This window comes from Scardinius erythrophthalmus, assembly GCF_964197995.2.
Source record: "Scardinius erythrophthalmus genome assembly, chromosome: 1".
NCBI lineage: Eukaryota > Metazoa > Chordata > Actinopteri > Cypriniformes > Leuciscidae > Scardinius > Scardinius erythrophthalmus.
This window is the reverse complement of record NC_138221.1, coordinates 33,494,585-33,566,673: the sequence shown is the minus strand read 5'-3', so window position 1 is coordinate 33,566,673 and position 72,089 is coordinate 33,494,585. Positions and strand designations below refer to the sequence as shown.

The 72,089-nt window shown below is 36.4% G+C and overlaps 4 protein-coding genes across 9 annotated transcripts in view; 3 read left to right on the top strand and 1 right to left on the bottom strand.

The window, feature by feature from the left end:
• Positions 1-8,106, top strand: part of LOC308691709 (Fc receptor-like protein 5) — an 8,387-nt gene extending 281 nt beyond the window's left edge. The window contains exons 2-7 of one of the 3 annotated variants that reach the window (XM_081367218.1): positions 2,749-3,021; positions 3,094-3,222; positions 3,575-3,715; positions 3,799-4,062; positions 4,640-4,879; positions 7,686-8,106. In XM_081367218.1, the coding sequence (XP_081223344.1) occupies positions 2,749-3,021; positions 3,094-3,222; positions 3,575-3,715; positions 3,799-4,062; positions 4,640-4,879; positions 7,686-7,861 (1,223 nt within the window). In that variant the 3' untranslated portion in view covers positions 7,862-8,106. Of the gene's footprint in view, positions 1-2,748; positions 3,022-3,093; positions 3,223-3,544; positions 3,716-3,798; positions 4,063-4,639; positions 4,880-4,973; positions 5,584-7,685 lie in introns of those variants that run through there. The other 2 variants (XM_081367217.1, XM_081367219.1) reach the window with 2 other exon arrangements.
• A 13,519-nt stretch (positions 8,107-21,625) lies between these two features.
• Positions 21,626-43,266, top strand: LOC308700246 (uncharacterized protein). Its single transcript, XM_081381776.1, has 6 exons — positions 21,626-21,654; positions 22,816-22,851; positions 27,949-28,138; positions 33,804-33,974; positions 34,052-34,333; positions 42,872-43,266. The coding sequence occupies exons 3-6, from the start codon at positions 28,030-28,032 to the stop codon at positions 43,009-43,011; spliced, it is 702 nt and encodes a 233-aa protein (XP_081237902.1). The 5' UTR covers positions 21,626-21,654; positions 22,816-22,851; positions 27,949-28,029; the 3' UTR covers positions 43,012-43,266.
• A 2,630-nt stretch (positions 43,267-45,896) lies between these two features.
• Positions 45,897-53,982, top strand: LOC308700222 (uncharacterized protein). 4 transcript variants are annotated; one of them, XM_081381722.1, is made up of 21 exons: positions 45,897-45,992; positions 46,138-46,276; positions 46,799-46,894; positions 46,984-47,373; positions 47,500-47,601; positions 47,676-47,908; positions 48,002-48,180; positions 48,335-48,425; positions 48,956-49,303; positions 49,405-49,522; positions 49,787-49,878; positions 49,974-50,091; positions 50,335-50,439; positions 50,722-50,897; positions 51,202-51,378; positions 51,584-52,640; positions 52,792-52,859; positions 53,141-53,198; positions 53,422-53,483; positions 53,615-53,767; positions 53,907-53,982. In XM_081381722.1, the coding sequence occupies exons 1-15, from the start codon at positions 45,918-45,920 to the stop codon at positions 51,283-51,285; spliced, it is 2,346 nt and encodes a 781-aa protein (XP_081237848.1). In that variant the 5' UTR covers positions 45,897-45,917; the 3' UTR covers positions 51,286-51,378; positions 51,584-52,640; positions 52,792-52,859; positions 53,141-53,198; positions 53,422-53,483; positions 53,615-53,767; positions 53,907-53,982. The 4 variants fall into 4 exon arrangements, with proteins under 4 accessions (XP_081237848.1, XP_081237847.1, XP_081237845.1 ...); XM_081381721.1 differs by having other exon boundaries at positions 52,792-53,198; XM_081381719.1 differs by having other exon boundaries at positions 51,584-53,198.
• Positions 53,983-64,127: 10,145 nt separating this feature from the next.
• Positions 64,128-70,692, bottom strand: LOC308700236 (uncharacterized protein; the record flags this gene model as incomplete). Its single annotated transcript, XM_081381762.1, has 8 exons — positions 70,651-70,692; positions 69,734-69,750; positions 69,400-69,617; positions 69,114-69,282; positions 68,263-68,565; positions 65,137-65,196; positions 64,592-64,651; positions 64,128-64,189 (listed from the first exon to the last, which is right to left on the bottom strand). The coding sequence occupies exons 1-8, from the start codon at positions 70,668-70,670 to the stop codon at positions 64,128-64,130; spliced, it is 909 nt and encodes a 302-aa protein (XP_081237888.1). The 5' UTR covers positions 70,671-70,692.
• Positions 70,693-72,089: the final 1,397 nt, after the last annotated feature.

Genomic DNA, 72,089 nt, shown 5'->3' with positions numbered 1-72,089 from the left:
TGTTTTAAAACATTTATTGTTTTCTTTTTATATATTTTATACATTAGTTTGAAAACGATCACTTCTGGAATGTCTATACATGTAGTGAGAAATCACTGTTTTTGCTATTAGAATTGTTCAAAATAAAGGGAATTTTGTTCAACTGTTCAAATGTTGTGCTGAAATCGTTTTTTTTCTTGTGTGGTTTGAAGGGCAGAACAGTTCTGAATTGATATACATGTATGTAGTAGGCCTATGTAGTAGGGCTGTAGTCAAGACCACCTTTGTCGAGTCCAAGACAAGTCCAAGACCAGGACTAGTCGAGTCCAAGTCAAGACCGAGTCCAAAGAGGTTCGAGTCCGAGTCAAGACCGAGTCCAGGACAGGAAAAAAAAAGTCTGCTAAAAAATATAGGCTAGCCTTTAGAAATTAAATCATTATGTAATAATGAAATAATGAATAATTTTAATTTTATTTAAAATAATTGACTAATTCAAAGAACAACAAAAAAATAATAATTATATAGCCTAGGCCTAACACATTCGTTTCGACTGTCTGATCAGCCTTACATTCTGTTCCTGTCAATCATACACGCGATGTCAACCAATTAAACTGCATGAGGGAAGACCGAGACAACTCACAGACACACACACACAAGAGATGCGGATAAACCGCGGAACGGGCAGATGACGTGACGAAAAATAATATTTTAATTAATTTCGGGCGGGTGGCGGCTGAAGCAATCAAATGAAAAAAGTTTGCCACTAAGCAAACCTGCAAGTTATGAGCTGGGTTATTTTGTTTCGATATTAGCCATATTTTAAAACAGCCAATCATTGCGCCTACCACTCATGGAATAGGCAAAGAAAGAAAGGTAAGAAAAAAAGTCGGAAAACTTTGCCCATTAATTAGATGTGCAAGGCAAGCAGGCTAGTTTTCGGGGTGTTATGGACAATTAAAAATGTGAATATTCACGTTGCACTAGCGGTGGACTTTCAGCGAGTTTATTTAAACATTTATTTTTTAAAGAGCCGTTTGTGAGTCAAAAGAGCCGGCTCTTTCAGTGAGCTGAGTGAAACGAGCCGGCTCACGAAAAAGAGCCGAAATACTTATTAGGTGGCCAGTGTTTCACTTTCCCTCCAATAATATATTGTTTTAATATCGCGGCGACGTATGTGTGATTACTGGGAACATAATAAAGAAACCTGGACTCGGTCGAGACCAAAAGCCATATTTGGCAAGACCAGTGGCCGAGACCGAGACAAGTCCGAGTCCGAATACCAGCGAGTCCGAGACAAGTCCGAGACCATAGAAAAGCGGTCTCGAGTCCAAGACCGGACTCGAGTACTACAGCCCTACTATGTAGTGTTTACTCCTTATGTCAAGGTGTTGGGTGCCAGGTGTCCATTTGGAGTCTCCAAATTGCATTTTGGAAAGGACGCCTATACTTTTCTTGAATAAAAGCTTATAGAAACTACATTTTTGGGAGTATCAACCTCAAATTTGAATCTAAACATGGTCAGACATTCAGTTTTATCTTTATGGTGTTTTCAGGCCCTTAACATAAAAGTCTGATAATTTTTTCCCTAAGTGAAGTTAATTCAAAGAAATCGTGAGTCACTTTCATGTAAATTTGACCTTGTTTTATTCTGTTCCTATGCTACTTTGAGTTATAATGACTCTTGTGTAACTAAGTTTCAAGTGTCTAGTTTAAAAAAAGATCAGAGTTATGAATGTGGACCATAGGGTTTAAGAGCTACAGACATTTGTATTTGGGTATGTCATTTTCTGAAAATTCTCAAAAATAGGGGCGCTTCTTAAGAGGTTAAAACCTGTTTATATTTGATAACCTCGTCTTCAGTCCGTCTTCCCTCATCTTCATCTTGTGACACCAGCAATGAAATGAGTGTCATGATTACAGCTTTTTAAACAAGTTATATAAATGATTCATGTGTTGTAACACCAAACAGACGGTTCTGAGGTGTGACAAAAACACCAAAAAAATATTCACTTATATGAAAACGTTTTTATGCAGAATTTAGAAATATAAAATATCTTTTGACATTTGTCTACAGATTTAATAAAAATGATTAGAGTTGCTGGACCTGCAACAACAAAGTCATTTGAACAACAGTGACAATTTGTAACCCTTTAGTAACTGATGTGTGTGTCTCTGGCTGCTGGTGTGGATGTAGGAGGTGTGAAACCCTGCGTTGAGCTCAGCGCTACTAACCTAAAGGATGTGGGTTTGAACTCCACATAAGGGGGTCTTTACACCTCTGTTGTCCTTTGTTTGTATGGACTGCTTGCCTGTGTATGAACCTTGCCTGGATTTGGATCAAGTCTTTGGATTCTCTGTTTCATAAACTGGATTTGGATCCTTTACCTTCGTGTCTCAGAGCAGCTTGTGACAGTAGTCATGATGTGTTTCATCTCTGCAACTCTTTTTCATGTAAACTGCTGCAGTTCATGACATTGTTGAATGTTGTGTCTCTTTGACTGCGGCTGCAGATGTTGCTGTTGTGAGACAGTGGATTGAACTATAAGAGGACGAGATCTTCTGTTGAGAAACTTTCACTACTCAAGCTTTTTGCCAGTTTTATACTGACAGATGTTGACAGATGACACCGAATAAGTGACTATAACAGCTAGAGAACAACACTTCAATCTAACCTGATTATGTGTTTTACAATACAAATGTTCAAACACAATTTATTGTTTTTATATATATTATTTTATCACATTATTGTTTATTTTTGTTGTTCTACAGAAAGACCAAAACCCAAAGTGACCATTAAACCTGATCATCCTGTATTCAGAGGAGAGACAGTCACTCTCAGATGTGACATATATGATGGAGGAGTCACAAGCTGGCAGTACAACTGGTATAAAGACGGTTCAACCAGTTTTTTCAGTGAACGACAGGAACACACACTGAGTTCTGTTACTGAGTCTGACTCAGGTAAATACTTCTGTAATGGGACAGAGACTGAAGGATCACGCTGGTCACAACGCAGTGATGAAGTTACACTGTCAGTATCAGGTGAGTTTGATCATCTCTTCATAAACACACACAAGTTTAACATGTTATTAATGAGTGATGTCTCTATTTCAGTTCCCAGAGCAGTTTTAAGTGTTTCTCCTCAGAAGTGGTTGACTGAAGGAGATCCAGTGACTCTGATCTGTGAGGTTAACGGCTCCTCTACAGGCTGGACATTCAGCTGGTTCACTGAAACTGTCTCAGGTCAGTTATAATGTGCTTCATCTGAATTAAAAGGGTTTATTGAAGTGAAATATATAATTTAATATGTCTGAAACCAGACACAGACTGGTTTTAAGGGCAACACTTCCATGGACACCAAGCAGTGAAACCTACTTTGAGATCCCAATCCCTCATTACCAGTCACTCCTCGGTAACAACATAAGAGCCATTGAGCAAACCCTGAATAAAATAGCCTAAACACAATGAGTAATTTGAGTTACACCAATGTAAACCAGTGTATTCAGGTTCAAGTTTAGTTAAAAATGTAATTTATATTAAATCTACACATTCTGACTTTATACAGAGAGCAGGAATCATTATGCCCTCCTCTCAGACAGCAGCAGAGGAGCTGGAGGAAAATACACTGTCAGTTCTGCTCATCTAAATCACACAGGAGTTTATGTGTGCAGAGCAGAGAGAGATAAAACAGCCGTTTACTCAACATACAGCAACACACAACCACTGTGGGTCTCTGGTGAGTTCACATATATAGTTTAAATGATTGGTTCATCTTTAATAAAGACCATTTCCAAATTATAGCTGTAAGTGTCTTGTCAGGCGTTTCTCCTCCAGTGTCTCTGATCATCAGTCCCAGCAGAACTCAACACTTCACATCTGTCTCTCTCTCTCTGAGCTGTGAGGACCAGAGTAACTCTGATGGATGGACAGTGAGAAGATACACAGACAGCGGGCGGCTGAAAGATTGTTCATCAACAGGATCTACATGTACAATCAGATCCACTGTCCTATCAGACACTGGAGTTTACTGGTGTCAGTCTGAATCTGGAGAGAACTATCATCCTGTTAATATCACTGTACACTGTGAGTCTGTGTTTCTGTTTTTATTCATTTCACTGACAGTTTACAATCAATATTCAGGTTTATTAAAGGTGCTCTAAGTGATGTTGGGTGACGTCACTTCTTGTTGACATTCGAAGTATTGTCAAACAAAATGGAGGCTAGCTAGACCCTCCCTCCTCCTCATCCGCGCACTAACCCCCCAAACCCCACCCCCAAATCCTTCTTGTCGGTTATTGGCTGGAACAGTTTGTTATGTTTGGTGGTGCGGGTAAGCCCAGTTTGTTTTTCTTGCCATTTGTGGAGCCTGGGACCGCATTTTTTTTTACAGTGTGTTCAGAGGAAAAAGATGTTTGCTGTATGTGACAAAAAATGTTTTGGCCTTAAAAATGCATGACATCGCTTAGAGCACCTTTAAACAAGAGCAGGATATACTGTAGTGTGACGCTGACCAGTGAACAACCAGCCAGACCATCATAGCAATACACTAAAAACAGAAACCACGTGGGCAGTGGAAAATATAAAGTTCTTTTTTATTTTGTCTTGTTTTTATTATGTTACGATTTTATTAAAATATTGCATGTCTCCTGTGTTTCTATAGCTGTAGTGATTCTGGAGAGTCCTGTTCATCCTGTGACTGAAGGAGATAATCTGACTCTACACTGTTTATATCAATATACAACCCTATCAAACCTCAGTGACTTCTATAAAGATGGATCACTCATCCAGAATCAAACTACAGAGATGATCATCCCGACTGTCTCAAAGTCACATGAGGGTTTCTACTACTGCAAACACCCAGAGAGAGGAGAGTCTCCCAAGAGCTGGATCTCAGTCAGAGGTGAGAGTCCATGAAACTGTGAGCTGATTTATTTCTTCATATGCCCTCGTTCAGATATAGTGCATGATAAAGTGTTTGTGTGTCTCTTTTTCAGGCTCTCATTCAGACTCTCAGATCTCTGTCCTCCACATACTCAGTTCTGCACTGGCAGCTTGTCCATATCTGATAGTGACAGTCGTGCTGATTTACAAATGCTGCAGAATGAGAAGCAAAACACCTGGGTGATTTATTAGAAGTCATTATTATCATTATTTTTAACTGACCAACAAATCAGTCAAAATAATTATTAATATGATGTGATGTCACATTTGGCTTTGCTCAATGAGGATTTGATCTTTGTAAAGTTGCTTTAAAAACACTGTTGTGAAATCTGCTTTACAAATACTGAACTGTCAAATTTGGTTAAATTAAATGCAGGAATCCCCTTTAGTGTGTGTGTGTGTGTGTGTGTGTGTGTGTGTGTGTGTGTGTGTGTCAGTCACTTCTGATTCACAATGTCTAACGTTTGTCATGTTACAGTTTTTAAAGTCATGTTACATGTTAAAGTCAACATGTTTTTAACATGCATAATTTATCCACCAGGAATTGATGTTAAAAGCAGTTTAAACTGTGGAATAGCCAAGAAAGGGTAAATTGTGGTTTCATATTGACTTTAACAAGGTATATCGATGTTATCCTGTAAACACGTTTGTTTTTTGGCAAACACGGCAACTTATTTTCCTCTTTTACTATATATATATATATATATATATATATATATATATATATATATATATATATATATATTGCTTTATTTAAAATAAAGCCTGACAAGACAGGAACTCTCTGTTTATAAAGTTTTGAATATATTAGCTTACATTTCAGTAGCTTTTCAATTTTTATTTATAAGTGAAAGTTTAATATTTTTTATTTTGTCCTGCTTTAATACATTACAATTCTTTAAAATGTAAAGCTTGTGTGATATTTGCATGTTTCACATTATAACCACATGAACACACTGTCATTTGTAAGCTATTCCTTATTTTAGTGTAAGTCTCCTGATTTGTATTGCTGCAATATTTCATATTTTATGTTTGTTTGCTTTTTTTAATAAAGAAACACAGCTTTATATTCTGGGTCTTATGCTTTGTCTTGCAGTGTCACAATAAAAGCAGAAGAAGCGTGACCGACTATAATGAATCATGTTTTAATCTCTCAATTGTTTGGACTTTTCAGACTAAATCTGTAATCTACAGAAATTATTACATTTATATGGAGAGAAAAGAACTAGTTTTAAACAATACTTGAACATGCTTTTTTTTTGAACAGCCAATGATTTCACACATGATTATTTTAGCTCATCCTGTGGTTATTGTGACTGTTGTGTAAAACTGTTGCATACTAATGTTCACATGAGAACTGCTGGTCATGTGACATTGATGGTTTTTAAAACTACTGAACATGATCACAGGGTGTGAAGTGCTGATTATGTGTTTAAAGTTGAGAAACACAAGAATAGTGTTAATAGTTCTGACGAATCTTTTAGAAAATGGTGTTACGTTGATGAAATGTGGCTAATATATTTGATTTTAGTGTCTAAGTAATTGAAAAAACCTGTAATAATGTTAGATATCTATGAAAAACCTTTGACCCAGAGTATGAGCAATGATCGACACTTAGCAAACACCACTAATTCAGATTCGTATGTGTTGAGTGTCATTCTGCATGAAGCACGAATAAAACAAGATCTGAAAACTACTGATATATACTTCTCTTCACACCAGTTTATCTTTCTAGCACTTCCTCTTTCACTCTCAGTCTCTCTGTTAAATGGGTCATTCTACAATTTAGATGATTCTATATTCTACAATTATCGATGATAATTGTCTTTTCTTATAATTTTATTCAGATTATATTTTATTCATTAAGGGAAAGTAGATTATAATCTAACACAAATGTTTTGTGCATCACAACTGTACGGCAGCTTTAAAAGAAAATAGTGCCATTGTTCAGCTGAAGTTCCCTTTAAAAAGTGTTTCAACAATCCCCTTACATGTTTCTGTTAAATAATTGTACAGAATGATCAGTGGAAAAGAAAGACAGATCGAGCTGTGCCGGAGAGTGTTTTAAAAAAGAACTGATGAAGTTTCAAAGAAGGGCCGGTCAGTCAGATCAGTTGCAAAGGAAATGTTGAAAGCAGTGGTGAAGTTTCTGACGCCTCAGTCAGTGAAAACTTTTGTGTTGTGTCTGTATGAAGCCATTTGGCAACTCAAGGCCAAAGAAAGTTAATGTGAAATGTGTCTTGTGCAGTTTCTGTCTGAACTCCAGGGTTAAAACATTCATCTGTGTGTCTATGTGTGAATATTCTCAATGGAGTCACAATGGAGACAAACTCACACACACAATGACTGTTTTTTGTTAGACCTACATGTTCTTTACACACGTACACTGGAGTTGAGTTTATATTAAGCATGATTACCATTAAGGACGTTTTTGTCTAATATAATAATTTACACACATGCACACACTCCTGAGTCAAACAGAAAGTGGATTTGAGTTATGGTCAGTCACAGAGAGAGAGATTTTTAGGGATTTTTCTTTTGGATTGTTTTAATAAACTTATTTTTGAATCACCTTACATGCTGTTTTTGCTTCTTTTGTTTAATTGTTACATCTTATATTTGTCAGGACAGGAGAATGCAAACAAGTAAAGTTTGTAAACTGGATTTGTTGGACAAAAGATATTATTCAGCAGTGAATGGCTGAAGACTAAAGTAGAGCTCTGTTGGCTGGGTCGATTGAGTCTCTTATCTGGTTTTGGTTGTAGATGATGAAGATCAGGACAGAAGACAGACGAAGGCGGACTGGATCAGAGCTTCGGTAGAAGAACGGCATCATAGAGGTAAGTATTGTCGAGGGAAGAGTCAGGTAAGTCTTTCGGTGAGGAATGACGAGACCAGACAATGTAGTGCTGTGGGTGTGGTGACTATATGGTGCTGTTGATGTTGACTCCGTGACAATATTGTATTATATTTATATTGACTTATATTTATATTCAATGTGAAAAATTAGAATTATTATGAATTCTATTTATTGCATAAATATGAATTAGTACCATGAAATTCTCTCAAAATACAAAATATTATTCAACAAAAATATATTTCATTTATTTACTAAAAATAAAAAATAAATGCATTTCAGGTGTTTGGACGCTTCTGACCGTGAACAACAGAAGTGTGACCCCCAAATGATCAATAGCAGAGTATTAAGTAAATCACGCAGTGTGATTAATGCAGACTGATTCCCAAATGAATGACTCTTATGATCCGATTCTTTTTACTGAATCAAAATCATTGAGCGCAACCATTAAATACGATTCCCAATCAGGTACTGAACCAAGAAAGACACTATGATCAGGGCCGGATCTAGACATTTGGAGGCCCTAGGCAAAATTCATGTTGGAGGCCCCCCACCCCCAATAAAACACACTTGAAACAAATATGATTCCTAACCTTTTTATTTATACAACATTTAATTTTAAATTTAGTATATTTTTACTTACACAGTACATAAGTTTGGACAAATTACTATTTGTAATGTTTTTGAAAGAAGTCTCTTATGCTCATCAAGCCTGGATTTATTTGATCAAAAATACAGAAAAATAATATAGTGAAATATTATTACAATTTAAAATAATGGTTTTCTATTTTACTAGGCTATACTTTAAAATATATTTCTGTGATGCAAAGCTGAATTTAGTGTCACGTGATCCTTCAGAAAACTTTATAATATTCTGATTTATTATCAAATGTTAGAAATGGTGCTTAATATTTATTTTATAACATGTGATACTTTTTTTCATGATTCTTTGATTATTAAAAAGTTGTTTTAAAAAAGTCTTCAATATCACTTTTATAAATTTAACACATCCTTGCTGAATATTCCTGTTTTTTTTCTGTATTTTTGATCAAATAAATGCAGGCTTGTAGCATAATAATAAACTTCTTTCAAAAACATTAAAAATAGTAATGGGTCCAGACTTTTTACTGGTAGCCTATCAAACTTTATCTAAGCTAATCTCTTTTTTTGTTTAATGAAGATGTTATTGTTATTGTTGTTATTTTGCTGTTTTATTCAGTTTATTCACAGTTCCAGAATACCTCTTCAGTAGATGAACATCATGAACGTGCTTTTATCATTTTTCTGCGTTATGGGCAGGATTTTTCCCTCCCATTTAATCAATATTGACTGCAGATATTGTCATATTATTAATATCAGTAATATGTTATTATGTATTGCATTGCTACCTTAAATATGCTATACACAAATCAAGTGGAAGAGAAAGACACGATCGCTACTGAGCAGGAAAAAAAATCTAAACTAATATTCCTATAGGCTATGATGTCAGGGTATTATCTAATCATCAGCATCAGAATATAGAAGATAGACCCATAGATATGAGATCCTTTATTTGAAACATTTAAAAATGTTGCAGTGTGTTGGTTTTTTAACTTTGAATACAAACGTCTTGTCTTTTACTTTTGTAGCTTTTTTACTAGTCAGCTCTGGACGCGATGTTATTCATTGATTGTACGCGCAAATTCAAAGCGTCGCGTCTGGGCACGTTAATGACGCTCGCGCGCTCTTTTAAACTCATAAAGCGGTGAATGGTTTTTCCAGAAATGACGCTGATCTACAGTAGCCCACAAGTTTATATTTAAAATACATTGCAATCACACCAAAATCGATGACCTGCATTACGAGCTGTGCTTCTTTGCGTGCCTATTTCTGCTTTTGCTTCGCACTCAGCACCTGATGGATGCGTTCGTTGACCGCCTCTGATCGCCTCTGACGTCCCCTCGGACTAAACTGGCTGGCGCCCAGAGCCGGTTCTAGACATTAGGAGGCCCTAGGCAAAATTCATGTTGGAGGCCCCCCACCCCCAATAAAAAAAACACTTGAAACAAATATGATTCCTAACCTTTTTATTTATACAACATTTAATTTTAAAAGCAGTATATTTTTACTTACACAGTACATAAGTTTGGACACATTACTATTTTTAATGTTTTTGAAAGAAGTCTCTTATGCTCATCAAGCCTGGATTTATTTGATAAAAAAAAAACAGAAAAATAATAAAGTGAAATATTATTAAAATTTAAAATAATGGTTTTCTATTTTACTATACTTTATATTTCTGTGATGCAAAGCTGAATTTAGTGCCACGTGATCATTCTGATTTATTATCAAATGTTAGAAATGGTGCTTAATATTTATTTTATAACCTGTGATACTTTTTTTCAGGATTTTTGATTATTAAAGAGTTGTTTTAAAAAAGTCTTCACTATCACTTTTTATATATTTAACACATATATATTTTTTTCTGTATTTTTGATCAAATAAATGCAGGCTTGTAGAGCATAATAATAAACTTCTTTCAAAAACATTAAAAATAGTAATGGGTCCAGACTTTTACCGGTACTGTACATATTAATCAAACTTTATCTACGGTAATCTCTTTTTTGTTTAATGAAGATGTTATTGTTGTTGTTGTTATTTTGCTGTTTTATTCAATTTATTCACAGTTCCAGAATCCCACTTCAGTAGATGAGCATAAGTGCTTTTATATTGCATTGCTACCTTAAATATGCTATACACAAATCAAGTGGAAGAGAAAGACACGATCGCTATACTGAGCAGAAAAAAATATATAAAGTGAAATTATTGGCGTAATGTCAGGAATCTAATCATCAGCAGAATTTAGAAGATAGACCCATAGATATGAGATCCTTTAGACTATTTGAAACATTTAAAAATGTTGTAGTGTGTTGGCTTTTTAACTTAGAATACAGACGTCTTGTCTTTTAATTTTGTAGCTTTTTTACTAGTCAGCTCCCGACGCGATGTTATTCATTGTACGCGCAAATTCAAAGCGTCGCGTCTGGGCACGTTAATGACGCTCGCGCTCTTTTAAACTCGTAATAAAGCGGTGAATGATTTTTCCAGAAATGACGCTGATCTACAGTACAAGTTTATATTTAGAATACATTGCAATCACTCCAAAATAGATGACGACAACTCTCACACCTGCATTATGAGCTGTGCTTCTTTGTGTGCTTATTAGGCTTTAGCCTCGCAGCATCTGATGGATGCGTTCGTTACACATACTTTCAGAAGCCGGCACACATTAATTGGTTTAACTGCAGTAATGTAACAGTCTATGGTTAAGATAAACATCGTCACTATTTATAGTGAATTAATAAATATTGAAATAAATTGTAGATAGGACATTTGTACTTTTTTTTTTTTTTTTTTTGTCCCTCTGTCTGGGCCCCATCCCGCCAATCGGGCCCTAGGCACGTGCCTAGTTTGCCTTTGCGTTAATCCGGCTCTGCTGGCGCCTCTACAGTCATGGGCTGGCGTTAATGTGACGTAATGTAACAGTCTATGGTTAAGATAAACATCGTCACTATTTTTAGTTGATTAATAGGCTACATTTTGAAATAAATTGTAGATAGGACATTTAATTTTTTTTTTTTTTTTTTTTTTTTTGTCCCTCTGTCTGGGCCCCATCCCGCCAATCGGGCCCTAGGCACGTGCCTAGTTTGCCTTTGCGTTAATCCGGCTCTGACTATGATGCACATGTATTATTGTAATCTTGTATTGCACTTTTGTTTTTGTCATTGATGTGCTTATTGTTGTTGTTGTTGTTTGCGTTCATAGCCTGTCTTACACATTTCAGTTCAGTTTCCACCACGTGAAAATGTGCAAATGACAATAAGACTTATGACCTTTGGCACGAGTTGAAATGACTGCTGAGGACAGTAAGACAAGAATTATATATCTTTTCTTTTTGTCAAAAGTTACTTTCTCAAAAGTATTAACAAAATTGTTATTTGAATCGTACAGAAGCTGAATTCACTAAATTAAGAGGAACAAACATTAAAGTTGTTACATCCGCTGTCTTGGTGTATGAATATTAAACTTGTCACAGGTACAAATATATCAGTGCCAAAGTTGACGCCTTTATTGTGGTTTGGTTTCTTCTCTTTCAGATCAGTGGCATTAACCAGGAACAGCAGCTGTAAACTTATAAAGTTATGAATACATCTAATAACATTATTTCAATAAAGAATATGATTCTGTTTCCATAAACACATAAGAATATACTTCTCATAATGGCAAATTTATGCTGTTCACAACATTTCAGTAGGAAACTTGCGTGACATTTTTAAAAATGTGTTACAAGATTATCAACTTCTTAAAAAGGTTTTCTGTAACACATGAGGTACATTTGTATGTCTTCTTTAATCTGTCATCATGTATCAAAAGATCCGACAGGAAGTCTTGAGGCTTTAACTCAGTCTGTCTTGAACCGTCAGTCATTATTCAGTCAGTATGGAGCTCAGTCAACTCCCTCTTCTGCTCTGTGAGTATTATTTCCTCTGAAAATAATTGTGCTTATATTTGTCACGTGAATTACAGAAAACAAAGGGAGGACTCAAATGCAAAGGGAAAATAATTTATTTACAAAAGAAACACTAAACACAAAACAAAACCCACGAGGGGGAAAACATAACTAAATACAAAACAACTTCAAAAACGAACATACCAAAAGGGGTCACGGGAGAACAGGAGACGAGTACAAGACAGGACAGGCATGTGACAATATTATGAATAGGATTGTGTTCCTGGTGTTTTTCTTTCTTTTTTTTTACATGTTCTCAGCTTCAAATCCAGCTCTAGCTCATGATATATGCGTGAAAGACGAGTTTGAGAGAAGTGTGCAGTTAGTGGTGTTTGTGAAAGAGAAATGCACTCTGTTGTGTTTGGGTCAGTCTGTTTCTTCACTCACTCGGTTTAATGCTTTGTAATGGTGTTTGCTCAATCATTTCTGTTGGTTAGTTTTGTACAGTTTGCTGTCGAGATGCATTAGGTAGATATTCACAAGTTAGTCTTTAGATGTTCACTAGTATGCAGTTAGTTTATTGTATGCAGTTTATATGAGTTAATTGTTATTATTGTCACTGTTTTCAGACTCTAGAAAGGTTTTTACAGAAACACTCATCCAGGAGCCACTAGATCTACAAATTAGAAGAAAGACTTAAAGAGAAATTAAACATTTCTGTGTTGTGAAGCTGAGAAACATGCAAGAGTGACATTTTTTATGTGTAAAGTATAATAGAAAGTCAATCAGCTCCATGTTCACAGTGTAATAATTGTCAGATTTTCCTGTATTTGGCTGAACTGTCACTTTGGTGGCTTGCCAGTGTAGTCGATTCTCTTATACATAAAACTACATTTCTTGTGGAGAGAAGAATTTACTGGAGGATTCAGAGCAGCACATTCTTCAGCAATGATGTAAGTCTGTCTTCAGAGAGTCTGAACCCAAATATCTGTCTATGGGACAGACCTTTATACCTAAAGCTAATTTACAAACAAAAGACATCCAGAGACCCCTAGAAACACAGCCAGAAGAACTTTGCAAATACCCCCCCCCCCCCCCAAAAAAAAAAAAAAAAAATCAGGATAATCAACGGATGAGTTTGATGATCTTTAGGAACATTTTTTTTTACTTTTGTGTTTTTAGTGCTGATTTCAAACTTCCAGTCTGGACACACTCAGGGTGAGTGAATTTGATTAATAAATTTCATCACAAATGTGTGATTCTGTTATAAACCAGGGGCCGGATTCATGAAACAATCTTAACAATTAAATTCTTCTTTACTGCTATTTTCTTCCTATTTTCTAATTTAAGAAAAAAAAAAAGATAAGAATATTTTGTATTCCTTAAAGCTCCTCTGAGGTTGTTCTCAAAACAAAATTTGGTTACACTTTATTTTAAGGTGACATAGTTACATTGTACATCCTCAAATAAGTGCTGAGTAATATTAATTAACTACATGTACTTACTATAGAGTTACAGTTAGGCAGTGTTGGGGAAGTTACTTTTAAAAAGTAGTGTTTGCTCGTTACTCGTTACTTTTTAAAAAAAAGTAATCCGTTACTTTACTTAGTTACCCCATTTGGAAAGTAACTTTTTACGTTACTCGTTGCTATTACGTTACTTTTATGTTGCTTGACTTTGGGCAGAACCCAATATCTGTTCCTAAATATGTAGACATAAAGTTATACAATGGAGGACATAACAGGTAATTATTTTTTGCTCTTTATTATAAAAAATAGTATCAATTTCGAAAGAAAAAAAGTCCTTCTCATTGGCGCTGCTGTGTGCGGCAACTTTTATTCTCAGCCGGCTCTGCATCATGGGGTAGAGTGCGACACTCCGCGAATGAGCAGCGCGCCCGCGCCACTTCTCTCCGCTCCGCTCCCCCTATCCACCGAACTTTAAATTTCGGCAACAGCCAATAAAGCGCTCCTGCTCTCTAACACCGGTGCGAATCGCGTCTTGATAGCATAGGACAAAATGATATAGAAGACATAAGCTTAGTTTTCAGACATACGACTCACTCTAAGGGAGTAGGAGAAAAAAAAGAGATTTTGAGAGAAAAAATATATATTTTGTTTAAAAGTACACATATTCAAGCTTTCTATATATTTCTCAGGTCTTTGAGACAAGTATAGCTTATCTGAGTTTCGGTTCATTTACAGTATGGAGACGAGCTCCAGTTCACGCGCTGGTGCCGTCATGATTATTTTGCATGCCATATTTACTTATTAATTAAATTCAGGCAATTAATTGGTTGGTAAAACATTGATTAAAATTAAGATACAATTAATACACAACGAAATTCGTTTTAAAGAAAGTCTTTCTACAAAAACAAACTTAATAAAGTGGTCTAAATCATGTCTGCCCACTCCATTTGTCTCCCGATATATTGCACAAAATTATGATCTTACTCATGCTTTTCACTTTTCATATAATCAACATAGATTAAATTATTTATTTATTTATTTTATTTAAACATAAATATGAAACTAAATATTTTTCTTTAATTTACTTCTTATTAAATTCAGGCAATTGATTGATAAAACATTGATTAAAAATAAGATACAATTAATACAAAACGAAATTCACTTTAAATACAGGTTTTCTACAAAAACAAACTTAATAAAGTGGTCAAAATCATGTCTCCACACAAAATTGTTATTTAATTTAATTTAAACATAAATATGAAACTAAATCGTTCTCTTCAGATCTCAACCGTTCTCTTCTCTCAAGCGCGCAGCTGAGGCAGTGTCGCTGTCAAATATATCCATGGGAAAAGTAACGTTGCGCCGAATTGAAAAAGGAACTACGTTTCGTTACCAAATTTTTAGTAGTAACGCGTTACACTACTTTTTACCCGAAAAAGTAGTTACGTTACTGTAACGCGTTACTTTGTAACGCGTTACACACACAACACTGCAGTTAGGTTGGTTTAGGGTTAGTTACTTGTAATTGTACATAATTTACTGTTATTATATAGTAAGCACATGCAGTCACATGTAACTACGTCACCTTAAAATAAGGAGAACTCCGGTCAATTTTAACATTGAGCTCATTTTTTTGTACATTTGGAGTGCTGTCAATACAGAGAACAACGACAAAAATCAGTGTTGCCTACACAGAGTTATTCTATTTTTAAAATTTGCACCCTGTTGACTTCGATGGGGCAAGTACTAAATTAAACTTTTAAAAATAGAATAACTCGGTGTAGGCAACACCGATTTTTGTCGTTGTTCTCTGTATTGACAGCACTCCAAATGTACAAAAAAATGAGCTCAATGTTAAAATTGACCGGAGTTCTCCTTTAAAATAAAGTGTTTAATAATTTAATAATTATCCTATTCATATTCCTGAAAACAGGGGCGTAGCACCAAATTTTGGGCCCTGGGTACAAACCATCTTGCTGGGCCCCCGTACCAAATACCATAGTGATACCAATGGGTGGGGTATTGCATTTTTAATCATAAAAACACTTAAAATGTAAACAAAATAAGCCACACTCTGATTAATATATTTTTGTTTTATTGTCAAAAGTATAAGTTAATTGATGATTATTTGTCTGTTTAAAATAAATGCAGACTATAGAATCACAGGGTACACTAACCGCCAAACTAGACATTCAGTCTTTGAATTACGTTTTTAAAATTAGTAATTTTCAATCATTAAGATGTGCATTAAACTGAGAACAATTCTGTACTTAATGTAAGAGCGTGCGCGAGCTAATTTGCAAAGCAATGCGGTAAAATAGGCGCTAATGATCTGTGTTTTTGCGGTGTTAGATTTTGACAATGGAGGGAAATATACAGTGTTTTCATGTAAACATCTGATTTCTGCAGAGTAAGATTACGGTTAACACCTTTAAATATTACATAAATGTATTATTTTGTATTTTTATTAAACTTATTGAGTGTAGGCCTATAAATCAGCAGCAAAAAGTAATTCTTGAAAAAATCTGCACAGTAATTTTATCAAATCTACACGTTAATAAAAACAAATTGCTATTAGTACTCTTATAAAATTCAATTAGGCAATCATACATTTCCCAATTTTATATTTATATATTAATGTCAAGAATTTAGAAGTGTATTTATATAGCCTACGCTACACTACACAGAAATAATACACAATTAAATTATGCTTATTTGAAATGCATTGAGCAGGCTAGGTATGAAACGCTTCAAAACAGAGCGCACAAAGCGCGTATGCGCATCGCAGGTGCAGAATGATGTGCTCAAAGCGACATGGAGTCACAGCAAGTGTGCATTTAAAAGTTCACGGCACAAAGCGAAGACATGTCGAGCGCACACATTCTAGTGTTTATCTGTCCAACAGTTTATTGATCATTTGTTTCTTCAGTTTTAAATTCCAGTTATTGTGCGTCTGATGCCGATTCATAGTCCTTGTGATCTAACAGGCACACGGTAGCGAGTCGTTTAAAAACAGCAACAAACTCCAACAAAATAAAGTCATTTTATGTAAATCCACAGCCTTTTCTCTACAGATCAAGCATTATAATGTTAATATATCATATTGGAGAGAGTTTTACCGTGCATCCTGCTGTAACCGGCAGAGGCGCGCGCGCTGTTTGAATAACGTTAGTTAAGTTAGCTGTTACTGAATGGAGATTGACAGCCGCAGAGGAGCGAAAACGAGTTTCCGTAAACTTTAATGATGTAATACGACATCTGTCCCTCACATTAAGCTATGGAATGGCCTCAGATGACTTTGTCACCCAAACTGACGTGAAAAAAGCGCGAGGCGCCGAAAAGCGCGCTGTTTGCATCCCTGTATGTATGGTGTGATACTATAAAGTATTGGTATATTATTCAAACAGAGTACGAACATAAATGTATGCTATTCTACCTGGAGTAGATATTTATGTTAAAACAATGTCAATGCTCGATGATGCATTTGGAGCTCACCTTTCTTTTCAAAAAACTGAGTGAGCAACTGCTTGCCCTCATTTGCCTTTCTCTCTTTAATCTTCTTTTCTTTTCGTTTTTTAGCCCCTTATTTTCCTTTCTTAAGGAAAGATATGACTCTTCCCCTGTCTTCCTAATTCCTATCACAGCTCACTCCAGCTCCTCCTGTCTCTCATCAACTGATTCACCGCGGGTCCGTAGCAGAAGCACCTGACCTGCGGGTCGTACCATTTACATTGATTCGAGAGGGGTGGTGGGGCCCTGCACAGCATGAAAATCACTTTTTTATACCAAACCAGTGCCTAACTACAAGTTTAGTTTTGCACAGGAACTTTTTTATTTGTACATAAATGTTATAAAAATGTTAGTGCATGTATATGTATGTATAGAAAACTGACTTCTAAGGGCCCCCCCCCCTGCCTCGGGCCCTGGGAACTCGGTACCCTTTATCCCCCCAGTCCGACGCCCCTGCCTGAAAATATATATATTTTTAAAATCATCTTAAATAACTTCTTAAAGTCAGGATAACCTCCAACCTGTCTTAAATCCCCAAAGGAAGATTACGAACTTCTTGGAATTTTTCTTAAGAACTTTCTTAACTTCTTTTTTAAGAAGATTTTTGTGGATCCGGCCCCATGATGTTGGTGTATGGTAGTGTTTGTCACGTTTATCCTCTGCACACTGTTACTCCTGCTTGCCTCCTTGTAATTAAAAACCTGTTTATATTTGATAACCTCGTCTTCAGTCCGTCTTCCCTCTTCTTCATCTTGTGACACCAGCAATGAAATGAGTGTCATAATTATATACAGCTTTTTAAACAAGTTATATAAATGATTAATGTGTTGTAACACCAAACAGACGGTTCTGAGGTGTGACAAAAACACCAAAAATCATTCACTCATATGAAGATGTTTTTATGCAGAATTTAGAAATATAAAATATCTTTTGACATTTGTCTACAGATTTAATAAAAATGATTAGAGTTGCTGGACCTGCAACAACAAAGTCATTCGAACAACAATGACAATTTGTAACCCTTTAGTAACTGATGTGTGTGTCTCTGGCTGCTGGTGTGGATGTAGGAGGCGTGAAACCCTGCGTTGAGCTCAGCGCTACTAACCTAAAGGATGTGGGTTTGAACTCCACATAGGGGGGTCTTTACACCTCTGTTGTCCTTTAACTCTTTGCATTGCGCTGAGTGAATGTTCACCTTGTTTGTTCCAGTAATTGCTGCCAGTGGCTTTATTACATTGTTTGTGAAATAAACATGCACTAATGATTTACCAGTGATAGAATGAGATCTGCTGAAAAACATTCACATCTCATGCTCACACTGACTTTATATTGACAGATGTTCCCAAACCAATTCTGACTGTACGGCCACAGAGTTCAGTGTTCACTGGAGACTCAGTTACTCTCAGATGTGACATATATGATGGAGGAGTCACTAGCTGGAGGTACAACTGGTATAAAGACGGTTCAACCAGTGTTTTCAGTGAACTACAGGAACACACTGAGTTCTGTTTCTGAGTCTGACTCAGGTAAATACTCCTGTTATTGGACAGAGACTGGAGGATCACGCAGCTCACAATGGAGTGATAAAGTTACACTGAGAGTAGGGCTGGGCGATTTAAATCGCGATATTGTTATGCGCATCTCGTCAGTAAAGCCGGTTCCTTGATTAGTAGTAAATCACCATCACCTGCTTTCAGATGAAGCGGCATTTAGGGCTGAGAGATAATTAAGTGATTAATTTAGTGATGATTGAGCATTATTGAAGACACCTGATGTTAACAAGCAGAATCACTGAAGAAGAAAATCACAAATTGTAAGTTACCATTGTGGTGATGGGTGTTTGCTTTAGTTGGGCTCTAGACAGAGCCGGTTCTAGACATTAGGAGGCCCTAGGCAAAATTCATGTTGGAGGCCCCCCACCCCCAATAAAAAAAACACTTGAAACAAATATGATTCCTAACCTTTTTATTTATACAACATTTAATTTTAAAAGCAGTATATTTTTACTTACACAGTACATAAGTTTGGACACATTACTATTTTTAATGTTTTTGAAAGAAGTCTCTTATGCTCATCAAGCCTGGATTTATTTGATAAAAAAAAAACAGAAAAATAATAAAGTGAAATATTATTAAAATTTAAAATAATGGTTTTCTATTTTACTATACTTTATATTTCTGTGATGCAAAGCTGAATTTAGTGCCACGTGATCATTCTGATTTATTATCAAATGTTAGAAATGGTGCTTAATATTTATTTTATAACCTGTGATACTTTTTTTCAGGATTTTTGATTATTAAAGAGTTGTTTTAAAAAAGTCTTCACTATCACTTTTTATATATTTAACACATATATATTTTTTTCTGTATTTTTGATCAAATAAATGCAGGCTTGTAGAGCATAATAATAAACTTCTTTCAAAAACATTAAAAATAGTAATGGGTCCAGACTTTTACCGGTACTGTACATATTAATCAAACTTTATCTACGGTAATCTCTTTTTTGTTTAATGAAGATGTTATTGTTGTTGTTGTTATTTTGCTGTTTTATTCAATTTATTCACAGTTCCAGAATCCCACTTCAGTAGATGAGCATAAGTGCTTTTATATTGCATTGCTACCTTAAATATGCTATACACAAATCAAGTGGAAGAGAAAGACACGATCGCTATACTGAGCAGAAAAAAATATATAAAGTGAAATTATTGGCGTAATGTCAGGAATCTAATCATCAGCAGAATTTAGAAGATAGACCCATAGATATGAGATCCTTTAGACTATTTGAAACATTTAAAAATGTTGTAGTGTGTTGGCTTTTTAACTTAGAATACAGACGTCTTGTCTTTTAATTTTGTAGCTTTTTTACTAGTCAGCTCCCGACGCGATGTTATTCATTGTACGCGCAAATTCAAAGCGTCGCGTCTGGGCACGTTAATGACGCTCGCGCTCTTTTAAACTCGTAATAAAGCGGTGAATGATTTTTCCAGAAATGACGCTGATCTACAGTACAAGTTTATATTTAGAATACATTGCAATCACTCCAAAATAGATGACGACAACTCTCACACCTGCATTATGAGCTGTGCTTCTTTGTGTGCTTATTAGGCTTTAGCCTCGCAGCATCTGATGGATGCGTTCGTTACACATACTTTCAGAAGCCGGCACACATTAATTGGTTTAACTGCAGTAATGTAACAGTCTATGGTTAAGATAAACATCGTCACTATTTATAGTGAATTAATAAATATTGAAATAAATTGTAGATAGGACATTTGTACTTTTTTTTTTTTTTTTTTTGTCCCTCTGTCTGGGCCCCATCCCGCCAATCGGGCCCTAGGCACGTGCCTAGTTTGCCTTTGCGTTAATCCGGCTCTGCTGGCGCCTCTACAGTCATGGGCTGGCGTTAATGTGACGTAATGTAACAGTCTATGGTTAAGATAAACATCGTCACTATTTTTAGTTGATTAATAGGCTACATTTTGAAATAAATTGTAGATAGGACATTTAATTTTTTTTTTTTTTTTTTTTTTTTTGTCCCTCTGTCTGGGCCCCATCCCGCCAATCGGGCCCTAGGCACGTGCCTAGTTTGCCTTTGCGTTAATCCGGCTCTGACTATGATGCACATGTATTATTGTAATCTTGTATTGCACTTTTGTTTTTGTCATTGATGTGCTTATTGTTGTTGTTGTTGTTTGCGTTCATAGCCTGTCTTACACATTTCAGTTCAGTTTCCACCACGTGAAAATGTGCAAATGACAATAAGACTTATGACCTTTGGCACGAGTTGAAATGACTGCTGAGGACAGTAAGACAAGAATTATATATCTTTTCTTTTTGTCAAAAGTTACTTTCTCAAAAGTATTAACAAAATTGTTATTTGAATCGTACAGAAGCTGAATTCACTAAATTAAGAGGAACAAACATTAAAGTTGTTACATCCGCTGTCTTGGTGTATGAATATTAAACTTGTCACAGGTACAAATATATCAGTGCCAAAGTTGACGCCTTTATTGTGGTTTGGTTTCTTCTCTTTCAGATCAGTGGCATTAACCAGGAACAGCAGCTGTAAACTTATAAAGTTATGAATACATCTAATAACATTATTTCAATAAAGAATATGATTCTGTTTCCATAAACACATAAGAATATACTTCTCATAATGGCAAATTTATGCTGTTCACAACATTTCAGTAGGAAACTTGCGTGACATTTTTAAAAATGTGTTACAAGATTATCAACTTCTTAAAAAGGTTTTCTGTAACACATGAGGTACATTTGTATGTCTTCTTTAATCTGTCATCATGTATCAAAAGATCCGACAGGAAGTCTTGAGGCTTTAACTCAGTCTGTCTTGAACCGTCAGTCATTATTCAGTCAGTATGGAGCTCAGTCAACTCCCTCTTCTGCTCTGTGAGTATTATTTCCTCTGAAAATAATTGTGCTTATATTTGTCACGTGAATTACAGAAAACAAAGGGAGGACTCAAATGCAAAGGGAAAATAATTTATTTACAAAAGAAACACTAAACACAAAACAAAACCCACGAGGGGGAAAACATAACTAAATACAAAACAACTTCAAAAACGAACATACCAAAAGGGGTCACGGGAGAACAGGAGACGAGTACAAGACAGGACAGGCATGTGACAATATTATGAATAGGATTGTGTTCCTGGTGTTTTTCTTTCTTTTTTTTTACATGTTCTCAGCTTCAAATCCAGCTCTAGCTCATGATATATGCGTGAAAGACGAGTTTGAGAGAAGTGTGCAGTTAGTGGTGTTTGTGAAAGAGAAATGCACTCTGTTGTGTTTGGGTCAGTCTGTTTCTTCACTCACTCGGTTTAATGCTTTGTAATGGTGTTTGCTCAATCATTTCTGTTGGTTAGTTTTGTACAGTTTGCTGTCGAGATGCATTAGGTAGATATTCACAAGTTAGTCTTTAGATGTTCACTAGTATGCAGTTAGTTTATTGTATGCAGTTTATATGAGTTAATTGTTATTATTGTCACTGTTTTCAGACTCTAGAAAGGTTTTTACAGAAACACTCATCCAGGAGCCACTAGATCTACAAATTAGAAGAAAGACTTAAAGAGAAATTAAACATTTCTGTGTTGTGAAGCTGAGAAACATGCAAGAGTGACATTTTTTATGTGTAAAGTATAATAGAAAGTCAATCAGCTCCATGTTCACAGTGTAATAATTGTCAGATTTTCCTGTATTTGGCTGAACTGTCACTTTGGTGGCTTGCCAGTGTAGTCGATTCTCTTATACATAAAACTACATTTCTTGTGGAGAGAAGAATTTACTGGAGGATTCAGAGCAGCACATTCTTCAGCAATGATGTAAGTCTGTCTTCAGAGAGTCTGAACCCAAATATCTGTCTATGGGACAGACCTTTATACCTAAAGCTAATTTACAAACAAAAGACATCCAGAGACCCCTAGAAACACAGCCAGAAGAACTTTGCAAATACCCCCCCCCCCCCCCAAAAAAAAAAAAAAAAAATCAGGATAATCAACGGATGAGTTTGATGATCTTTAGGAACATTTTTTTTTACTTTTGTGTTTTTAGTGCTGATTTCAAACTTCCAGTCTGGACACACTCAGGGTGAGTGAATTTGATTAATAAATTTCATCACAAATGTGTGATTCTGTTATAAACCAGGGGCCGGATTCATGAAACAATCTTAACAATTAAATTCTTCTTTACTGCTATTTTCTTCCTATTTTCTAATTTAAGAAAAAAAAAAAGATAAGAATATTTTGTATTCCTTAAAGCTCCTCTGAGGTTGTTCTCAAAACAAAATTTGGTTACACTTTATTTTAAGGTGACATAGTTACATTGTACATCCTCAAATAAGTGCTGAGTAATATTAATTAACTACATGTACTTACTATAGAGTTACAGTTAGGCAGTGTTGGGGAAGTTACTTTTAAAAAGTAGTGTTTGCTCGTTACTCGTTACTTTTTAAAAAAAAGTAATCCGTTACTTTACTTAGTTACCCCATTTGGAAAGTAACTTTTTACGTTACTCGTTGCTATTACGTTACTTTTATGTTGCTTGACTTTGGGCAGAACCCAATATCTGTTCCTAAATATGTAGACATAAAGTTATACAATGGAGGACATAACAGGTAATTATTTTTTGCTCTTTATTATAAAAAATAGTATCAATTTCGAAAGAAAAAAAGTCCTTCTCATTGGCGCTGCTGTGTGCGGCAACTTTTATTCTCAGCCGGCTCTGCATCATGGGGTAGAGTGCGACACTCCGCGAATGAGCAGCGCGCCCGCGCCACTTCTCTCCGCTCCGCTCCCCCTATCCACCGAACTTTAAATTTCGGCAACAGCCAATAAAGCGCTCCTGCTCTCTAACACCGGTGCGAATCGCGTCTTGATAGCATAGGACAAAATGATATAGAAGACATAAGCTTAGTTTTCAGACATACGACTCACTCTAAGGGAGTAGGAGAAAAAAAAGAGATTTTGAGAGAAAAAATATATATTTTGTTTAAAAGTACACATATTCAAGCTTTCTATATATTTCTCAGGTCTTTGAGACAAGTATAGCTTATCTGAGTTTCGGTTCATTTACAGTATGGAGACGAGCTCCAGTTCACGCGCTGGTGCCGTCATGATTATTTTGCATGCCATATTTACTTATTAATTAAATTCAGGCAATTAATTGGTTGGTAAAACATTGATTAAAATTAAGATACAATTAATACACAACGAAATTCGTTTTAAAGAAAGTCTTTCTACAAAAACAAACTTAATAAAGTGGTCTAAATCATGTCTGCCCACTCCATTTGTCTCCCGATATATTGCACAAAATTATGATCTTACTCATGCTTTTCACTTTTCATATAATCAACATAGATTAAATTATTTATTTATTTATTTTATTTAAACATAAATATGAAACTAAATATTTTTCTTTAATTTACTTCTTATTAAATTCAGGCAATTGATTGATAAAACATTGATTAAAAATAAGATACAATTAATACAAAACGAAATTCACTTTAAATACAGGTTTTCTACAAAAACAAACTTAATAAAGTGGTCAAAATCATGTCTCCACACAAAATTGTTATTTAATTTAATTTAAACATAAATATGAAACTAAATCGTTCTCTTCAGATCTCAACCGTTCTCTTCTCTCAAGCGCGCAGCTGAGGCAGTGTCGCTGTCAAATATATCCATGGGAAAAGTAACGTTGCGCCGAATTGAAAAAGGAACTACGTTTCGTTACCAAATTTTTAGTAGTAACGCGTTACACTACTTTTTACCCGAAAAAGTAGTTACGTTACTGTAACGCGTTACTTTGTAACGCGTTACACACACAACACTGCAGTTAGGTTGGTTTAGGGTTAGTTACTTGTAATTGTACATAATTTACTGTTATTATATAGTAAGCACATGCAGTCACATGTAACTACGTCACCTTAAAATAAGGAGAACTCCGGTCAATTTTAACATTGAGCTCATTTTTTTGTACATTTGGAGTGCTGTCAATACAGAGAACAACGACAAAAATCAGTGTTGCCTACACAGAGTTATTCTATTTTTAAAATTTGCACCCTGTTGACTTCGATGGGGCAAGTACTAAATTAAACTTTTAAAAATAGAATAACTCGGTGTAGGCAACACCGATTTTTGTCGTTGTTCTCTGTATTGACAGCACTCCAAATGTACAAAAAAATGAGCTCAATGTTAAAATTGACCGGAGTTCTCCTTTAAAATAAAGTGTTTAATAATTTAATAATTATCCTATTCATATTCCTGAAAACAGGGGCGTAGCACCAAATTTTGGGCCCTGGGTACAAACCATCTTGCTGGGCCCCCGTACCAAATACCATAGTGATACCAATGGGTGGGGTATTGCATTTTTAATCATAAAAACACTTAAAATGTAAACAAAATAAGCCACACTCTGATTAATATATTTTTGTTTTATTGTCAAAAGTATAAGTTAATTGATGATTATTTGTCTGTTTAAAATAAATGCAGACTATAGAATCACAGGGTACACTAACCGCCAAACTAGACATTCAGTCTTTGAATTACGTTTTTAAAATTAGTAATTTTCAATCATTAAGATGTGCATTAAACTGAGAACAATTCTGTACTTAATGTAAGAGCGTGCGCGAGCTAATTTGCAAAGCAATGCGGTAAAATAGGCGCTAATGATCTGTGTTTTTGCGGTGTTAGATTTTGACAATGGAGGGAAATATACAGTGTTTTCATGTAAACATCTGATTTCTGCAGAGTAAGATTACGGTTAACACCTTTAAATATTACATAAATGTATTATTTTGTATTTTTATTAAACTTATTGAGTGTAGGCCTATAAATCAGCAGCAAAAAGTAATTCTTGAAAAAATCTGCACAGTAATTTTATCAAATCTACACGTTAATAAAAACAAATTGCTATTAGTACTCTTATAAAATTCAATTAGGCAATCATACATTTCCCAATTTTATATTTATATATTAATGTCAAGAATTTAGAAGTGTATTTATATAGCCTACGCTACACTACACAGAAATAATACACAATTAAATTATGCTTATTTGAAATGCATTGAGCAGGCTAGGTATGAAACGCTTCAAAACAGAGCGCACAAAGCGCGTATGCGCATCGCAGGTGCAGAATGATGTGCTCAAAGCGACATGGAGTCACAGCAAGTGTGCATTTAAAAGTTCACGGCACAAAGCGAAGACATGTCGAGCGCACACATTCTAGTGTTTATCTGTCCAACAGTTTATTGATCATTTGTTTCTTCAGTTTTAAATTCCAGTTATTGTGCGTCTGATGCCGATTCATAGTCCTTGTGATCTAACAGGCACACGGTAGCGAGTCGTTTAAAAACAGCAACAAACTCCAACAAAATAAAGTCATTTTATGTAAATCCACAGCCTTTTCTCTACAGATCAAGCATTATAATGTTAATATATCATATTGGAGAGAGTTTTACCGTGCATCCTGCTGTAACCGGCAGAGGCGCGCGCGCTGTTTGAATAACGTTAGTTAAGTTAGCTGTTACTGAATGGAGATTGACAGCCGCAGAGGAGCGAAAACGAGTTTCCGTAAACTTTAATGATGTAATACGACATCTGTCCCTCACATTAAGCTATGGAATGGCCTCAGATGACTTTGTCACCCAAACTGACGTGAAAAAAGCGCGAGGCGCCGAAAAGCGCGCTGTTTGCATCCCTGTATGTATGGTGTGATACTATAAAGTATTGGTATATTATTCAAACAGAGTACGAACATAAATGTATGCTATTCTACCTGGAGTAGATATTTATGTTAAAACAATGTCAATGCTCGATGATGCATTTGGAGCTCACCTTTCTTTTCAAAAAACTGAGTGAGCAACTGCTTGCCCTCATTTGCCTTTCTCTCTTTAATCTTCTTTTCTTTTCGTTTTTTAGCCCCTTATTTTCCTTTCTTAAGGAAAGATATGACTCTTCCCCTGTCTTCCTAATTCCTATCACAGCTCACTCCAGCTCCTCCTGTCTCTCATCAACTGATTCACCGCGGGTCCGTAGCAGAAGCACCTGACCTGCGGGTCGTACCATTTACATTGATTCGAGAGGGGTGGTGGGGCCCTGCACAGCATGAAAATCACTTTTTTATACCAAACCAGTGCCTAACTACAAGTTTAGTTTTGCACAGGAACTTTTTTATTTGTACATAAATGTTATAAAAATGTTAGTGCATGTATATGTATGTATAGAAAACTGACTTCTAAGGGCCCCCCCCCCTGCCTCGGGCCCTGGGAACTCGGTACCCTTTATCCCCCCAGTCCGACGCCCCTGCCTGAAAATATATATATTTTTAAAATCATCTTAAATAACTTCTTAAAGTCAGGATAACCTCCAACCTGTCTTAAATCCCCAAAGGAAGATTACGAACTTCTTGGAATTTTTCTTAAGAACTTTCTTAACTTCTTTTTTAAGAAGATTTTTGTGGATCCGGCCCCATGATGTTGGTGTATGGTAGTGTTTGTCACGTTTATCCTCTGCACACTGTTACTCCTGCTTGCCTCCTTGTAATTAAAAACCTGTTTATATTTGATAACCTCGTCTTCAGTCCGTCTTCCCTCTTCTTCATCTTGTGACACCAGCAATGAAATGAGTGTCATAATTATATACAGCTTTTTAAACAAGTTATATAAATGATTAATGTGTTGTAACACCAAACAGACGGTTCTGAGGTGTGACAAAAACACCAAAAATCATTCACTCATATGAAGATGTTTTTATGCAGAATTTAGAAATATAAAATATCTTTTGACATTTGTCTACAGATTTAATAAAAATGATTAGAGTTGCTGGACCTGCAACAACAAAGTCATTCGAACAACAATGACAATTTGTAACCCTTTAGTAACTGATGTGTGTGTCTCTGGCTGCTGGTGTGGATGTAGGAGGCGTGAAACCCTGCGTTGAGCTCAGCGCTACTAACCTAAAGGATGTGGGTTTGAACTCCACATAGGGGGGTCTTTACACCTCTGTTGTCCTTTAACTCTTTGCATTGCGCTGAGTGAATGTTCACCTTGTTTGTTCCAGTAATTGCTGCCAGTGGCTTTATTACATTGTTTGTGAAATAAACATGCACTAATGATTTACCAGTGATAGAATGAGATCTGCTGAAAAACATTCACATCTCATGCTCACACTGACTTTATATTGACAGATGTTCCCAAACCAATTCTGACTGTACGGCCACAGAGTTCAGTGTTCACTGGAGACTCAGTTACTCTCAGATGTGACATATATGATGGAGGAGTCACTAGCTGGAGGTACAACTGGTATAAAGACGGTTCAACCAGTGTTTTCAGTGAACTACAGGAACACACTGAGTTCTGTTTCTGAGTCTGACTCAGGTAAATACTCCTGTTATTGGACAGAGACTGGAGGATCACGCAGCTCACAATGGAGTGATAAAGTTACACTGAGAGTAGGGCTGGGCGATTTAAATCGCGATATTGTTATGCGCATCTCGTCAGTAAAGCCGGTTCCTTGATTAGTAGTAAATCACCATCACCTGCTTTCAGATGAAGCGGCATTTAGGGCTGAGAGATAATTAAGTGATTAATTTAGTGATGATTGAGCATTATTGAAGACACCTGATGTTAACAAGCAGAATCACTGAAGAAGAAAATCACAAATTGTAAGTTACCATTGTGGTGATGGGTGTTTGCTTTAGTTGGGCTCTAGACCATTATATGTTTACTTTAATATTTACTGTTGTTTGTCTGCTGTTAATGTTTTATAACAATTAGCTGAACAAAGTAAAATGTTATCATATAGTGTTGGTTATGTTTTGACATAATCATGCTGTGATCTGAAAAATGAAACATTTTAAAATAGTTTGGTTTAACTTGTTAGCTGCAGTTTAGTGATTCTTCAGCCTATGATTATCAGTAATTTACTTATAATTCAAAATATTTAATAAACATTGTTCTGATCAAAAAGACATTCAGACATATTCATTTAAAACACAGATATCAATAATCAGCCTGTGAATCTCAACAATGGTGACAATAATAAAGCATGTTGTAGTGGCTGCCACCAATCACAACTCATTAATGGCTCCCATCATGCATTGCGGTATGAATACATTATGATCTGAATTGTCTATGTAATTTACTTTTCCTCATTGAATATTCTGCTCCTCACCATTGTTGAGATGCATAGACTGAATCTTGACGTCTGTGTGTGCCTAAAAGAATGAATTTTTTTTTAAACAACTTTTAAGAAATCCTTTATATTATAACAAAAATTCTGGCCATTTATTCAGATTCACAGTTATGCAGTAACCAACAACATAAATCGAAGACAGAAAGAAGGATTTTAATGAGTTTAGTGATCAAGTTCAAATGATGATTGTCATAATATAACCAACACCATCAGATCACTTTTTATTCTTTGTTCATCGGGCAGTTTTAACTCAGATACAACCACCAAACAAAATCTAAAGTACATATAAAAGGGTCAGAGCCCAACTAAAGCAACTACCCATCACAATAATGGTAACTTACAATTTGCGATTTTCTCCTTCAGCGATTCTACTTGTTAACATCAGGTGTCTTCAATAATGTTCAATCATCACTAAATTAATCACTTAGTTATCTCATTAACTTAAACACTCTTGAGTGTGGACTCATACACTCCCAGGAGTGTTAATTTAACACCGCTAATTTACTGGAGGTTTTGCTGTGTACAAAGAGCCGTAGTTAACTGACAAGCTGAGCCATATCGCATTAAATATCGCTGGCGATACGTCCGCGATATTCATGTGATTTGGCTCAGCTTGTCAGTTAACTACGGCTCTTTGTAGTAAATGCCGCTCCATCTGAAAGCAGGTGATGGTGATTTACTACTAATCAAGGAACCGGCTTTACTGATGAGATGCGCATAACAATATCGCGATTTAAATCGCCCAGCCCTAACTGAGAGTATCAGGTGAGTTTGATCATCTCTTCATAAACACACACAAGTTTAACATGTTATTAATGAGTGATGTCTCTATTTCAGTTCCCAGAGCAGTTTTAAGTGTTTCTCCTCAGAAGTGGTTGACTGAAGGAGATCCAGTGACTCTGATCTGTGAGGTTAACGGCTCCTCTACAGGCTGCACTGTTAAAAATGTTCGTAATTTTAACAGTAAAAAACTGTAAAAAAGCAACGGGAAAAAAAATGTTAATTCCTTAATGGTATGCACCCTTACTATATACAGTGAAAAACTGTAATAGCTCTCACGGGACATTTCATGTAATTTTACATTAATATACTGTTAAATGTACAGATTTTGGAAGTACACTGTAAAAAAAAAACTTACCGTTGCATTTACCGTACCTTACCGTAAAAAATACGGTAGCAAATGTTTACTAATTTTACAAAGTTTTACATCATCGAACTAAAAATTACGGTGAAAAACTGCCAGCTGGTTGCCAGTACTTTACCGTAAAAAATACGGTATAAATATTTATGTTTTACGGCATTGAACTAAAGTTTACGGTAAAAAACTGGCAGCTGGTTGAAAGCGATTTACCGTAAAAAATACGGTAGTAATATTTTAGGTTTTACGGCAGTGATCTAAATATTACGGAAAAAAACTGGCAGCTGTGGTTGCCAGTACTTTACCGTAAAAAATACGGTAGAATTGTTTTTGCTTTTACGGCACTGAACTAAAGTTTATACGGTAAAATACGGTAGTAATATTTTAGGTTTTATGGCATTGAACATTGAACTGAACTTTTATATAAAAAATAAAAAATAAAAACCTGCCAGCTGTGGTTTCCTGTAATCTAATTATTGAGAATTACCAGAGGTTTAGACGTTGATGTTTTATTGAAAATAATAAAGTTTGAAGTTACCATTATGGAGATGAGTGTTTGCTTTAGTTGGGCTCTCTGACTTTTTAACTTTAGATTTACTCTGACTGCCTTAACTGTATGGTTATATAATACAAATTATATGGCATGAAAATCAGAGAAAAATGTGACCAGGTGATGATGGCATGTTAATGATGAGAAAATCGTTATATTGTAGCCTGATTCACTGACCTCATAAAGAGTCTTATCTCTCACTTTGATCGAAGTGATAATATTGATTATAATATTACAAATAAATATTTCATATTATTGAGTATAATATTTCTGTAAATGAGCAACAGATAATCTGAAGAACTTTAAAACGACATGGTGTACAAAATAGGTTTTGAACTACTGCTCGATTTAAACCAACACAGACATCAAGATTCAGCGTATGAATCTCAACAACGGTGACAATCAACACAATAATCAGATAAAACTCTGAACATCACAAAACAAGCTACTAAAAAGCTGCAACAAAAACAACATCAAAAATAAAAGCAGATAAAATAATAAAAGAAAATACTAAGGCAATTCAGCATAATGTATTCCTGCTGCAATGCATGCTGGGAGATACTGATGAGTTTTGATTGGAGGCTCAATTAGGGCTGGGTGATTTAAATCGCGATATTGTTATGCGCATCTCGTCAGTGTAAAGCCGGTTCCTTGATTAGTAGTAAATCACCATCACCTGCTTTCAGATGAAGCGGCATTTAGGGCTAAGGAGATAATTAAGTGATTAATTTAGTGATGATTGAGCATTATTGAAGACACCTGATGTTAACAAGCAGAATCACTGAAGAAGAAAATCACAAATTGTAAGTTACCGTTAAGGTGATGGGTGTTTGCTTTAGTTGGGCTCTAGACCATTATATGTTTACTTTAATGTTTACTGTTGTTTGTCTGCTGTTATAAATTTATAACAGTTAAATGAACAAAGTAAAATGTTATCTTATAGTGTTGGTTATGTTTTCATGCTGTGATCTGAAAAAGGAAACTTATTGGGATAGTTTGGTTCAACTTGTTAGCAGCAGTTCAGTGATTCTTCAGCCTATGATTATCAGTACTTTGCTTATAATTCAAAATATTTAATAAACATTGTTCTGATCAAAAGACATTTAGATAAATTCATTTAAAACACAGACATCAATAATCAGCCTGTGAATCTCAACAATGGTGACAATAATAAAGCATGTTGCAGTGGCTACCACCAATCACAACTCATTAATGTCTCCCATCATGCATTGCGGTATGAATAAATTATGATCTGAATTGTCTATGTAATTTACTTTTCCTAATTGAATATTCTGCTCCTCACCATTGTTGAGATGGATAGACTGAATCTTGACATCTGTGTGTGCCTAACAACTTTTAAGAAATTCTTTATATTATATAAAAAATTATGGGCATTTATGCAGATTCACTAACCAACGACATAAATTGAAATCAGAAAGCAGAATTTTAATGAGTTCAGTGACATCTGTGTGTGACATCTGTGTGTGCAATCATTGATTCACAACTGCCATCACACGATACATTTTCTCTCTGATTTCCTAGCCATAATCAACATTTCTTATAAACACAGAGTTACAGCAGGTAGAGAAAAACTAAAGTTAGAAAGTCAAGGGTCAAAACCCCAACTAAAGCAGTCACTGATCTCCATCATGGTGACTTCAAATGAAACAATAAATCATCAACAACTAAACCTCTGTTAATTCTCAAACAGAACTGTAGACGTCTGACAGAAATAAAGTCAGTCTGGGGTGCGTTTCCCGAAAGCATCGTTGGCCAACTATGGTCGCAAGTTCCGTCGTTACCAATAGAGTTCAATGGACATTGCGATGAACTTGCGACCATAGTTGGCCAACGATGCTTTCGGGAAACGCACCCCTGGTTAGTAATAAGTGAAGCTGGTAATGCTGTTTGTGGAGTTGTTTAATCCTCCTCTGCTGAGATCTTCACAGATTTAATGTTTTTTATCTTCAGTTGATTTCATCTTAGGCTGTGGCTGAAGTCAGTTGTAGTTCTTGTGTTTCTGCTCGTCTCTTTTTTCTGTTCCTGTTGTTTCTCTAAATGGACATTCCCAGAATTCCCTGTGTGACACTTCACATTTGATGCTATTTCATTTAAATAATTATGTTTCTTCTTGGTTTTTGTTATCAGTTTTATACATTTGGGGTTTATATTACATCATATATTGTTTAATGAATGTTTATGGCATTATTTGGAGTCATGTGTGTATGTCACCATGATGGTGTTTTGTGTTTGTGTGTATGACACTGTGCACCTTCTCAATATTACCATGTACCTCAGTTTGTGAAAAACTAATGATATACTTAAATCATCGTGTTTTTTTTTTCTTTTTTGCCACTTGTGTTATTATGATGGTTTTCAGTATATTGCAAAGATATAAAGCAGACTTTAATACTTCAGTGAAATTTAATGATAACATTTATCGGTTTATGTAATATAACGGTTGTCCCGTGAAAACTAAAAGGTTCCTACTGTATTTTTAAGGTAAAGTACTGGGAACCACAGCTGATGTTTTTTTTTTTACCACACATTTAAATCCTGCTGAAGGTTTTTTTTTTTTTTTTTTTAAAGTAAGGTTGCTACCATATTTTTTACGGTAAAATACTGGCAACCAAGCTAACGTTTTTTACCGTAAATTTCACAGGGGTTTTTTTACATTGTGTTTTTTTGCCCGTAAATTTAAATCCCGTAAAACATAAAAGGTTGCTACCTTATTTTTTACGGTAAAATACTGGCAACCACAGCTGCCGGTTTTTTACCGTAAATTTCACGGGGTTTTTTTAACAGTGTGGACATTCAGCTGGTTCACTGAAACTGTCTCAGGTCAGTTATAATGTGCTTCATCTGAATTAACAGGGTTTATTGGAGTGAAATATATAATTTAATATGTCTGAAACCAGACACAGACTGGTTTTAAGGGCAACGCTTCCATGGGCACCAAGCAGTGAAACTTTGAGATCCCAATCCTTCATTACCAGTCACTGTATCAGTAACAACATAAGAGCCATTGATCAAACCCTGAATAAAACAACCTAAACACAATGAGTAACTTGAGTTACACCAATGTAAACCAGTGTATTCAGGTTTAAGTTTAGTTAAAAATGCAATTTATATGAAATCTACACATTCTGACTTTATACAGAGAGCAGGAATCATTATGCCCTCCTCTCAGACAGCAGCAGAGGAGCTGGAGGAAAATACACTGTCAGTTCTGCTGATCTAAAACACACAGGAGTTTATGTGTGCAGAGCAGAGAGAGATAAAACAGCCGTTTACACAACATACAGCAACACACAACCACTGTGGGTCACTGGTGAGTTCACATAGTAAATGATTGATTCATCTTTAATAAAGTCAATTTCCAAATTATAGCTGTAATTGTCTTGTCAGGCGTTTCTCCTCCAGTGTCTCTGATCATCAGTCCCAGCAGAACTCAACACTTCACATCTGTCTCTCTCTCTCTGAGCTGTGAGGACCAGAGTAACTCTGATGGATGGACAGTGAGAAGATACACAGACAGCGAGCAGCTGAAAGATTGTTCATCATCAGTGTGGGGATCACAAACAGGATCTACATGTACAATCAGATCCACATTCCCATCAGACACTGGAGTTTACTGGTGTCAGTCTGAATCTGGAGAGAACTATCATCCTGTTAATATCACTGTACACTGTGAGTCTGTGTTTCTGTTTTTATTCATTTCACTGACAGTTTACAATCAATACACAGGTTTATTAACCCTCTGGGCTTCTTCGCCCGAAAACGGGCGAAAACTTGAACGTTTCGAATTGTTTAATTTTTTTGCTTCATCGGATGGGGGTGAAACTTGGTGACTTTTGTTTTATTACCTATATGAACACACAAAAAAATCAAGGAGAGGATTCTGATATGTTAAAGGGTCGTAAAAAAAAAAGTCACACTTAGCTTCCTCCCACCCGAAAACGGGCGACATAGGAAATGAATGGGAAATACGAAAAAATAGGAAAACTCAGAGAAACTTTTGGTGGTACAAGCTACAGATCAGCCACTGTGCTGAAAAAAAGTGTACAGCAATGAAGGGGTGACACTCTAGAACATCAAGAGTGCAAATAAGACACCCCCCCCCCCACACCCACACCTACACACACAAACACACACACAGAGAGAGAGAAATGAACTGGTAAGACTGAAACAGCAAATTTTGCCCCAAACTATATAAAAATGATATAATCATAATAACTCCAAAACTATAGCAAGGAGAGTCAAAAGGTAGGTATCGTTTGAAAGAACTCTTTTTAATTTTTTTGAAAATATAAATTACATTACATTTGGACATTGTCCTGCCAAGAAACAGCGGATAAAAGACAATATATATATATAATTTTTATTATGATTTTGCATATCTTTCTTATTTGTCATGGAATAACTCAGGAAGGAAATAAGGTAGGAGGAAAATTCTTTTTTAGTGAAGTCCCCCTACATGTTAGCTGCATCTGGATAAAAAAATAATAATTTTTGGACAAAGGAATCAAAAGTTACAGCATTTGGAAAAGAGATAGCCTTTTTGTACAGTCTTTGACACCCCCTCATGGGCAATATTTTCTTCATGAAGAATATCTTGTCATAAAAGCAATAGATTATGTTAATTTTGGGCTCATTTTAATTGTAATAATATGCTGTAAAAAATGAAGTGCCATTTTCAATTATCTGAGAATGTTTCATGAGCTGTATGATGTTTTTGACACATTGCAGTACATTATTTTATAGATTATGAAAAAAAAAGAAATTCTATTTATCAGCAAATAACTCAGCAATACTTAAGAGTTTTTCAAAGTGGATACATTCACTGTAAAGTTCAGACTCTAAGCTTTCAAATGACATCAACTTTGTGTTAATCAAGGCAAGATTTTTTAAAAATATGGTAAAGAATATTTTCGCAGCTAGGTGGCGCCTGCTGGCGGTACACTCGGTTTTAGAGGGATTACTCAGCAGTCGTTAGGAGTTAATTAGATGCATTAAAAAGCTGAGATCCTAAGCTTTAAAATGATATATAATTTGTGTTGTTCCATTCAGTGGTTGCTTAGTAATAATTTTTTTTCTTTCCGAATGGGAATAAATCAAATAAATAAATAAAAAAGCTATAGGCCGCCTATAGGCGGTTATAGGACATGACACAAATTAATACATTTTGAAGCCACTAGATGGCGCTCTTCTCAGTTGAAAATTTTTTTTTAGGCCTGCACTCTATTTTGATGTGAAATGTTGCATTTATTGAAAAATAAAAAAAATAAAAAATAATATATTAATTCTAATGGAAAAAATAGCTCATAAAAATTATATAATTAATGCAAAATATCATAAAAAATTCCAAAAATTCTAAATAATAATCAGAAAACATTATAGAACAAAAATATATTTGATTGGTTATCCTGGGAAAAAGTAAAGTAAGATTTTAAGGCCTCGCCCATTTTCGGGCGGGAGGAAGCTAAGTGTGAAGAAGCCCAGAGGGTTAAACAAGAGCAGGATATACTGTAGTGTGACGTTGACCAGTAAACAACCAGCCAGACCATCATAGCAATACGCAACCCGGTATCACGCTAAAGCGTGAAATAGACACGCTGGTCCACTAGCGGATGCGTGTCAATGTCACGCTTTGCCTCCTCTAGGCGTGAAAATGACACGCATGAATGAAGGTTGAGTATCAGTAGGGGGCGATGATTTCCTCAATGCCAACAACTCCCCACGGAGCAAAGAGAGAAGCGATATATTGCATTCTCCAAAATTCCCGCATCAGGTCGGTCAAAGCCATACATTTTTATTAGGTTCTGTAATTTAAAAAATCCTAACGTTGCTGTAGCCTAACGTTATATTTGTGTGTGTGTGTGTGTACTGTGGGGCTTTTTAATCTATGGTGCTGTTAACGTTACCGTGGTCAATAACGTTAATGGAAATTGATATTAATTGGCTAACGTTAATTAATTAATCACAGAAAGCTGCAATGACTGCATATTATGTTATATTAACATTATAAAAAGTTGTTATGATCGATGGGAAGTAACTTGATGATGATGATGATGATAATATGCGCGAATTTCGATCCTGAAATATCGATAGGCCTAAACGTTACTGATGTTGTATCTATTCTAATCGAAAGGATCTATCCGCACATAAAAAATATTGATCCTAAGGTGTTTTTTTAAAAACAGTCATTTTATTTATTTAGCACGAATTTATTTTATTTAGAAAATATGCATTAAATTGATTAAACGTGACAGTAAAGGCTTTTACATTGTTACACAAATATACACAGCAAAAACTCCAGTGTTAAATTAACACTCCTGGGAGTGTATATGAGTCCACACTCAAAAGTGTAAAGTGTTAAAATATGAGTGTTAAATTAACACTCAAGAGTGTTAAAGTTAATGAGATACTTAAGTGATTAGTGATGATTGAGCATTATTGAAGACACCTGATGTTAACAAGCAGAATCACTGAAGGAGGAAATCACTAATTGTAAGTTACCATTATGGTGATGGGTGTTTGCTTTAGTTGGGCTCTTGACACTTATATGTTTACTTTAAATTTTGCTTGTCTGCTGTTATTGATTTATAACAGTCAGATGAACAAAGAGACAATGTGATCTGATGGTGTTCGTTATGTTTTGACATAATCATGTTGTGATCAGTCAAAAAAAACTTATTCAGATGGCTTAACTTGTTAATTACAGTAGCTCTGTGATTCTACAGCACATGATTTTCAGTATTTTTCATATAACCCAAAAATATTTCATAACCATTGTTCTGATCAAAAGACTTTCAAATGAATTTATTTAGAAACACAGACATCAATAATCAGCCTGTGAATCTCAACAATGGTGACAATAATAAAGCATGTTGCAGTGGCTGCCACCAATCACAACTCATTTATGGCTCCCATCATGCATTGCGGTATGAATAAATTATGATCTGAATTGTCTATGTTATTTTCCTTTACTAATTGAATATTCTGCTCGTCACCATTGTTGAGATGCATAGACTGAATCTTGACGTCTGTGTGTGCCTAAAAGAAAGATTTTTTTTATTTTTTCAAAACAACTTTTAAGAAATCCTTTCTATTATATCTAAAATTCTGGATATTTATGCAGATTCACAGTTATGCTGTAATCAACAACATAAATCTAAATCAGAAATAAGGATCTTAATGAGTTCAGTGATCAATTTCAAATGATGATTGTCGTAATATAACCAACACCATCAGATCACTTTTTTTCTTTGTTCATCTGGCAGTTATAAGATACAACAGCCAAACAAAATCTAAAGTAAATGTATACGGGTCAAGAGCCCGACTAAAGCAAACACCCATCACCATAACGGTGGCTTACAATTTGTGATTTCCTCCTTCAGTGATTCTGCTTGTTAACATCAGGTGTCTTCAATAATGATCAATCATTACTAAATTAATCACTTAATGAGCTCATTAACTTTAACACTCTTGAGTGTTAATTTAACACTCATATTTTAACACTTTACACTAGGGCTGGGCGATTTAAATCGCGATATTGTTATGCGCATCTCGTCAGTAAAGCCGGTTCCTTGATTAGTAGTAAATCACCATCACCTGCTTTCAGATGGAGCGGCATTTAGGGCTGAGGAGATAATTAAGTGATTAATTTAGTGATGATTGAGCATTATTGAAGACACCTGATGTTAACAAGCAGAATCACTGAAGAAGAAAATCACAAATTGTAAGTTACCATTGTGGTGATGGGTGTTTGCTTTAGTTGGGCTCTAGACCATTATATATTTACTTTATTATTTACTGTTGTTCGTCTGCTGTTAATGTTTTATAACAATTAACTGAACAAAGTAAAATGTTATCATATAGTGTTGGTTATGTTTTGACATAATCATGCTGTGATCTAAAAAATGAAGCATATTAAGATAGTTTGGTTTAACTTGTTAGCTGCAGTTTAGTGATTCTTCAGCCTATGATTATCAGTACTTTACTTATTATTCAAAATATTTAATAAACATTGTTCTGATCAAAAAGACATTCAGACATATTCATTTAAAACACAGATATCAATAATCAGCCTGTGAATCTCAACAATGGTGACAATAATAAAGCATGTTGCAGTGGCTGCCACCAATCACAACTCATTAATGGCTCCCATCATGCATTGCGGTATGAATAAATTATGATCTGAATTGTCTATGTAATTTACTTTTCCTCATTGAATATTCTGCTCCTCACCATTGTTGAGATGCATAGACTGAATCTTGACATCTGTGTGTGCCTAAAAGAATGATTTTTTTTTTAAACAACTTTTAAGAAATCCTTTATATTGTAACAAAAATTCTGGCCATTTATTCAGATTCACAGTTATGCAGTAACCAACAACATAAATCGAAGTCAGAAAGAAAGATTTTAATGAGTTCAGTGATCAAGTTCAAATGATGATTGTAATAATATAACCAATACCATCAGATCACTTTCTATTCTTTGTTAACTCAGTTACAACAGCCAAACAAAATCTAAAGTATATATAAAAGGGTCAGAGCCCAACTAAAGCAACTACCCATCACAATAATGGTAACTTACAATTTGCGATTTTCTCCTTCAGCGATTCTACTTGTTAACATCAGGTGTCTTCAATAATGTTCAATCATCACTAAATTAATCACTTAGTTATCTCATTAACTTAAACACTCTTGAGTGTGGACTCATACACTCCCAGGAGTGTTAATTTAACACCGCTAATTTACTGGAGGTTTTGCTGTGTACAAAGAGCCGTAGTTAACTGACAAGCTGAGCCATATCGCATTAAATATCGCTGGCGATACGTCCGCGATATTCATGTGATTTGGCTCAGCTTGTCAGTTAACTACGGCTCTTTGTAGTAAATGCCGCTCCATCTGAAAGCAGGTGATGGTGATTTACTACTAATCAAGGAACCGGCTTTACTGACGAGATGCGCATAACAATATCGCGATTTAAATCGCCCAGCCCTACTTTACACTACATGTGTCAAACTCAAGGCCCGCGGGCCAAATCCGGCCCGCCACATTATTTTATATGGTCCGCGAGAGCATATGGGTGTCTTAAAATTAGGGATGCAACGAAATTTAGGCTGCCGAAAATTTTCGGCCGAAAATAACATTTTCGGTTTTTTGGCTGAAAGATACTAAAAAGCCGCCGCGCCCCTCCGTGTTCGGCGATGGTTTGACTCTGGCTCAGCGTGTTTTATGACTGTGCGTGCGAGTCCGCTTCCGAAGATGCATAACTTCTAAGCGCGTTCCGCTGTGTGTGTGCGCTGTGCTCTCCGCTCCGTGTTCACAGCGCGTTCTGCTCAATGTTCCGCAAGCAACGTCCTCCGTGTGTGTGTGTGTGTGTGTGTGTGTGTGTGTGTGTGTGTGTGTGTGTGTGTGTGTGTGTGCGAGCTCTGCTCACGCTCACCGGAAAGGCAAAGTCCGCTAAAAAAACGTGCCAACATGAAATTTATCTGGACTTGTTTCTTTTTGCAATAGCACTACTGTGCTGTAATGGTGTGTATAGCCGTGCTGGGCAACACTGGTAAAATTACACGAATCACGATCCTCTCGTTCTCCCTGCTCTGCTCATGCTCTGATAAAATATCTTTGTAGGACTATACTTTATTTTGACAATTGGTCAAAAAATAAATCTGTTAAATCTGATTCTGCTGCATAGAACTGATTGAAGAATAATATATTGATATTTTATATTATTTTAATATAATAATATATTTATTTAAATATATTAAATATATTACATAATATTTAATATAATATGTACCAGTATTATTCACCATTTGTATCACTCCGCTTGTCTGTGTTTGTGCCACTTGCATCATTAAGCCAGTAGGTGGCGACAAGTGACTGTCTTTATGAGTGAACAATTGAACTTTAAACTGATTAGTGCCAAAAACATTGATTAACTCAGGAAAGAAACAAGTAGCTGAAACCAATCTATAATGGTAATATAAAGTGCAAATTTGCCTCTGGACACAAAAAGATTGCACTGGGTTTTGATTGAAATGTAACATCTATGCAAAATAATCCTTGAAAGATTTCTTATTTAAGGCCATTCTTGTTTTGAATATGTGATTGTGTATTGTCAACAATAAGCAGAAACATTCTGCATTTCCATTTTGTAGTGTGGATCATTCATTGCAATATTTATCCTCATTCTCATTTTTAAGAATCTGTTATCTTGACAAATAATGTATGCTACTGCCCACTGACATGCTTTTAAAGCTATTGTTATCCAAATTTTTGGCCTTTAAACACCTTAAAATGCACATATGTAGGTCCGAGAAATCCAAATTTTCTCAGGGGAGCATGTCCCCGAACCCCCCTAACTACCTTACATTTGAATGAGTGTGTCTGTGTGGTAATGTGGGCTGGTGTGGCTATAGTATAATTTTTGAGCCAGTTTACCCCTGCATATATACAATAATACATTATTCTCTGTATCAAATCATTATTACCCAGCCCCTCATGTTTCGGGCTCATCCCCTTATGTTTTTAAAACCTAGAAACACCCCTGCAAATGCATATACAATATTTGTAACTTAAATAAGTAACAATCAAATAAACAGACAATATATTAACATTTTAAAAGTCTTACAGTTACAACCGGCCCTTTGAGGGCAGCCATAATGCTGAAGTGGCCCTCAGTGAAAATGAGTTTGACACCCCTGCTTTACACTCTTGAGTGTGGAATCATATCAGGGCCGGATTAACCATTAGGGCAACTGGGCACTTGCCCAGGGGCCCATGAGATCTAGGGGGCCCTGACAGGTAGGAAATTCACAGAAATTTAATAAAGTTATCAAACTCTTTTCAGTCTTCACTGCATAAACTGCTACGCGGGTTCACGCAGACTTTCCTCCCTCCCCTCTGAACGCCAGCGATTACTAATTCGTGAAATGCACTCCCGCTGGATGAGCGCGGTAAAGTTCCTTTCAGGCTCGATATTAGCCGGACATTTGTTCTATAGGGTCGGTAGTCTAACAAAGATATCAATAGCAAGATTAGTTTTAACATTATGTGACCATTGTATATCGACATGATGAAATATTCGTTCAAAATCATTCATGCATTAATGCTGCATAATCATACCTGAGAATGCTTTGACGCGTTTCCACAGCGCACGATGCTTAAGGGAACGTCTGCCAAGTCCACCAACTGCGGTAAACGTAGTCTATAATTTGTATTATTTAAAATTACTTTTAACATTTAAAAACAGACGTTTTCAAATCCCAAAGCTTGCAGAAGGTTCCTAATGGCAATACTGACTTAGGCTACAGCTTTCCTGGTATAGCCTTGAGTAAATTAACATGTCTAAGAAAATGATTCATAAAACGTATAAATATCAGTTGAGCCTATGTTTACTTTCGTCACTGACACAGACGAAAATGAAAAGACTATCAGTCAAAGTTCAGCTTTAGGAGGGGTAGAAATAGGCCAGGATAAGAATACTGAGAGAATAAGAAATATGAAGATGAGGAGAGAGCAGGTATTGACAAATAATCTAATGACAAGGTTTTAAAGCCCCACTAACTACGGGGGGCCTTGAGTCTTGTTGCCCAGGGCACAGAAAATTGTTAAATCCGGCCCTGCTCATATACACTCCCAGGAGTGTTAATTTAACACTGGAGTTTTTGCTGTGTATACATTTCATGTAAATGCTGTCCTAATAGTTATGATGCTGAAAATTCATTTTAACATACATTTTAAATGACATTTTAACATATTCAAATGAAAAACAGATCGCCTGTTTTAAATTGCAATAATATTTCACAATATTTGTTTTAACAAAGATTTACTGTATTTTTTATCAAATAAATGCAGCCTTGGTAAGCAGTTTAGACTTCTTTCAACATTAAACATCTTACCGACCCCAAACTTTTGAAAAGTAGCATGTAACATGTAACATTTTCTATAATTATGCTAGTTTGTGCAATTAAATTTATTTGGTTTGATCGTTAAAGTTCAAATGGATTGTGTTATGTTCTGTAATTGTTGTTAATAAATCTGTCAGAAGAAAATGTGCAAAAGTTTACCTATTGGGGTACAACAGTGGCAGTCTTTAAAACAATTAACAGTGGTTTTACTACTTTATACTACTTTACTACTTTATAATATGACAAATCCATGAAGCCTTGCTGCAAGAGAATTAACTATGTTTTTGTTCCCCTTTGTCCAACAGCTCCTGTTTTTACCCACCATCCTTCCCTGTTACCGCCACCTGTATCTCGTCATCATAAGAAAACCAACGGCTCTTTTAAGAGCCACTCCTATACTCCTCTTACTACCTCTCTCTCTCACACACTGTCTCTACTTCTATAGAGAGCCTAAGTCCCTCCCCTTCCGGTCAACCACCATGGGACCTTAGTTCGGAAAAATATTGTATGGTAGTCAATGGCGAGAGACAACAAATATTTTGATCTCGTTTGAATTGTGCCCTGATTTACACATATGATGTTTGTCAATTTAAAAGATACATTTTAAAGTCAAGAAAGTCGCAGCTTGATGTAAAACTGCTGAGGTATAAGACTGTGAAAATACGTAATTACAGAGACTACAAACCCAGAAGGCGCACACGTGACGTCATACCTTTTCTCTCAATGAATGAAGCTAACTTTACTGAAGCAAACGTCTGTCATTTTTTCTATAGTCTTACATTATAATCGTAACGTAACGCCGTCATGCCTGAGTGTTTTGAGCCAGAATACACACATACGAGCAACGGATCTTGTGACGTACATAGTGGGAGACGAGAGATGTAGTTCATTGAGCGATTTTCACATAAAACTAAACGTTACTCTTCTGTTTTATGACAAACTGCGACTTTCTTTACTTTCATAAATACCTTTTAAATTGACAAACATCATATGTGTGCTGCCCTACAAAGCAAAAAGGCAGTAACTGCATTTTTGGTCAAAAATGAGTTATTATCATTTTCATGACATTCAAGGCATCCTTTGTTATGTGACAAAACATCTTATCTCAAATGTGTGTCGTTTTGGAGAAAAATGGTAGTCGTTTGTACAGTAACTGCAAAAAGCCCTCGTGAAACAAAGCATGAGTACAGTAACATCCATTACTGTGTTCTTGTTATGTTTTACCTAACAAAAAAATAACCGTGTTGCTGCGCAGTGAAGTTACTGTTGCCATGGTGAACACACACAGATGATTTCGCGGCATCTTCACGGGTAGTGTTGTCAAAAGTACCGGTACTTCGGTACTGAAATTTTTTAAATGTGACGATACCAGCATTTCTGTAATAGGAGCTGCAGTTGCTTCTATGTTTATCTAAGTGCATATTGACGTAGCCGGCATATACCACGATATAGTGTCTGTGTATAATATATTAAACCGCAAAAAGACAATTTAAACATTAACCCTGCATGTTCTGCTTGTCTCTGTAAATGAATGGCGCAGATGCGCGGTATTTACGGTACCTCTCTCTCTCTCTCTCTCTCTCACACACACACACACACACACACACACACAAGCATGAGTGACGCTCGCGCTGTTTTCAGTCTCTGCTGCCTCACGATATGATGGCATGATGAAATTCATATCCAGAGCCGCTCTGAGAGTCACTTCATGAGCATTTTACCGTTTAATTTGAGAAAAACTATCTTCATATCATACACACACAGAAACTCAAAGGTCTTCACGGCAACCCGTCAAAATAAAAGTTCGGTTTAACTTGAAGAAATTGACAGAAATAATTATATTAGGCTACTGTACAGTAGATTTAGCCACGTCTCCATGTATTAAAAATACTACTACTACTACTAAAAATAATGTGTGCATAGAGGGTTGCTTAATTTTCACTTGATTTTTTTATAAGCAATATTTATGTTTAAACAGCATGTAGCCTTCAATGCTTATGTATTATTTACTTATGATCACCGTCATAAATATTTTTTTTTCCCAAACAGTTAAATAAAATAGAAAAATTTCAACAGATTTTGCTGTGGTACCGAAATTGGTACCGAGAACCGTAAAATTTGAATGGTATCGGTACCGACTACTGGAATTTTGGTATCGAGACATAGGCCTACTCACGGGACGGTTTTAACATTTGCGATTTCACCCTTCTAACTTCACACAAATTAGAAACACGTAGGCAAAATGATTTTGTTTTGCTCCAAAGAAAAGTTGTTTTGCAGTGCTTTAACATTAATGTGATTTGTAGGTATAGCAGATACTACATTACAGATACAGAAACACCCCCAGACACACATTAATCTAATACTCACACATAATAATGTGGTCCTTTTTAAAATAAATGGTCCCCATTTGGACCTTGATACAGCTTAGCAATGTGCGACTTTAAGCAGCCGTTTCAGCACCAGAACAGCTTCCGGGTGGAAAATATTGACCTAAAATGGTCAAATTAGTTTGGGATTGGTATATCCATGTTCAGGAAAACAAATGGTTCCAATTAATTCAAATACAGTGTATCTAACACACCCAGAGCCCAAGTTGTGGCAAAATAGTTTTTGGAGAATCTGTAGTTACTGCTTTTTTCCTTGGTATGGTGCCACGTTTTTAGTAAGTAATACAAAGCAAGAATACAGTAACTGCAAAATAGGGGTAAAATATCAAATTAAATGTGAGGATTGATATGTACAAAGAATAAGCTAACATAAAGTAACAAAACAGCCACATGTCCAATAATCTACCTACAACTACTTAGGCTGGATGACAGGATAACTTTAAAGTCATTTTTCTCAGTTCTGCACTCTGCGTAGTTACTGCCTTTTTGCTTTGTAGGGCAGTGTAGTTCAGGGCACAGTTCAGACGGAATAAAAAGATAAGTTGTCTCTCGCCATTGACTTCCATACATATTTTTTCCGAAATAAGGTCCCATGAGCCGGAAACGGAGGGAAACTCTCTCTCTCTCTCTCTCTCTCTCTCTCTCTCTCTCTCTCTCTCTCTCTCTCTCTCTCTCTCTCTCTCTCTCTCTCTCTCTCTCTCTCTCTCTCTCTCTCTCTCTCTCTCTCTCTCTCTCTCTCTCTCTCTCTCTCTCTCTCTCTCTCTCTCTCTCAATTTCTTTCTTCTAAAGCTTCACTGTCTTCAAGTATTGTTACTCTATTCTTTATTTTTCTTTCACATTACTCTCTCTCTCACTGTCCAAAACATTTTTAGAAATGTAGTTTTATATAGTCTATACTCTGTCCTCAATTCTTTTTGTCTGACCGTGTTTTTATCTTCCTTTCCAGTATAGTATCTTTGAAATGGCTGCTCAGCAAGACAGAGGGAGAGCAGATGATGCTATTTTCATTGCAGACATGCTTCTTGCTCAAACCAAAGTAAGTTTTTTTTTTGAGACAGTGATCTTCCAGTATTGGTAATATTACTAAAGAGTGGGAATTAGAGTGCAAAATTTGAATGAACTGCTCAAGACTTGGCTGTATTTCAGTGTTATCATACAATGCTCACTTTCTGTCATGCAAGGCAAAGGAAGCGACGGGCAAAGGAACATCTGCTAAAGGCAGTAAATTTAATGTCCGATGGGTGGAGAGAGATGCTGAAGGACGTCCACTGCTAAAAAGAAGCAGAAGTGGAGAGACACGAAAACGTACTTCAGCTACAGGTAGTCCATGTCTTCCAGGATTTTTTGTGATTACCCACCCAATCTTTCTTAACTAAATATAACTTGTGCCCATTGTATACATAATTTAGCTTGCTATTTGTTAGGTAACATAAATATGGTTTTGTGTCACTTTTGAAACATAGACCACCAAACTGTGGGGCTTCCAGTGCACAGCATTTCTGTTTCCGGTTTTTTAATCATTTTCCTTTGAATACTGTATGTTAAACTGTGCCATCAGAAACACAACATGGTGGTGGATGTGTTACTTATGTTATTGACTTCACTGTAATGTTAAGTAATTCCAAAGAAATTAAGTGGAAGTGAAGCAATCAGTGTCAGGTTCATGCTGCTAACAGTTCAACATTATGTCCAGATAATGAGGGAAAAAAACTTTTAGAGATTAATGGAATTGTCAGACATGTCAATTAGCCTATTATAGCCTTAAGTCACTAATGAACACTGTATTATATGCTTGTAAGACATGAAAATTGTTATCTCGTTCCTTTCTACCTATCTTTTCAGTTGATTCCGTTGTTGGCAGTGAGGGCACTACTCCTTTTGAGTCATCTGAGGAGGTTCCCACAGTTACCCAATCAAACTGCTCTCAACACTCATTTGGTAAGATGACACCTGACCTTACTGTAATTATTAAGCAAGTTAGCAATAAGCATGAAAGGAATGATTATTTTCTTATTTCTGTCTTTTAGACAGTGAGATGCAGAAACTGCAGGACATTCTGACCTCAGGAGATGTTCAAGGCACCAGCAAGTGTCCTTCAACATCCACATCATGGTGCTTGCGCCAATCTGTAGCCCAAGATGAGTGGCGGAAAGCAAGGTCCTATCACATCAACTGCTTGCTGTCCTGCAATGTGGCTCCAGAAAATAACTGCAGCCACTGCACATCTCCTGCCGTCATTCGCTGCAGAGACTGCATGCCCCAAGAGTGGCTGTGTATGGATTGTGAGTGTGACATATACGTACACAAAAAACTCACCCTCCATAACAGGGAGTCCTGCATTGAGGGAATTTACAAGCCCATTGAGCCAACAGTGTGCTGTGTAAAAAAAGATGGCAAATATACACTGGTCAATCAAGGTAGTGTTCTGAACCTTTTTGGTAAAGTGATTAAAGTTTTATTCTATTTAATTTTTTTTACTTTTATTATCTTAATTGGACATATTTTTAATGCTTTCTCACTAATTATTTCACTTCTCTTTTCAGTATGTTTATTGCCTACAGTGAGACCTGTCCAGTTATGTACTTGCGACCCTTCAAACGTCACAGAATCAGCTGGCAGAGCAATCATTTTGGTTTGCATAAATGGTATGAATTATGGTTTATATTTTTATTTATTCTTGTCCCTTTGTGTGTTACAATGTTCTACTTTTTGATTTTAGGTCGGTATGATTTGCACTTGCCAAACTTGCTGTGCAGATTATGTCTGGCACATTGGACACCTGACATGAGCGACCTAATAAGCAGTGGGTATTGGCCAGCATCTGTGAATGCTGACACGCTGTTTTCGGTAGATGTCTTCAGTTCATTTGAAGAAATGAAAACTGTTGCACCAGGTTTATCGAGACAAGGTTTTTTGCGGATGTTGGAGAGGAGGACCTGTCTCTTTGGAAGGGTGAGATCAGTGTAGATCAAAGTTGCCTCAAGTAGAGATGAGAGAATATTAGTGTAGCTATTTCATTTTACCCTTTACTAATCAAATGTACAGGCTGGGAAAATACATGGAGACGTATTCCAAAGAAGCTTAATGGAATACACATTCTGCCAGTACGAGTGTGAAAAAATGGCCAGTGTTGAGCACTTCACCTGCCCGGCATGTACACCCAACATGCTTGCTCTTTGTGCAGATGGCAACAGAAAAGTGTACCGATTTCGGCAGTCAAAAGGGTTAGTTGTTTTACACTTGTAGTTGTTTTACTTAATGTAAAATTATTAGGGCTGTAAAAAGATTAATCGCGATTAATATTTTCACAGCCCTAAAAATTATCAGAACATATAATGTCTGACACTGAACATATTTTTTTTTTCTTATTCTATTAAGGTCAGAGGAACCCTATTTTGATGGCACCTTCATTGCCAAGGACACTGATGTACACCATTTTGTTGACGAGATCAGGAGTAAAATGAAAAGTGTTAGTAAAATATGTCGTTTTTTGCACCTTTGATTTATATCCAAAATTTGCAATGTATGATTGTTGTTTTATTAAATAGATAATGTATCCCTAGTTGGTGTAAGCTTATATAATACACTTAGTTTGTTACTAGCACTTTGAGCATGATGCACTCTTTCAAGCAATCTTGTGTAGAGGTTTAAATTAGATATGGTAGGTGTGGTGGCATCCAAAGTGGCTAGTTTAGTCATTAATTATGTAATAGCAGATCTCTGCAAGAGATAGTGACTATGCATGCAGTTTGTCATGCGACTATCTCTGTCATGTGACTATACTAGTGACTATCTCTGCAGTTTGTAGAGTAGAGAAAGTAGAAGATGCATTTTCTGAAGCTCCTCTTTAGTAGTAGTTTGAAAGTAAACCTTTATTGTCACCGATCATTACAAAGATGCCAGTTGGTGTGATGTAACCTGACTCATCCTGATGGATGAAGTAACTAGTTAGAAAAAATAGCAACTTTCAGTTTTAACCAGAATTATTGTGTCATGCAGACTGCCGGCAAAGGGATCTGTGGAGCCAGTCAGTGGTCTGCTGCACGTGAAACGGCCAGAAGAGCAAGTAAACTGGATGAAGAGGGCCTTGAGGTGGTTGTTTGCAGACATGGAGTGCTACTCAAGGCTCTTAACATGTACAGGGGGGAAATATTTGCTTATCCGCTGTACCTGCAGAAGGAGCTCCAAGCAGCCACAAACGGACAGTTCTATTGCACAGATATTGCTTGCAAGTATTGGCCTTATCTTGAGAAGTTGGCAGTCTCCATGTTGGAACTCAGACCTTTACTGCAGATGAGACCATTCCTTTCTGTCATGCATGCCAAGGCTCATTCAACCAAGTGTGAGGTACTGCATATTCTTTATCATACCATAAAAAAAAAAAAAAAAAATTACTTATATAATACACTGTATATGACTATAATTTAAGTGCCATGCTGATTTGTAAGATAATCTGGAGTGGCAAAAATCAGGAAGGTGCTGGCACAACTGCAGGGGAGGAGGTCGAAATGGTCATCAGCTACCTGTCTCGTTGTGCCCTCACAACCAAGTATATGACAAAATCTGGTAATTATTGCTGATTTATATTATTTTAGGAAACCTGTCTTTTATTCTTTTTTTCTTTTTATTCTAACTGTCTAATACTTTGTACTGAGATTACAAATATTATATAACATAGCAAATATACAGCTGTAAATATTCTAATATAGTACATTAATAAAACTGCATTACATCTCTCTTAAATTAAAAATCAATTGTCAATGCGTGGATGAACTGCAATACCATGAGCATTAATGGTACTTTCCTCCATCACATCATTGTTGTTTAAAGCCAGGAATGACATGCTAACTGTCCATGCTATTGGGTGGAACCGACGGAAGTGGGAAGGCCTTCATCTTGCCCTATCCAGCAGATACATCAAGGTATTATGTTATGTCTGAGTTATGTATGCTAAGCCTTTCATGACTTTCCTCACTTTTTAAGATTGCAAAGTCAAAAATCTTTTTTTTTACACCAGACTTTGAAAAAGGCTGAGGCTGAATCTCAGAAACTGGAGGATTTGAGCAGTGAACTGGGGTGTCCTGAGAACATTGTGCATCAGTGGGTACATGATGTCAGACAATGGGCTACTGACGGTACAGTATTTTATGGACATTCTTCTAAGTAGTTTACTAATACTGCAATTGTATAAGTGAGAATCTTTGCCATGCATAAGGATTAAGTAAGGGGGCGTTGTCCTGTTTTTGTTTGCTATTAACTTGTGGGCTTGTAAACTCCTTTGACACTGTTAACAGTGATGTGATTTGGGGCTCTAAATAAACTTGAACTTGAACTTGCAAGACATCATAATAAACTTGTATTATTGTTGTTGCTTTAAGATTCTGTAGGTACCAGATGTGATGACCAACATAACCTTCAGAAATCAATTGAACAAATGTTTCTTGGTGTTCATCAAAAAAAAGCCAGCCTTTATAATCACACTGGTATGTTGAAAACTCATCTAATATTTGTGTCTTTTTTATTACTTGCAGATGTCTTATGTGGATTGTTTTTGTATTATAGTGTTTTTAGGTCCTTAATTTTAAAATGTCTTCTTTTTAATTTTACAGATATTAGGCCTATTATTATGCCTTTTAAGTCATTTGCTTTTTTTTTTCATTTTGATGTATTAATTCTTAAGTCAGTTATAAGTATTTCATGTACTTTCTGATATCTGTATACACATGCTTGTGCATCATGTTTTCTGTGTTTTAAAAAAAATTTAGACAGCAACAAAATTCGACACTTGCGTCGAAGAAAATTGTGGGAAGAGAAGAGAAAACTCCTACAAACAGTCAAGCTCTACAATGAGCAGGTGCCAGATGAGGAACGCATCGTTGAGGAGAAGGTAGAGAGCAGTTTCTCCGTGGGGGGAGGAGACAGTCTAATATGCACAGTTGTGGTAAGTAGCAATTTCTCTCTAAGTGTGTGTGTGTGTGTGTGTGTGTGTGTGTGTGTGTGTGTGTGTGTGTGTGTGTGTGTGTGTGTGTGTGTGTGTGTGTGTGTGTGTGTGTGTGATTAAGCAAACTAATGATATGTTGAATATGCTACTGTAAACACATGCCACGTTTTATCTGATTAAATTTCTATTTCATTTTTGCTCTCTGCACCAGTATATGGGATGTCCATACACTACTTGTGTTTTGCCTGCTGTTTAGACTACAGGTCAAATTTGTATTGAAGGGATGTTATTTGTGTGACTTCAGAATCCAGCAACATCCTCACCAAGAAGAAGATTTTTGATGTGTACATGTCAAACGTGCGGCTTCAAGAGGAAAAGATCATTGTGATGAGGGAGATGAGACAGCACTGCACCTATCTCAGAGAGCTGGCTAGAAACATTAGGACAGTGATACCAGAAATGTCTTCTGGCAGAAACAGTGGTAAGAAGCTAACTTTTATTACATTCTTGCTGTAATGCTTTTGTGGATCCTATAACCTCACTCATTTTGAGATCCTCAATTGTTACATTATGGATTCCTTGTGGCTGGATCTAAATGGTTTGTAGTTCTTTAGTAAAGTCAGTTAATGAATAGCTCAACAACAATGGAAGTATTGTCATACCTCGCTTTTAATTTTTCCTTCTAGGCAGTTTAAGTGAAGAGGGTCATCGCGGGCTCTTGTGTCTTCTTCAGAAAAGGCTTGCAGATGTAGAGGAGAAGTTCCAAGTCGTATGCTCAAGTTACAGCCTGGCTTTAGGACCAAATGCTGTTTCTCTGCTGGAGGATGGGCCCGAGGAGATACCAGAGGACCATGAAGAAGTTGATTTTGAGAGTTCAGATGACAGTGATTTTGAAGCAGTGTAAATGAGTGCTTCTTAAAGGGATACTCCACTTTTTTTGGAAATAGGCTCATTTTACAACTCCCCCAGGGTTAAACAGTTGAGTTTTACCGTTTTCGAATCCATTCAGCCAATCTCCGGGTCTGGTGGTACCACTTTTAACATAGCTTAGCATAGATCATTGAATCGGACAAGACCATTAGCATCTCTTAGTACACGATGTAACTACAGAAGGGTCAAGTTTTAAATAGGAAAAATATCGAAACTCTTTGGTCATTTTTTTGAGAGAGATGCTAATGGTCCTGTCCGATTCAATGATCTATGCTAAAAGTGGTACCGCCAGACCCGGAGTTCGGCTGAATGGATTCGAAAACGGTAAAACTCAACTGTTTAACTCTGGGGGAGTTGTAAAATGAGCCTATTTCCAAAAAAAGTGGAGTATCCCTTTAACTGGTCGGATGCATTTAGACTGCGTGTCAATTATGACTGGACTGCAGGGGCCTGTACCATGAAGGTAGCTGAACAAACTCGGGGTTACAGGATTAGTTTTGAGTTGACAAAACCAAACCGATGCAATCAGGCTTTATTGGTACCATGATGCAGCTCATCAACTTTCTCTGTCAACTCAGGCTTAGATCCTCAAGCTATGATTACTCCACGCGCGCGTGCACATGAAAGAGTGACGTCGACACTGAACAACCAATCGCGGGTAGAGCGAGAGCGATATATTTTTCCACGGAGGAGCTAGAGATAATCATTCATAATTGCGATGAATTTAAATATGTATTTCAAGCTCGAAACAATACGGTCTCTGCTGCCAAAGCAAGAGAAGACTGTTGGAGAAAGATTGCTGATTGTTAATGTGTAAGTTAAACAAATACGTTCTATATTTATGTAAAATTATGTGTATATGTATGTATGTATGTGTAGCTTATACGTGTAATATAGCCTATAGCCTTTTTTATAATATATAAAAATGTGCATTTAAGAAAAATTAATATTCATTTATTTTTAGATGCAACCCCAACTCCAAATGTTCTTGGCAGCAGATAAAGACAAAATATAAAAATATAATTCTAAGTGGTGAGTATTTACCACAACCTTTTATTACTTTTGTGAACATTTTATCACAAACACTTGTTTGCGGCAAACAGAAATAAAGAGTTAAATTCAGAAAACCAGAATACACTGGCGGAGGAGTTGGCTCTGAGTAGGCAATAAGGGGCGGCCGATTATGGATAGGATTACAGGTGCTGTACAATCTGACCCTGGTGCTGGCTCCTCTAAGCAAGTAACACTGAGTACGTGTGCAATACATTACTACTTTTTTAAGTTGTAAATATGGCTGACTGTATGTTCTGCAGTAGAGGGAAATACAGTGTCCCTGTTGAAGACAGCACACACACAGTCTCCCACACAGAGGTCAGTATCAGCAGACAGAACACCAAACATAACCTGCTTTACAACAGTTATGCTTTACATTGGCCTATTTTTATTTATTAGGGTGGAGGAAATGATGAAGACACTCTGTCTGTGTGTTCTCAGACAGTTGCTGATGTGAATGCACTGGGCTTTTTATTATGGCAAACATTTGAATGTGTGGCATAAAAAAGGGACTGGCCTTTACACATCTCTTTTATTGTAGGATTTTTCACAACCTGCCCCAGAAACTGAGGCCTCTACCTCAATGGGCTTCAGAAGAAATGTGTAAGGACTTAAAACCCTTGACATAAATTACAGTCAGTCCTGTGTTTGTAGGAAGTCAAAGAACTTTTTGTGATTTGATGAGCCTCCAGAAAACTTGTAATGATCATGTTTGTGGTGGAATTATGTTTCAGGTGGAAACAGACTCAGTCAGGGCCCTGTACAAAAGGAGTCTTGAACTAGACTGCACAATAAAGGAGTCTTGAACTAGATTGTTCACTAAAGGAGCTGACTGTGAGCTGAGGAGGCTCCAAACAAAATCAAACAGCTGGATAAAACTGATCTCAGTATGTATATAGTTATATAGTATATATAGTATAACTTGAACTATTATTGAACATAGATGTTTTCTTCACTCTTCCTCTTATTAATGCAACTTTGTCTTGCTCTCTTCCTCCCTCCCATCCCACAAAACCAATAAAACAGTTTGAGGCCTATCTGCAGTTTCAATGTGCTTTTATTAAGTGTAATATTGTATGGTGATTGCATCTACATCTGCTCCAGCTGGTTGGTCAAGTGTGATCGGGTCAGTTTCATCGGGGAGAAGCTGGTTTTGTGGTGTCTCTCGCTCCTTTCTACTGGTGGCTATATTGTGCAGAATGGCACATGCAGCCACTATCTGTGATGCCCGCTCTGGTGACTCTTAAGCGCCGAACACAGTTGAAATGTGCCTTTAGGGTGCCAAAGGTCATCTCTATCTTCACTCTGGTTTTACTGAGGGCCACATTGAAGCGGTGCTGTGGACCTGTCTGAGGGTCATGATGGTTATTGTGTAGGTTTTTCTAGTTCAGTTCAAATTAACAGTGTTTTGTACTGTACCAAATTTAACTTGCTTTCCTCAAAGTGCTGACACAACACAGACTCATGGAAAATTTGTGAGACAAGCACTGGAGCCAGGCCATTTGGCATCCAAACTTGATCATATATGTTCATGACCACAAGTCGTCTGCAGTCAGATGAAATGTTTAGTAGATCATTGTTATATCTGTTAAAGTTACTATTAATTTAAAGATTCATCTCACAGAAAATAATCATCTCACATATTCACATCATCTCTACCTGAACATTATGGCTGTGATAGGACTTCCTATTAACATAATCTGCCTCATGTTCCCCTAGAGCAGTGGAGATTGGAGCAATAGACTGCATACATGTTGCAATGACTTGGGAATCCTATCATAAGATTAACAGAAGAATAATAAAAAAAGATTCAAAATAATTCTTAACATGTATTATATTGTATAGTACATTTGTGAAATTTGCTTTTTGAAAAAAAAAAAAATGCTTATGTGATGTCACCCTATCGATATATCTTACTGGCACTTTTATAAAAGCCCTCTTTTATGGACATGGTCGATAAATGTCCGGGGAACACTATTAATGAAACTTTTCATGTACTCCTGCAGAGCTAGGACCACCTTGCGAATGGTTCGACAAACATATGTTTTCCCCTTCTGTGCGTCACCCACCGTGCAAGAATGTAGGCTACCACTTGCCAAAAAAAAATAAAAAACGCAACGCAATACCATTTGCGGTACAGTAAGTGCATGAATTCGACGTGTTAAATTCTTTATGTGCGGCTCAAGAAGTTCGCAAAGATAAGAAATTCCTTCCGCGGAAAATCTGTATCTTTCATTCAAGTTATGAGTTAAGGCAAGGGGATTTTGTCTGGCTAAAAACTCGTTCTCTACGAAGTGCTCGTCAAACAATTTGCGCTGAGATGTCCACCGGATTTGGAAGAAAAGCCAAGAAGTCCTCGCTGCAGCCTGAAGCACGATGACGTAGTTGGATCATGATCCAATACGTACTGAATGGGGAGGTTCGGATCATTTTGCTGACTTTCTTGTTCGATCTCGTTCATCAAAATGAATGAATCTTTTTTGAGTCATTTCGTTCATTTAAGGGGCTTTAAATGTTATAGCCTACTTTTAACTGGCAAATTCCCCGAACACATCCACCTACGCAATCTTGATCATATTCTGAATTAAGAAATCATTATAATGCAGTCAAAAATAATTTACAGGGAACGTAATAATTACTAAGAGTCTTTTGTTCATTTGTCACGTTCATGAACATAATTCGCATGCGCTGGTCTTAAGTGAGATGATGTTCTAACCTGTTTAGTAGCCTACTGATAAATAGTAATAAGTAGCCAAATTATTGATGAATAAGTAATTATTTAGATAAATGTGATGCTTTCCTAGTTTCTCTCTACATACATGCAAAATAGTTAATTTTACAACATTTTAAATTTAATGCGTGTATAAAGAACATTTTAAAATAAAGCCATTTTATTTTATTCAGGTCATATTTTCTGTTGAGTGAAAGCAAAAATGAGTCAAGTAATTGTCTCTTTAATTTTAAGAGGTAGGCCTACAATAGCCTACGGTCTGTAAACAACTTAAAATACCAGTAGGCTACACATTCGCAAACGCAAAACATAATAGCATCAAGAAACTAAATCTTGTCAGAAAAAAAAGTGCTTAATGATATTTTGCCTGGTAAGAGTTCCTTCTTTAATGGCTATACTAATTTTTCCACAGTGCTCTGTAAGGTCCCTTAAAATACGAAATCGTCCCGTACAAGTAAGATGATGTGTCCCGTATCAAATCAATAATGGACAGGATTTGTCCCGTATTTTTCATTAGGCCCACACATAGTTGAATAAAAACATAAGGATTTTACAGTATGGATAATAATACTAATAGCAAATATAAAAATATCAATTTCACAATAGGTAACGTTAGTAGAGGCTCATTGCATGATTGCATTTTAGCGTCTTTGTTTCTATAGCAACGGAGTTTTATACATACATCATGCCCAGTGGGTAAGCGTTTCGTATTAGTTTGAAGGTACCCCCGGGAGCCGCCATTGGCTAACAAGCCTTCACCTGCTGTTAGCATCCCATTGACTTCCATTCATTTTGGCGTCACTTTGACAGCGAATAACTTTACATCTGAGGCGTTTAAAGACTCCATTTGTCCATTATTTATTTCTAAAGAAACACGACAATGTATAAAAGGCTCCATTACCTTGTATCTTACGTTATGGCCCCGTAGAAGCAGTTTTTGTAAAAGTAGGCTAACGATTGCGTCAAAACCATGCGACTCTCTGGAAATTACCGTAGAGACAGGAAGAGAAGCTCGCGGGCAATTTGGGGGACGCGGAGGCATAAAGTCCGATAAAGTCAAAGGAGAAGCCCATAGAGAGTCATGACGTTGCTCCTGCTCCTAGCTCATGGACAGCTCCTTCTCACACTCTCCGTCTCTGCAAGATTCGGAAGGGAATGGTTCCGATTTCGTCTGGCACAGCTGCTAGAAAACTTACAACTGTCAGGCGGGCTGCTCACGTCACATCCCCGTCGTCAAGCTCAGTTTGAGTCTGCGCAGTACGCTTGGCAATCAGGAAATGACTGCTCCTTATGTGCTTCAACTTCTCTCCGTTGAAACCTATGGGGTCGCTGTGTCCAGTTTATATACTGTCTATGATCATGCCATGCCTACATAAAAAATAAAATAAAAAAACCTGAATTTAAGTTTAATATACAAACTGATCACATCAGTCAGATCACGCAGTTGACACTCAAGTGATCATTTATATTTAACTTAAATTCATTTTTATTTTATTATTATTATTTGTAGGCTACAGACCAAAACGCACCACCGCGCATGCGCGTCCAGTACGTATTGGATCATGATCCAATTACGTCATCGTGCTACAGGCTGCAGCGAGGGGTGTCTCAGAAAAGGTGCAACAGACACTTGGAATAAGTTACGTCACCTATATGTTTCTTTGCTCTCAGCTGATTGGTCAAACTTCAGTCTGAGATCTTGAATCCAGAACATAACCTGCCTCGGAGCAGGTTAGCCGTGCAGCGTAAGATACCATGGCAACGAACACCGATTAAAGCCGAGCTACTTTCATAGTACCTAAAACCCAGGGTTGGTGGAAACTAAGCTGAAACATAGCTGGCTAGCCACCTAATCCGGCTTCATGGTACAGGCCCCAGGTGTGTTTCAAGGAAAACAAAAAACTTTTTGAAGTGTAATGAATGTCTAATACAGTGCTTTTATTTTGGACTATTGTTACCTCAGTTCACAAACAGCAGGTCGGTTTTTAAATTTCACCTCCGATGTTACATGGACTAGTTCTACTGTCAACTGTGGTGCTAGAGCTTGCGAATGACTCCAGCCTCTTACAATGGTGACTTCCCCAAGCTTTGCCCATCTCATGTTGTCAACATAATGACCTTTACTGTACAAAAATGTTACACTTAAATTGATGTAATAGTTTGATTGTTTTATTCACAGTGAAAAAAAAAATACTTTTGGAATGAACCATTTACTGTACATGTCACTACATTAAATACTTTCCAGAAATGACTGATCAATACCCATAGTTGAGTCTTAAGTGTAGTATTTCCTGTTGTTATTGCTGCTGATCTTGCCAACAAAAGAAACTAATTTGCCATGGCATTACTTCAGGTAACTATAAAACTATCTTGTACATGGATGCAAACTAGTTAATGCTGAGCTGTTGTTTTGATTTTCTGTCTTCTTGAAAATAAGATGTTAAATTACTGATTTTTCATTTTTATCTTAACATTGAATGCCAGTTGTACACAGGGTATATTACACAGGGTGTGTAATCGCACAAAATAAAATTTTCACATGATAATTGTCAGGTAGGCATACAGTTATGTGTTGTATTAATTAATTAGTAAATTATAGCCATAAATAAGATAAGTTATTCATTATCCTGCTGCATAACTTCACTCTGGATACAAGAATTAACACTAGACAACATGTTGTAAATATCAGCTTACAATTATAGGCTATTTGCTTTAATTCATGTCTACCATTTTTTACTCACATATATTTATGTATGAATGTCCTTGTGGTCTTTGTATCACATATCACTTTATTCTTTACATGGGAGAAAAAAAAGTGCTATGTAAATAGTGTTATTTTTATCATTATTTTCTGTATAAAAACATTAGTTTAAAATATTTAACCTAAAGAAAACGAATAGAATAGGTTCATTGGAGACTCTTAAATTGCTCTAGGTGTGAATGGGAGTGTGAGTGGTTGTGTGATGGACTGGCGACCAGTCCAGAGTGTAGCCTACCCTGCCTCTCCAAAATGTCAACGAAAACGCCCCTAGCATCTAGTGCCTGGATTTCAACATGAAAACACAAATTTTAATAAAGGATGACATATTTTTAAATTATTTGTTGGCAATATCAGTTCATATTTCTTTCCCTAACACTTTTTTTTTTACTTCCGTTTCTGTGGTCAGGCTACGCGCCTGCGCAATCACGGTTACCTTAGCAACTAGTATGAATCTCCCAAACAAGCAATTTTAGCCAATAATAATAACCTTAAGAAGATGTTTTTTTTTGTCTGAATTAATACAACACGTATTATGCTTTTGCAGTAGCATGTCTGTTAGGAATTTACTTTATACTATAGTTATTTTTGAAACCCTACTTACTTACAACCCTAGTTTGCCAACCAGAAGAACTACATATTTAACGGGTGGTCTATCACGTTGTAATCTGCTGCAACAGGGAATTGTAGTTCTGTTTTTGTAAATGACTAAAACATGTAAATGGATGTCTGGAGTATACAACTGAGAGTGCACTCATGGGTATGGGTTGATGTGAAACACAGTAGTTTGGTCAAAATTTTTAATTATAAATAATAACTAGGTGAGATTCAATTTTTACAATTTTTGGTGATGTCCCCTATTGGTGATCGCACCAAACGGTAGCCCTCATGATGGAAGAGTTCAAGAGCTTTATATAACAGTTGGTTTCATCATTGTAGCCCATTCAGTTGCTGAATTATAAGACTCACAACATGCATCAATGGCAAAGTTCAGAGGTCAATATTTCAAAGCAGGAGCCAGCTACAGCCTTCAGATTGCAATGCTGTTACTCGGCTGATCAAGACCTTTCCAGTGATGTGTTTGGTTTAATCATATTATAAAATAAAAAATGTCACTCTGCCCACTCAGCCCTTGTGTCATGCATGCATTTCAAAGACACATGAAGTGGTCTATTGTATAAATGTTAATTAAAATATATTTGTTGGACACAGTAGGCAAATTCATTAATGAAATGTTTATTTTGACTTATTTGAATCACAGATGTCACTGTGGGCCTCTTGGAACGTTTCTTTTTCACAAACCCTAACCTGATAAAAAAGTGTTTCAGAGTGATCTGATTCAATATGAATTAAAATACAGAGGTGAGTTACATTAAAAATCATTATAGATATCCAGTGTTCATCCTCCCATTCCATACTTTTATAGTTCATAATTAAGTGTTTTTATGCTGTGGTCATATGGCTAAGTGGCTACATAGACAATCGTCATCTAATTTACCGTACATATGTCATTATATTACACTTCCCATATCTCCAAGAGTAATACAGTAATTAGATTTACTAATTACTTTTGTGTTACTTTGAAATCTCACTCCAGCCTATACCACAAGCAGAGCAAGATACCAAATCATGAGGTCTGATTCAGGGTCAGTTTTACAAAAAAAATAAAAAATTTAAACCTGGTCCTTGACCAAAAGACACCTCAGCTCTCATGATATCTTTCAAAAGTCCAGTGCTCAAGTAACTGAAGTAAAGATAATTTAATTACAATAGTACTAATTGTAATGTAATTGCTAAGATTATAAATATATTCCTGCACATTACCTTGTTAATGAAAGACATCTGTTTGCAGTAATCTATACACTGTTGGTAATAACAGTGCCATCTGAAGAGGAAGGGGAATCCAGGGACAGCTCCATCCAGGACAAAGTAAAATCACAAACTGTATGTCATAATGACACAACACATATGTACAATGCTTTATGAGGTCACCGGCACACTTTTAAAACCATTTTTATTGAACAAAACTTCACAATGTGTTTGGTAGGACAACAGTTCACATTATTTTTAATTATGGTACGATTAATCAACACATTATGTAATGTAGTTTTACTTATATGTAAAACATTTTTTTGTTATTTCCCAAATTTGTCAATCTTTATGTAAAAAAGCTTTGTATAGTTGTATAACAGGTTGCCATTTAGAATCATGGTGCTGTATGCAAAGGCATTTCCACTGTTTGACAGATGAAATGTGTAGGCAAAATATGTGATCAAATAATTAGTGTGGATGATTGATATGTTTCAATAGCCCAACACTGACAGGACATCATGTATTATTCATAGGAGAGACAGTATGGTTTCTATATAGAGAAAAGTTAAGGACCAAAAGCTATGAATGTTTATTTTATTTAATTTTTTTATAAAACTATTCTCTGAATAAATTCCCATATATATTTTATGTTGTCTTGGATGCTCATATAATGAAGTGTACAATTCAATAAATAGTGTATCTGAAAATAAAGAACCAATTAATTCCTCAATGTTTTATTGATGAAAGCACAGTAAACAACGACAAATCATAACTAAAGCCACTCAAAACTGAAAATAATTGGAGTGCAAAACATGAAAGTATCAATACCCAATACAAAGTGCAAAATGAAATACACCTGAAAGAGGCAAAGAAAGGGTCCAGTCGCAAGAAGCGTTTATATTCACAACAGTAAGAAAGAAAGAAAGAAAGAAAGAAAGAAAGAAAGAAAGAAAGAAAGAAAGAAAGAAAGAAAGAAAGAAAGAAAGAAAGAAAGAAAGAAAGAAAGAAAGAAAGAAAGAAAGAAAGAAAGAAAGAAAGAAAGAAAGAAAGAAAGAAAGAAAGAAAGAAAGAAAGAAAGAAAGAAAGAAAGAAAGAAAGAAAGAAAGAAAGAAAGAAAGAAAGAAAGAAAGAAAGAAAGAAAGAAAGAAAGAAAGAAAGAAAGAAAGAAAGAAAGAAAGAAAGAAAGAAAGAAAGAAAGAAAGAAAGAAAGAAAGAAAGAAAAACAAACTATTACAAAAAACAAAACAAACAAAAAAAAAAACTAACAGTGCTCCAGCACCTTCTTGGGCACCTGATGGGAGCACTAACAAGTGTCCATATCTGCCACCCACTCCAATGGCCACTTCTTTCCACTGTAACACAATAAGGAAATATGCAATTAGATGTTTTGGTTCTGCAGATGAACTGTAGACACAAAGACACACATTAAGACCCCTGTAGCCGGTTTCCAATAGCTGTGTTTTAGTGAGGTTACCTAACATTTGTCAATAGTTTGTGCATGTTAAAATTAATTGGTAGGGCTGGGCGATTTAAATCGCGATATTGTTATGCGCATCTCGTCAGTAAAGCCGGTTCCTTGATTAGTAGTAAATCACCATCACCTGCTTTCAGATGAAGCGGCATTTAGGGCTGAGGAGATAATTAAGTGATTAATTTAGTGATGATTGAGCATTATTGAAGACACCTGATGTTAACAAGCAGAATCACTGAAGAAGAAAATCACAAATTGTAAGTTACCATTGTGGTGATGGGTGTTTGCTTTAGTTGGGCTCTAGACCATTATATATTTACTTTATTATTTACTGTTGTTCGTCTGCTGTTAATGTTTTATAACAATTAACTGAACAAAGTAAAATGTTATCATATAGTGTTGGTTATGTTTTGACATAATCATGCTGTGATCTAAAAAATGAAGCATATTAAGATAGTTTGGTTTAACTTGTTAGCTGCAGTTTAGTGATTCTTCAGCCTATGATTATCAGTACTTTACTTATTATTCAAAATATTTAATAAACATTGTTCTGATCAAAAAGACATTCAGACATATTCATTTAAAACACAGATATCAATAATCAGCCTGTGAATCTCAACAATGGTGACAATAATAAAGCATGTTGCAGTGGCTGCCACCAATCACAACTCATTAATGGCTCCCATCATGCATTGCGGTATGAATAAATTATGATCTGAATTGTATTATGTAATTTACTTTTCCTCATTGAATATTCTGCTCCTCACCATTGTTGAGATGCATAGACTGAATCTTGACATATGTGTGTGCCTAAAAGAATGATTTTTTTTTTAAACAACTTTTAAGAAATCCTTTATATTGTAACAAAAATTCTGGCCATTTATTCAGATTCACAGTTATGCAGTAACCAACAACATAAATCGAAGTCAGAAAGAAAGATTTTAATGAGTTCAGTGATCAAGTTCAAATGATGATTGTAATAATATAACCAATACCATCATATCACTTTCTATTCTTTGTTAAAGGGTTAGTTCACCCAAAAATGAAAATTCTGTCAGTAATTACTCACCCTCATGTTGTTCCAACCATGTAAGTCTTTCGTTCATCTTCGGAACACAAATTAAGATATTTTTGATGAAATCTGACAGAATTCTGACTCTTCCATAGGCTTCCAGTGTGACCGAAACTCACCGACCCAGAATAGTTATTAAAAACATCGTTAAAATAGTCCAAGTGACTCCAGTGGCTCAATCTTAAGTATATCAAGCGACGAGAATACTTTTTGTGCGCAAAAACAAACAAAAATACCGACTTTATTCCACTAATCAATTCCTTCTCTCTGGGCCTCGTAGTGTTTTTGCGTAGCGCGTCTGTGTTGCACATCATTTGAACTTGAGCATAACTGTGAATCTGAATAAATGGCCAGAATTTTTGTTACAATATAAAGGATTTCTTAAAAGTTGTTTAAAAAAAAAATCATTCTTTTAGGCACACACAGATGTCAAGATTCAGTCTATGCATCTCAACAATGGTGAGGAGCAGAATATTCAATGAGGAAAAGTAAATTACATAATACAATTCAGATCATAATTTATTCATACCGCAATGCATGATGGGAGCCATTAATGAGTTGTGATTGGTGGCAGCCACTGCAACATGCTTTATTATTGTCACCATTGTTGAGATTCACAGGCTGATTATTGATATCTGTGTTTTAAATGAATATGTCTGAATGTCTTTTTGATCAGAACAATGTTTATTAAATATTTTGAATAATAAGTAAAGTACTGATAATCATAGGCTGAAGAATCACTAAACTGCAGCTAACAAGTTAAACCAAACTATCTTAATATGCTTCATTTTTTAGATCACAGCATGATTATGTCAAAACATAACCAACACTATATGATAACATTTTACTTTGTTCAGTTAATTGTTATAAAACATTAACAGCAGACGAACAACAGTAAATAATAAAGTAAATATATAATGGTCTAGAGCCCAACTAAAGCAAACACCCATCACCACAATGGTAACTTACAATTTGTGATTTTCTTCTTCAGTGATTCTGCTTGTTAACATCAGGTGTCTTCAATAATGCTCAATCATCACTAAATTAATCACTTAATTATATCCTCAGCCCTAAATGCCGCTCCATCTGAAAGCAGGTGATGGTGATTTACTACTAATCAAGGAACCGGCTTTACTGACGAGATGCGCATAACAATATCGCGATTTAAATCGCCCAGCCCTACTGGGAATCATTAATCACTTTCTCATAGCAGACTAACATGCTTCTGACTGTGAAAACCAAAACCAAAACCAAAACCAAAAAATGTTTTACTTTCTGACTATGTATGCTATTATGTTGCCAGATAATTGCAATAAGACTGTAGCTAGATACTGCAGCTCATACTCATCAATTTTGTGGCATTCAGTCCACACTCCTATTCAGAAAGCTGGACAAGCAGTACATCAACACACTTTATTTGGCCGCACAGTAGTGGGAGCAGGGCAGCCTCCTTCCACACCTTCCACTGTCAAACAAGGTAATAACAACAAATTTAAATGATTATGGTGTGATTTTTGCAAGGATTTGAATCTAATAAAGAGCTGTAGAATATGATGTGTAGGCCAGGACATCTCTGCAGCAGCACAATATTTAATTCAAAACGGTATTTTAACACAAATTTTGCCTTTGACAAATATTGCACCTCCTGTGATTTGAAAATTGCAGTAGGCCATATTGCGATTTCGATAAGATTTTGATTAGTTGTTCAAGCCCTACTGTTAAATAAACAAATGAACATATGCATTTGGACATTGGCCAAACCTAATAGGCCACAGCCACTTACAAATGAAAATACAGCCTTCATGAAGACTCACAACAATTAATATCAATCCCAATGTATGGATTTACACACAGTACATCAACACACCTTTCCTTTTATTTGGCCGCACAGTAGCGGGAGCAGGGCAGCCTCCTTCCACACCTTCATCTGTTAAATACAGAGAAACATTTAAAATATGTAAAAAAAAAATAATAATATATTTTTTTAAAATGTGCAAAATGTTGCATCCATGTCAACCAGTTTATAATGAAGACTGGGCTTTATTTGTCAAAATGTTTTTCTAAGGTGAGAGAGAGACCTTTAGAAAGTGCTTTAAAAAGTGCTCTTTAGACAGACCCATTTCGAATAATACAACCAGGTTTCCTACACATTTCGAAATTCCAGACTTTATTGTAGGTTTTTCAGAACATATTAGAGATCGGAGTACAAATATCTAGATGTTTATTATGTACATGAATGGTTTTAAAATCCAAATATTAACATGTATTTTACTTTCTGACTATGTATGCTATTATGTTGCCAGATAATTGCAATAAGACTGTAGCTAGATACTGCAGCTCATACTTATCAATTTTGTGGCATTCAGTCCACACTCCTATTCAGAAAGCTGGACAAGCAGTACATCAACACACCTTTCCTTTTATTTGGCCGCACAGTAGTGGGAGCAGGGCAGCCTCCTTCCACAACTTCATCTGTTAAACACAGGGAAACATTTAAAATATGTAAAAAAAATATTTAAGCACAGTTTATAATGAAGACTGGGCTTTATTTGTCAAAATGTCTTTCGATGAACAACTAAAACTTTGTTTCAGGAATTGAAGGCAGCACAGAGTAAGCACTTGATACATAAATTATGCATTATGGGTGAATTATTCCTTTAAGGATATTAACCAGGTTCTGCCATTAGCAGGCTAAAGCCGCTGAAGGACTTGTACAATCAGTTTGGAATAATGTCATCACAGTGAAGTAATCACAGCTGAAAATAGCCTATCATTCCACAACACCTTGAATAGACAAGTTGATCTTGCAAATCAATTTCCATCAAAGTGTCTATGGGAATTAGGGTTGCACGTAATTGACAAAATGTGATATTGGAATATTGATCATGAATATTGTGATAACGATATTAATTTAGACATTCTTCATTATGTAAAAACACAAAAGTTGATTGGCCCCATTTCTGATATTTTTCGCCTCCGATCTCCATTTTTTCATTGTCTCCCAGAGCCACACTCATCATGTGGTGTTCTATAGGATATGTTCGTGTAGTGGACCTGTGTGGACCAATTGGGCTCTAAATCGAATCAATGGACGCCTCTCTCCACAAAATAAACAAAATATTGCATACTTTCTGCAACATTTTCCTATGATATTGCACAAGGAGATATTGCAATAACGATAGTGATTCAATATATTGTGGACCATGAATAGGAAGACACCAAAACACCCAAACAATGTCCTAAATATGGGCAAACACAGGCATTATTGAAGTAATGAAGTAATGACAACTAGCCTGGATGCCAGCCGAACTTAGCCCCGCCCACAAAATTTTTAGGTCAGGAAGTTCGGTCTGGACTCGATCCGTTGAGGAGCTATTATGCCCGAACAAAAATTGTTCGGACCAATCAAATTGTCGGGCTGGCTTTATACGATGATGGACAGATGAGCAACGGTATCAACGAGCGCTTGGGTTGAATACAAATGACTGCCGCTGGAGAACTGAGATTTCACGAGTTCACACTTACAAATAAGTCAGATAGAATAAATCCATATTTGGCGTGCTGTCTGAGGAGAGGGCTCGGGCTCGGTATTCGGCCCGAACCCAAAGTAGAATACTCCCCCCGTAATCCTGGCTGTGGAAGGACAAGCTGAGAGTGAGTGGAGGGATGCTGAAAACTGTCAAGGAATGTTAGGTGAGTTGACAGAGTGAATTATATGCTTCCTCTCATGCTGATAGTGTAGACATTGTGTTTGATGATAAGTTGATTGGATTGATTATTTGAATGTGCTCCTGCCGAATTTTGTTTATGAAACATCATGTGTAATTGTCCGGGAAGCAGACACACTCTGTCAGTTCAAAGCCAGATTAAAGACACATCTCTTTGACCTAGCTTTCACATAATACATTATAGACTTCTATAATTTAATGTTATGCTGCATAGATTAGGTCAGCCGGAACCGGGAACACTTCCCAAAAATCCTGATGTACTCGTTACATCATGAGAAGAATGGCATCTACGCTAATTTTAGTGTCCCAAGGTTTTTCCTGCAGCCTGCCGTATCCAGGCCGTATCCAGATCTGACGAAGGACCTTCGCCTGGACCGATGACAACGCAGTGCTGAAGTGCCAACTAGTCTCTCCCTATGGAGGATCCCACTACCACTCTACAGATAAGGCGTTGTCGGGAAATTCGTCTTGCGGTCCTACCCCAAAGCAACAAATAAAATAAAATTCCTTATCAAAATTTATAAGGAAAGACAAGTATTTTGTTTAGGCTTGGCTTGTAGGGAATTCCAAACCTGCGTATATTCAAACGCACATAACTATAGAACCCATTCTAAATGCGCATGTGACCGCCATCAGCGTTTCTCACAGGTTCGCGTTTAAAGTCTGTGTAGAGAGAATGGTGTCGTCTTAGCGGCCCCTAATTTAATAACAAATGATCATTGCGACGGAACCAAATCAATTAAAACTAACTTTAGATGGAAATAACTTAACTCTGCTGTAAAGCCAAAACAATCTCTGTTACCTTAAATTATACGCTTATCTCTGTAAAGCTGCTTTGAGACAATCTACATTGTTAAAAGCGCTATATAAATGAAGATGACTTGACTTGACTTAAATTCCACCATCGCGTCTGTTATAGAAGATATCGACAGCGCATTCATTTTAAATGAGGAACAGAGAACCGCGATCAAGGCATTTGTCGATCGGAAACATGAATGAAAACTTACTCCGTTGCTCTGATTGGTTGTAGGTCTATCCAATTGAGTGCAGAGGCATTTTCTTTCCTGGTTCGGTTGAAACACGCCCCATAATCAAATCTCAATGGACCAGTATCAGACTCACATTCTGACTAGAATCTGAGTATGACCACGTCAGGCTAAATGACAACAGCAGCAGTTCATGGAATTTGATGAGAGGTTCGTTTTAAAATGTATATACTGTACAGTGGTGGCCAAAATCATTAGAACGGTTATATTTTTTAATGTTTTAAAAGAAGACTTCCGGTCTCCAAGGCTCCAAGGATTTATTTGATTCAAAATACAGCAAATACAGCAATATTGTGAAATATTTTTACAATTTAAAAGAACTGTTCTCTATTTGATTACATTTTTAAACGTAATTTATTCCTGTGATCAAAGCTGCATTTTCAGCATCATTACTCCAGTCTTCAGTGTCACATGATCCTTTAGAAATCACTCTAATATGATGATTTGATACTCAATAAACATTCATATATATATATATATTTTTTTTTCCCCCGATTTATCCAAAGCAACTTACAGTGCACTTACAGGGACAATCCCTCTGGAGCCCCTGGAGTAAAGTGCCTTCACTGCCTTGCTCAAAGACACACTGTGTAATTTATTATTGTTATCAATGTTGAAAACAGTTGTGTAATTTTTTTTTTTTAATTATAATAATAATAAATGTTTCTGGACTCTGAATTTGTTTAGTTTCACATTACACAAACTAAGAGAATGGTTTTGTGGGGCTTACAACTTATTTTCAATACAATTTCAATTTTGCTTACCTTTTTCAAGAGAAACTGGGGAGGCTTCTGAAGGTTCTTCTGGGGAGTGGGGTCTTTTCCCCAGGTTCTGGGATAGCTGCTGTGGTTGTACTGAGGGTGCTAAAAGGGACACTGACTGTCCAATTGGGGACTTCGGTGGTTCAATAAGTGCTGCTGGGGGTCCCGTTGGAGCTGTTGGGGGATTAAGCAGGGCCACTGTTTCCTGTTGATCTGGTGTGACCATTGGTGGTCCTGCTGGGGGTTCAACTGGGGCTGCTGATGAAGGTTCATTAAGTTGTTCTGCAGCAACTTGAGGGGTCCAGCCTACATTGTAGAAGAACAGAATTATTAAACATTGATCAACCTTTTTCACAAATTTACGTCATTTTATAGAACAAACATCTAATCGATTAATTTAAGGGAAAAAAAACGACAGTAGAAATAATCGTTGGTTGCAGCCGTAGTAGCAAAAAGAGATGTGTATAGACCTAACAAGTGCTGTTCTACCAAACTACTTCAATCAAGCAGTATTGATTTAATAGGTGAATGTTCTTAAGACATGTGATGGACGTTTGAGTTAGTCTGGTAGTTGACCAATTGTGCCATTTTTTTCTACTGGAATTTTGTAATTAAAATTATAGCATGGCTAATTACCTTGTCTTCAATTCAATGTCATAGTTCTTTATAAACAAACAAATAATAAAATATAGGCTATCGTGAAGTTACTCTGCTAGAACCAGTTTTAATTGTAAGCGAAAACCATCAATGATAATCTGAATGATCTATTAGTCAAGAGAAGGCAACCACAGCCTTACCTGTGACAGCATCAAATACAGGATATTTAAAAAAATAAAATAACAGAATATTCTTACCTTGAATAACAATATCATACAGGCCCTTAATTCTTTCGAGGCATGTATGTGATGTCACATTCAGCTGACAGCGGGGTGCCAAAACCTCAGACACCCAAGCATTCGGCTTTTTTCCAGGCTTAGACAAAAGTAAAACCCCCCTTAAACCCAGTGCCTGCAATTTTTCAAGCTAAAAATACAAGGACACATACATACAAAGTAACATGTATTATTTGAAAATATATATAGCAACATTTGGAAAATAACCTGCGTAACCTGCATAAAAACAATGAAAGCAATCGCATACCAACAACACAGCTTCATCCTGGATATGAGAGGTGGTCCGATTTTTTTTCTGCATATCCACCCAGCTCTCCCTCTTCTGATCAAACTTTTTTAGTTTTTTTTTTAGCCTCAGCTTATGTGGCTGTTCTTCCTTGCATGTGTTGCAAGTTTTGCAGGCCACATTCATTTCTGTATGGCAAACCATACAATTTCTCCTTGTTGACCCTTGGCCTGGCATTTCTATCATAGATAGAGTAAGAGAGAGAGTGACAAAGACACAAAAAGATTTTGAGAAGAACTTCTTTCACACAAACAAAGCAGGACGAGATTTAAATAATAAAAAAAGCAATACTTACTTGAAGACACCAGGCTTCTGGAAGAGAGGAAGACAATGTGACAATGTTATTAATGACAGCTTGTTATAGGACTGCATAAAATATGAGAAAGAGATAGTGAGATTGCACACCACAGAACAGAAAGTACACTGGATACTGCAAAATTTGGTATTGATCCGATACCAAGTAAATAAAGGGTTCAATAACGCTGATACCAATACTTTTTACTTTTAAAAGCATGCACTTTGGGTTGATATATGAGGTGAATACATTTTCATGACCTCTAAAATAATTTGTGATTTGAGCACTCACTGCACCTGTAATTAGTCGTGTGTATGGTTACCGTAGTAAAACCATTGTTAAAGGGACACTTCACCCATTTGCATTAAGCTTTGCATTGTTAGAAACCCAGTCATACTATTGACTGGTCATGCAACATTTTATCATTTTCCCCCGAGAAGAGAGAAATCTGTATTTACCTCTTTACACTTCCTCCTACAATGACGCAAAAATCATCATTTTGCGTCATTGTAGGAGGAAGTGTAAGAGGTGGGGATTTCTGTTAAAACTACAAGCACTAGATCCACCCTTTCAAACCCGCCCATAGGGGGTTGGACCTAATGCGTTAACAGACCTATCACAGATCAGTGCGAGTGCGTTTGATTTCAACGGCAGAAAACAGGGACGTAGAAAGCTGAGTAGTAGGGGTTACCATACTCTATTTCCCGGACATGTCCGGCCGTCGAGATCGACAAAAATGTCCGGGATTCAGCTTTTGCTTTCTGCGGTCGCCATCCATGCATTGTTTACATGCTCACCTTTTGTTTCAATCTAACTGAATTCACCCCGATTGGTGAATCTGAATGTAATGTTTACATGAAAGCTAAACAAGTGATCGGTTGATTTGCGTTTTAACATTGCTAAGAAAATACCCGCACCTCCGTGAGAGATAGCCCATGAGACCGGTGCATCTCACAGGCGCGCTCATCAGTAATCACAGTAATACAGGGAGCAGGACGAGGCTAGCGCCGCGGGAGAAAGACGCGAGGCCGGTGGCGTGATCGGTTGAAAGACGCAAGGCCGGTGGCGTGATCGGTTGATGTGTGTTTTACCATTGCTAAGAAAATACCTGCTCCTCCGTGCGAGATACGAGAACAGTGCCTCACAGGTGTCGGTCGTCAGTAATCACGCCACCGGCCTCGCGCCGTTCTCCCGCGCCCCTCAGCCTCGTCCTGCTCGCCACAGTAAACATGATGAATGGCGACTGTAGAACGCAAAAGCCGAATCCCGGACATTTTGGGCAAACTCGTCACGGAGACTCACTCGTAGCCTAGCCTTGCCTTGATGTTTTTGTTTTCAACTGCGCTGTCTTACCGGTAGGCGTGGCTTGGGAGTGGCCTTGTAGGGCAGTGAAGCAAGTGCATTCTGGGAGTTGTTGTCTTTCATCCACATAAGCCAAAAATACATTTTCTGGCTTTTCTCAGTCTAGAAAGCTCCAAATTCAAAAATAATTTCACATTTCTTCTACATAAATGACCCACTTTCAATACACATTCATGTCTCCACGGGTGAAATGACCCTTTAATTTTTTTAAAGGGCTGCCAGTGTTGTTGTACCCCAATAGGTAAAACTTTTGCAAATTAAAAACTACATTTTTAAAAATGTTTTGGACAGTGAGAGAGAGAGTAATGTGAAAGAAAAATAAAGAATAGAGTAACAATACTTACTTGAAGACAGTGAAGCTTTAGAAGAAAGAGAGAGAGAGAGAGAGAGAGAGAGAGTGAGAGAGAGAGTGAGTGAGTGAGTGAGTGAGTGAGTGAGTGAGTGAGTGAGTGAGTGAATTAGAAATAGAAATAGAAATAGAGAGAGTGTGTGAGAGAGAGAGGTAGTAAGATGAGTATAGGAGTGGCTCTTAAAAGAGCCGTTGGTTTTCTTATGATGACGAGATACAGGTGGCGGTAACAGGGAAGGATGGTGGGTAAAAACAGGAGCTGTTGGACAAAGGGGAACAAAAACATAGTTAATTCTCTTGCAGCAAGGCTTCATGGATTTGTCATATTATAGACGCAGAACTGTAACAAAATAAAGAAGATAACTGTGATTCTGTTATTGCACAATGCATATTTTGCATGTAAACTGCATTCATGAACAGAAGCAGTGTGTCGTGATATATGAGATGGTGAATGCATCATTAATATGCTAAATATGAATACACTTTCACGACCTCTAAAATAATTTGTGATTTGTGCTCTTGAGTCTTGATGCACCTGTAATTAGTCGTGTGTTTATGGTTACCCTAGTAAAACCATTGTTAATTGTTTTAAAGACTGCCACTGTTGTACCCCAATAGGTAAACTTTTGCACATTTTCTTCTGAC

Bases quoted from the DNA above. Each gene is read 5' to 3' on its own strand.
- LOC308700246 (XM_081381776.1), top strand. From the start codon at position 28,030: ATGATGGAGGAGTCACTAGCTGGAGGTACAACTGGTATAAAGACGGTT. The intron at 28,139-33,803 runs GTAAATACTCCT...GACTTTATACAG, and splicing joins TGTTTCTGAGTCTGACTCAG to AGAGCAGGAATCATTATGCC. The intron at 33,975-34,051 runs GTGAGTTCACAT...TTGTCTTGTCAG, and splicing joins ACAACCACTGTGGGTCACTG to GCGTTTCTCCTCCAGTGTCT.
- LOC308700222 (XM_081381722.1), top strand. From the start codon at position 45,918: ATGGCTGCTCAGCAAGACAGAGGGAGAGCAGATGATGCTATTTTCATT. The intron at 50,092-50,334 runs GTACAGTATTTT...TGTTGCTTTAAG, and splicing joins CAGACAATGGGCTACTGACG to ATTCTGTAGGTACCAGATGT. The intron at 50,898-51,201 runs GTAAGTAGCAAT...GTGTGACTTCAG, and splicing joins GTCTAATATGCACAGTTGTG to AATCCAGCAACATCCTCACC.